Genomic DNA, 72,089 nt, shown 5'->3' on the forward strand with positions numbered 1-72,089 from the left:
GGGCTCAAACAGATACCATATGCTGCCCGGTTAAAGAAACTCCAGCTCTACTCAGTGGCATACCGCCTGCTCAGAGGCGATCTGTGCCTGACGTATAAAGCCATGTCCAACCCAGAATTAATGGACATGCTGCACCTCAGAAAATCCAAATCCCATCGAGCTACGTGCTTGAGAGACTTGAACCTCAGCATTGAAATAAATAGGACATGCTGGAGGGACAGATTCATAACCCAGAGGCTCCCTTCACTCTGGAATAAAATCCCAGTCCAGGTTAGGCAGAGTTCCTCATTGACTCTCTTCAAGAGGAATCTTGATGAGTGGATGGGAGATAGTAGGTTTACCCCGGGTATCACTTCTTTGTCACTGTTAGACAGAGGCACAGTATACTAACCTCGAAAAAGGGCATAGCAAAATTCATTTAAAATGGGTGGCGAAAGCCAAACATACTCTGGCTAGGCTTATAAATGCCCTAGGGCAGATAGCCTAGTATGAACCTGTGAACCTATGAACCTAAGAAGAGAGTACAGGCAGGATGGAGTGGGTGGAGAAGAGTGTCAGGAGTGATTTGTGACAGACGAGTACCAGTAAGAGTGAAAGGGAAGGTCTACAAGAGGGTAGTGAGATCAGCTATGTTATACGGGTTGGAGATAGTGGCATTGACAAAAAGGCAGGAGTCAGAGCTTGACGTGGCAGAGCTGAAGATGTTAAGATTTGCACAGGGTGTGACAAGGATGGACAGGATTAGGAATAAGTATATTAGAGGGTCAGCCCAGTTTCAAAGGTTTGGAGACAAAGCCAGAGAGGCAAGATTACGTTGGTTTGGACATGTGCTGAGGAGGGATGCAGAATATATTGGGAAAAAGATGCTAAGGGTGAAGCTGCCAGGTAACATGAAAAGAGGAAGGCCTAAGATAAGGTTTATGGATGTGGTGAGAGAGGACATGCAGGCGGTTGGTGTGACAGAGCAAGATGCAGAGGACAGGAAGAAATGGAAACAGTTGATCTGCTGTGGCGACCCCTAATGGGAGCAGCCAAAAGAAGAAGAAGAAGAAGATCTATAAGGTCCACTTGTCTTATAGACATTCTCTCCTTAAGAAACCATGACTATATTTACTGTAAAGTGTTTGAACTAAAGATTGTATAAAGTGTGCTCTACTACTACTGTTATTTTCTTAGTATTCATGAATTCTGTTAGTTTGTTGTGCGACTAGTCTTGTAAGTAATGTAATTATGTTACTTTGCTAATTTTTCTGTGGAGCTGCTCAATCCATTTTCTTGGAGAAAATGGTTTCTGCAAAATAGCTCAGCTTCATGGGCTTGCTACCAAAGAAATAAGGGAAATCACTAGTCTGTCTCATTTTCACAAAGTTAAAAACATTTCTCTAGTAATGAATCTAATGATCCAAATGTAAAGGATTATCCCTTCTTTAACTCCAGGCAGAGTCTATCTCATCCCACATATAATCTAAACAAGTATTATGCATTGTGCTATAATCTGCCTCCCTGTTGCAGTTTCTTTCAGCTTAGCATTATATGAAGGCATCATTGTATAATGTTAGTAAATGACTAAGCAAATTTCTTAGCTGTTTAAATCTATGTCCATAGCATCTTATCTAGTATGTATTATACAGAATGCAATTTCTGACATAGGTTCATAGGTATATACTAGACTAACAAACACTGGGGCCATTATAAGCCTTGCTGCGCAATCCAACCCAATTTTGTCCCTACGTATCATGGGCATTTATTATGATGGGTTATGTTAGGAAGATTCTAAAGGTAACTTGGGGGGTATGTTATTTTGGGCATATTTACTGTCTACCTCTTTCTGTCAGAGTCAAAGGGGCCAGACTCATAGTGAAGTTCTGATTTCCCATCCATTGGTCAGTGTTACACTTAAATAAGGTTAGGGATGGAGCCTGCTTCAAATGGGTAGAGAGCCTGTTCCAGAGCATGGCGATCCTCTGAGACACATATCTGTTATGCCAATATATCCTATTTACGTCACAAGCAAAATTTAGATCCTTGGATCTAATGTTTCTGATGCTGTTCATTTTGCAGATGTGTAAAACCTCTGAAAGCTGGATCGCAGGATGGCATGTATGGCAAGCATAGGTCACCTCTCAGAAAGCTGTAGGAGACAGAGTATAGATATAAGCTTTAAGGCAATCCGTATGTGTTTATACCTTGGATTCTCCTGGTAAGGAGTCTTTGTGGGTGTTCCAACTGTTGTATAAGTCTGGTCAGGTATATGACAAATGGTGAGCGGTCTGACAAGGAGTGAATAAAGTGGCACTATGACTATCTTGGACCTGAATGCCATGCTATTAATTATAAGTTGGTGACACTGAATGATTTTCTTACTACCTTTGCCAAATGTTAGTAATACATTCCCAGAACCCTAACTACCAGGTCAACTCTTATGGCTGTCTTATCAAAGGACTAATTAGCCTGGATAGCAGTTTTCCCAAAGGGCACTACAATGAATTTCTTGGGATTGAGTTTTAATCCCTGATTTTGGTACCTATCATTTGTCTGTGTTAGACCCTCATGTAAGATGTTTGTGTCATGAACAGAATATATGATAGCTCCCAATTTGCAGTAATTTGCAAACTGGGTCATCCAAAGTGCCTTGACATTATCCATTACCTCTGAGAAGTAGATGCCAAATAGAAGCTATTCCAGAATGTAACCTTGTGATGCCCTGCTGGTGACTGATCTCTTAGTGAAAGTGGTCTCACCTGTCCTGACTTCCTGGGTCCTGCCTGTGAACCATCTGGCAATCTTGTAAGTAATGTAGGGGTTTATGCTCAGCTCAGTGAATTTGTCAACTATACCTGAGAAGAGTATTGTATCAAGCAGCTTAGCTAGGTCCAGGTAGGTGGTGTGCCATGTTTTCCCCTCATCCATTGCCTTGGTGACCTTCCCAAAGAAGTCCAGGTTTAGTAGGCATGACCTTCCCTTAACAAAGACAAACAGGGTTGGTTCAAGTGTCTGAAGGTTTTCTAGGTCTTTGTTGATCATTTCCATGATAATTCATTCCATGGCTTTACATATTACACTAGTCAGCTGAGCATACTGACTCAGATCTCTAGCTTCTGGGTACATTTGAAATTGTTTTTTCTGGACCTCAGTGGTCACAGCATCATAAGCTCCTGGGCCCTTCACTAGAGAGGTATCAGTGAGTACCCTCAGCCGGTCTATTTTTTCCTCCCAACACAGGGAAGGCAATACTCACCTCCTGGGACATGTAGCTTCTGGATACATTTGGTATTACACTAGTCAGACAAATGGAACTTTAATTTCTGTGGTCAGCTGATGGTTCACCCTTGTGAAGTGGGGTAACCATTGCAGTCCTCATTTCTCATGGTACAAAGCCTGGTTTGAGGCAACAGTTGAAATGCAACTGAAGTGGTCCTGACAGGTCATATTTCAAGCTATGTAGAAAGCATCCCTGGATATTGTCAGGGCCCATTAAGGCTATGTTTTTGACTTTAGTGAATGCCACCAGGACCTGTGCCCTGCTAATATTTGGGGGTTATGCTAGTAGATATTTCATGGAGGGAAGTAGGAGGAAGTGGGGATGACCAGTGAAGGTGGCATCACTGACCAGTTTGACCAGTTTGGCACATGGCTGTGGGCTGCCTTTGAGGTTACTGACATAGCTGTAGAAGGCCCCATGGTTGCCTTTAGCCTGTGAGGCTATCTTGATGTCCTAACTGACCTTTTTGGACTTAACTATCTCTGTTAGTTTCCTCCTTACTTTAAAGACAGATCTCTTATCATTATGAGTTCCTCTTCCTGATTTTAGCCTTTACTTTTTTTTTTCCTTTTATTGTATAACCTGTTATGGTTATGATTCCATATTCGTGGTTTGTTTTTAGAGTGTGTTTTGAGCTTACTTCTGTTAGGTACAGCAACTTCTATGCAGCCATTTGCAAGGTTGTACATGTTCTCTTTATTCTGCAGAGATTGCTGTAAAATCTGGGTTAGGAGAAGCACTGAATTTTAACAAACTATTAAGTAATAGGAAGTAGTTTGCTTTGGAATAGTTCCTAACAATGACAGGATTTGCTGGGCTTACCCAGATGATTTTTTATTTTGAAGGAGACAGCTTTGTGGTCCGACCTCAGTAGTGAGGACTTGGCATGGGAGGGGGGATGGTTGGGGTTAACACTCTTCCTTATTGAAGAGTAGAGGGTTAGTGCATTTGAACCTCTAGTGGGTGTGAGCACTATCTGTTCAAGGGTATTTGCATTAATAAAATCCAGCAATTGATGAGCCTATGAGTTTCAGGCAGTCTATGTTTCCCAGTCTACACAGAGTAGTTAATATGCCCCATAAATTTATTTATTTTACATTTGTTGACCAGGCTAGTCTAGCTGGATATATGTCCATTTTCAGTAGAGGCCCGGGTAGAAAAGCTCCAAGCATTAGCAGTGACAAAGATTACAATAATATAGTAATAGTCAAATGAATTACAGCACATTGTTACACTGAGGTTCAGATAAACTTGTACAGATTCCTTTAGTAGGTTAAAGCTAAGATCAAATACAGAGAGCAATCATTTGAGAGACAGCAATCAAAAGAACAAAATTTTGAATTATAAACCATTTTTATCATTTTTATTTTTAAGTAGTAATAAGGTAATCAATATTACAGGTATGTGACATAGAACAGTGGAGTAGAGAAGTGCAGACAAAGCAAGAGGGGGAAAGAGATATCAGTCAGGGTTAGAGCAGGGACAAAGCCAGTGAGTTTTAAGATATTATTTAAGATGCTTTTTAAAAAGATGAGTGGAAGCAAGAGAGGAAAGTTCACTAGGAAGCTGGTTCCAGCTTTTTCCTACTGTGTTGGTGAAAAGTGAGTCACCAGCTTTGTTGTTAGATTTAGTAGTGGAAACTAGAATCGTGTTAGCTGAGCATAGTGTTGCAACATTTTTGTAGGGAGGATTGGGGTATTATTAGGGTGATAAAGGATCTTTTGGGTGATAAGTTGTTGACACAGTAGTAGGTTCTGCAGTTCTAACCATCCCAGTTGTTTGAGGTTGTGACAGTCGTGAGTTCTAAAGGGGGTGCCAGTGGCAAATCTGGCTATGTTATTGTAACTGGTGGAAAGTTTGGTGAGGTTGTTTCTAGATATATTGGTATATATTGCAGAAGCATAGAACAGGGTAGAGATCAGGTGGGTCTAGGCAATAGTGATTCTGGCAGAAGGGGTAAGGAAGGGTTTGATTCTGTAAAGGGTGCCTAGTTTTTTGTTGACAGACTTTACTGTAGAATTAATATGGTCATCATAGCTAAGGTTGTTATCAATTGTTACTCCTAGTAGATGGTTTGTAGTGTCAGGGGATATGTTAGTTCCATTGTTAGAGGTTACTGTGAAGTGTAGTTGAGGTGACTTATGAGTAGGAGCAAAGAGTAATAATTTTGTTTTTTTGGGGTTCAGAAGGAGGCAGTGTTGCATGAACCAATTTTCAACACTGTTAAATACTGTTTGGGTGAGGGACTGGAGAGAGGTTATGGACTTGGCTGAACAAATTAAAGTTGAGTAATCTGCATATTGTATGCAGGTGGCTTGAGGAATTTTGGTATGTAGATCATTAATAAACAATGAAAAGAGAAGAGATCCTAAAATAGAGCCTTGTGGTACTCCAATGTTCACAGGGAGGGAAGTAGAAAGATTATTATCCCAAAGTACTGCTTGCTGTCTGTTTTCAAGATAGGATTTAAACCATTGTAGTGCTTGTGTGTCCAGTGATTGGGCTTTTAGTATGTCAATAAGCATGTTATGGTTCACCATATCAAAGGCTTTTGAAAGGTCAATAAATAGTGCAGAGGAGAAAGTATTACTGTTACAATTTTGTTTATGGAGTCAGAAAAGGATAGCAGGGCAGTTGTTGTGCTGTGGAATGGCCTAAAACCGTGCTGGCAGTTGGCAAGTAAATTGTTATGGAGAAGGTGGTCAAGTAGTTGTCTATGTATGCATATTTCCATTATTTTAGCTATTGGAGAGAGTAAGGCGATAGGCCGAAAGTTGAAGAGCTCGGAAGATGACCCACATTTGTGTAGAGGGGTGATGTAGGATACTTTCCATATGGAAGGGATTTTGCTTACTAAAATTGTTCTATTTATAAGGATGGAGATGGGATAGGCAATGGCTTTAGCTGCAATTTGCAGGTATTCTGCTGGAAGACAGCAGAAGGGGTGCATGATTTACATTTTTGAAGGAGGTTGCAAATGAGGGATGGGGGTACAGGTTGTATATGGAAGGTTGGAGTTGGAGTATTATTGGTATTTAATGGTGGAGTGGTATTAGTTGGTAAAGTATTAGCTAGGGTTAGAATGGCTTCAGTAAAATAGTTATTAAAGGCATCAGGAATCTGGTTAGAGTTATTATGGCTGAATCCTGAATGGGGCAGGAGTTTTAGAGTGCCCTGGTTGAAGAAGTTTGTTAATGCCTGACCAGAATTTTTCTGGTTTTTGTTGGTGGGTTTGTTGGAGGTGAAGGTAATAGTCTTTTTTGTCTCTGAGAATGTCTTTCTTGGTGGCATTTCTTAACTGTTTAAAGTAAAGTTGATCTGATGGACTTTTGGAGGCTCTCCATTTGGCCCAAATTTTATTTCTGAGGAGGATCTTTTGCCTAGTATGTTTTGTAAGCCAGGGGGCAATTTTGGTTCTTATTCGGGAAGAGCGATAGGGGGTGTGGTAATCTAGGATTTGAAGGAATCTAGTATTAAAGTAGGTCAATGCTTTCTTCATCAAGTCGAAGATGAAACATAGGTGACCAGTCACATGCTTTCAGTTCGTTTTGGAAGCTCTCTGAATTAAAGAATTTTTTGGAGCGGGAGGATTTAAAATTATTAGTATTAAGGCTGTGAATTTTTTGTTAATGATATAGCTTAGCATATGGTCACTGATATCGTTGGGAAGGGTTCCTGGTTTATAAGTATCAAGATGGCTGTTGAGCAGGATCCAGTCTAGGGTGGTTTCCTTATTGCTTGGCTTATGGATTCTAGTAGGAGTGGTTATTATCTGTGAGAAGCCATGAAGATTTATATGATTGGTAGGATTAGGGGAACTGCAGGTTGCCCAGCCTATATTAAAGTCTCCTAACACAATGGTTTCCTGAGGTAGGTGGGTAGAGAGGTAACTAAGTATGTTTTCAAGTGTATTAATATTATTTCCAGGGAGGAAATATCTGCAAATGAGATAGATAGATTTGGAGTTGTTGATTTGTAGCTTGGCAGTAAGGGTTTCAGCATTGGTATCTGAGGGTAGGAGCACATTGAAGGGTGAAACTCGGAGTTCAGATTTATAGAAAATGGCTACACCTCCACCCTTTTTGATTTTGCAGTCATATCTTAGGATATTATATCCAGGAGGGGTAATCTCCTGGTCCAGAGTTGAGGGTTTTAGCCATGTTTCTGTAATACAGAGAATGTCAAATGAGTGCACCTCTAAGAGTGCATGTAGGTGGGTACTTTTATTGTTAATGTTGCTGATGTTAAGGTGAGCTATCAGGAGGGAGTTAGATGGTCTATTAGGGGCAGTGATAGTAGGAGATGATAGGTTGTGTGGGTTATTGGAAATATTAGTATTGGGGCCAGGGTTTGGATGAATATCACCATCTAATAGGGGGTGTTGTAGAGGATATTGTACAAACTTAAGGATTTTGTAGTAATTGATTAGGATTTTTTTGCCAAGGAAGTAAGTAACATGGTTAGATCTATGGTACTTTGGAAGTATATAGATAGAGGTGGCGGTTATGTTACTATGTTTGAGGGAGTTTATGTGAGAAACAGGTAGAGTTTGTTGGTAGGGGTGGTGCTGCTAAGGAAGAGAAGAATGTTCAAAGAAGGTTAGTGTGTATGGAATTGTAAGAGAAGCAAGAATTGAAGTTAAGAGTAGCAGGTTTGTGAATATAGATTTGTATGTTGTGTCCATTAGGATGTGTAGAAAAGGAGTTAGAGTATGTTGAGGGAAGAAGTGAGGTGTGTAAGAATAAAGATGGGAGAAGGAGAAAGTGTTGTATGAGATGAAGTAGCTTGAGAAAAGGAATTAGAGTATGTTGAGGGAAGGAGTGAGGTGTGTAAGAATAAAGGTGGGAGAAGGAGAAAGTGTTGTATGAGATGAAGTAGCTTGAGGGAAGAAGTGAACCATAAAACTAAATAAAAGGTGGTTGTAAGAGTGAAGTTATAAAATATAGCAATACACGGTAAGGTGTGGAAAGGTTAGGGAGTGGACCTAAAAGGTAAATTAGCTTAATTAAGAAATTGTTGAGGTAGGGGGTGTGGTTGTTAAGTAGAAGTAGTATGTGGTAGTGTGATAATGGGAGGGGGTGTGGCGATAGAAGTATATAGCTAGGACCACTGGGGGTGGGTGGGAATTGGGGGTAGGGTAGGGGAGCGGAGTGAGCCCAAAGGGTGAACGGAGCAGGTTAGAGCATCTATATGAAAGATTTTCCAGAGACAATCAGAGAGGAGGAGATTCCTGTGGCAGAGAGAGTGGTCACTGGTCCGTTCAAGGGCAGGAAGCCAGGGATTCCAAGCAGAGACCAGGAGGCACCTGGGGTCAAGGTGATTCAGCTGGGATACACCTTAAGCTAAGTCAGCAGCCTATGCAGTACAGGACCGGATGGGATTTGAGGATATTTAAAAATGGTGCCACAAGTCCAGGGACACTATTATAGAGTTGGGGGTGGAGACAGTGTATGAAGAGGGGGTTGAGGCAAGAATGCGAGAGTTGAGCCAAGGTGTGAGGAGTAAAGGTTAGGTGTATGGGGGAGGATAAGTGAAACTGGAAGGATTAAAGGGAATGAGATAGGGATAGAAGTGAACAGGCTAGGAGCCAGAGAGGAGGAGAAAAGTGTATTAGTGAAGGAGAGAAGACGTCTGAGGTAAGGAGACTACAGTAGAGGTGCTTAGTTTCAGAGTTAAGCAAGCAGAATGTTTCACAACAGAAAGGGGCTATACAGGGCAGAGAAGGTGTAAAAAGAAAGAGTGACTAAATCTGGTTCTTAGAACAGGGCAGAGTTAGATTAAGGTAGTGTTGTAATACATAGGGGTGTATAAAGAAGCAGGAGATGCCACCACCTAGTGGCCAGACTCAGTAATTGCAAAGGTAGACCACGGACACAGGGGAAATGGGAAAGACACCAGAAAGGTAGGGAGGGAGGATTAAGACTCGGGTAAACTGCTAGCTTTTGCTCACTGGGTTGCTGTACTAATGGACAATTGTAATTTACAGTTAGTAGTAACAAGGTACATACATTCAAAAATATATTTTTGGGGAGGCAAGGAAGTTATAGAAGCACAGCAGGAGTTCTTATGCTCTGTCCGTTCAAGGGTAAGAAGCCAAGGATTCCAAGCAGAGACTGGGTGGCACCTGGGGTCAAGGTGATTCAGCTGGGATACAATTAAAAACAAATTCCTGGGGAGGCAAGGAAGTTATGGAAGCACAGCAGGAGTTCTTATGCTCTGTCCATTCAAGGGCGGGAAGCCAGGGATTCTAAGCAGAGACCAGAAGGCACCTGGGGTCAAAGTGATTCAGCTGGGATACAATTCAAAAAAATTCCTGGGGAGGCAAGGAAGTTATAGAAGCACAGCAGGAGTTCTTATGCTCTGTCCGTTCAAGGGCGGGAAGACAGGGATTTCAAGCAGAGACCGGGAGGCACCTGGGGTCAGGATGATTCAGCTGGGATACACCTTAAGCTAAGTCAACAGCCTACACAGTACAGGACCAGATGGGATGTGAGGGTATTTAAAAAAAGACTTAAAAAAGATTTAAAATAGACTATTTAGTTTAATGATGAGTGTCTCCAGTAGGTGTAGGTATGAGTTATGGGATTCTTTGGACATACAGCGTGACTATAGTTTGTTAGGATATTGTATGGGACTTTGTCTATGTGATTTAAATGTAGATAAACTTCAGAGTATTGTCCTGTTTATCCAACCTAGCAATATGCTTGTTGCTAATGTAGATCAAGACTCCTCCACATTTTGTCTCTGTCTGTCCAGCGAATGGTCTAAATGTGGGGAAGACACTGATGCCTCACACTACTGAAGTACTCTTTGTGGATTTGAACAATGTCTTGGTAATTGTACAGATGTCTATATTCTCCAGAGTGAGGACAGATTGTAGGGTGTAGAGTTTCTAGCACTGAGCAGTAACACCTTTAGGTTTCTTTGGGTTTTATTTGCTATGTTGGTAGGTTAGTCAAATTGGTATTGTCTAAAAAAATATTTGGAAGCCTAAGAGGGACAGGTGCAGACTATCCTTTGCAAAGTGACATTGTTTGGTAGCCATGTCCTCCCATACCTACAGATACTAAATCCCTCCGGATAGACACCAAAAACTAACCCAGTTAATAAAGTCAATCATCTATTATTTCAACTGTGGCATCACTCTTGATGAAGGTAGAATGCTGCTCAATGCAAGGCACATACCTGCCTGAGGTATATATTCAGAGAGATCAACAATGTCTCTCTTCATATTGTTCAGGGAGGTATGTATCAGGTCATTAATGGCCACATGGATTATGATGGAATCATACTGGTACCTGTAGTCTAGTAACAAGTGCATGCATAACCTGGTGGATTCTTGATCCAGATAAGCAACTAACCATTATCTTTTCCTTGTTCAGTCAGGTGAGTGTGGCATTTGTGTGTTGCACAATGAAGTCCACTATAACAAGAGTCCTGGGTAATGGGTTTGCTTACTTTATGGGCTTTGCTACTGGGGCACCACTGGGTATAAGAGTACGTGCGGTGCTTGGTGTTGCTTTTGGTGAGTGCTTTAGTGATTGCTGAGGAAAGGCATTGCTGTTTATAGGTTTAGGAAGTCTTTGAAATTTAGGAAGATTGTTTTCTAGTGCATCAGTATAAGTTGATCTGTGTGTGTGGTGGACAATATGTGTGGTTGATGTAGTGTATGTGTTCCTGACAACCTTGTCTGTGTGTGAGATTTTTGCCTCTAGTGAAATTGTGTATGTGTGTAATGTGTGTGTTCTTGACAACCTTGTCTGTCTGTGAGATTTTTGCCTCCAGTGAAATTGTGTATGTGTACCTGTCGCATATTGTGTTGCTTTTCAAGGAGTAAATAATTATCTGTGAACATTATACGACTGTTACATATAAATATTCAATTGGCCTTCTTTGCCCTAGACTAAAGCATTGCTTCTTTAGCAACGATCTTCTGGGAAGCAAACTTTATATGTATATTTGTATAGCCACATAATGTATCACATTTTTGTCAATATTTCCCTTTTGGCCAAGACAATGAGTGAAAATTATACATGGGCCAGCTCATACCCCTAGTTAACACATTCAAATAAATTAATAAGCAAATCCATAAATAAATAAAATTGTTAACCAGGTAAGTCCCTTAGCCACATACAGTAGTGTCTTTTCAAGGTCAGGCTGGGAACAGTATATTGTTAAATGAATTGCTAGAGTTACATAGTAGACCATGGCAGGCTGTCAGATTCACACCCAGGGCTGCAGTAAGAGCCAGGCTTAGCAGAACATAGTCTAACATTTACACCAAAGTGGTAGTCAGTTACCTTGTTAACATGCATTTTATTGAAAATAATTTTCCATTATTAAAATCTGTCAAAAATTCCCATGTCTAAAATATGCACTAAAGGGTAACATTTCTGAGTGAAAATAGGTACAATGTAATGATTGTACCATTTGTAACAAGAAGCAGAAAATATCAGCTGATATATTTTGCAAGGGGGTGTGATAGCCCATTTCCTCCATTCCACCTTACTCTCTTTAATATACGGTAACTGAATGATTTAAGAAATGCATTTGGAAAATGTTGAACAAACTGATATGACTTTTCACTTTTATAACATGACTCTTATAAATGTACTATAGTGTATTATTTCAGGAGAATAAGTCTTTCTAAATTCCTGGGACTTCTATTTCATCTCAGATTGGTCAAAAAAACTCATCTTTCCTGGAAAACTGCAATGCATGCACACAGCATTGTAGGGGTGTAGTGTGTGGGGACAATGGTACCTTGGTGTTCCCTACACTAAAAGAAAGGAGTCTTACTTATTTAAGCTTCTTTCTTTTTACTTTTTTTTTTCAAAGAAATTGCCTAAACAAAGAAGATATACATCCTTTCTTTGAAAAAAGCATGCATTATTATCTTTGTTTAGGCAAAGTGAAGCAGACCAACCAGGTAACATTCCCTTTACATAGTGTATCTCAGAAGCTTCAATTTCTTTTACTGCATATGCTCAGAGAATGTTGCTTACCACAAGAAATCCATGGCAGAGAACACTAGCGTATGACATTATCAAAAGGAGAGACAGTGGCCGTGTACTTTGTATCATTTATGCCCTCAAGATATGTTCTGGCCATAAGATGTCACAACTCATATCTGCAATCCATCCATCCACCCACATCCCCTTTTTTCCATTTTTGTACATGGGGTTGGGATGTAATTTCAACAGTGACAATCATCTAGAGCCAAAGTTTTTTACACCGCCGGGTGGCTAGCCCTGCCATCGTAATTCTTCTACACATTGCACTCACATGGACACTCATACCTATGTCCAATTTAGAGTATTCAATCACCCACCAATTTAGAGTATCCAATCAACCCACTGCATGTCTTTGGAATGTGGGAGGAAACCAGAGTACCCAGAGGAGATCCACACAAACACAGGGAGGACATGCAGACTCTGCACAGAAGGCATCCCAGCTGAGGATTGAACCAGGGAACCTCTTGCTGTGAGGCAATAACACAGTCTGCTGCTAAGACAGAGTCAGTAGCTACATCCCATCTCCTAGCTCACAGAAACTTACATAAAAGTCATTCAGTGAATTAGACTTTTAAACAGCTAATTTATTTTATTTTGTCTATGGCATGTTTACATATAGTCATTTCATTAGACATAATTGTTTAGGGGTGTGGCTTATGATTAAGCTGCTAGTTTCCCTGGTGCTATAGGAATAGGTTGCATTGCACATCTGCCCATACATCACTTAGGTTTCTGATTTTCTGGTCTGAACTTTGAGGTATATAAAAATATTTGGTATTGTATACGCTGTCTGCTTTCCCTGAGGAAAATGCTTGTGGATTTTTACAGGTCAACTGTTCCTGTTCACTATCCTAGGAGAACCTAAGGTATGCAGTTAGTTGGCTTGCAGAAATGCTTGGTGAAACCAATCTGCATCCATGGGTTTTGGTTTGTTGAAATGAATAAACCTTTGAAATAAGTGCAATGGGAGTGCTCTGTGGTTCCAGTGATTTCAGAAGAAAGGTGTTCAGAAGTGAAATACTATGTTTGTTGTTTAGATGGAAGGTGAATACTAGCTAAGATCGGCAGTGTAGTGCCTGATGCTGCTACCCTTGGGGGGGGGGGGGTGACTGCTAAATCCTGACTTCTGGTTGTTAAACCTTTTTAACGTGTTAGGAGTGAATATAGCATAGGCTGCTGTTGAGAACTGCAGTTGATGAACAGTGTGAAGCATTGGACTTCTGGGGATGTGTAGAGATTATATGTGTATAGGACAACTAAGGTAGTCCATTCTTTGGACAGTTCTGCTGTTGGGATTGAACAGGAGTGAAAGGTTGCCTGATTTGTCTACTGTAGTTGCTACCCATGGATGATTTGCATTTTGTAACTAGTATAATTGATTTGGACACTTAGAAATTGGGATATTAAATGGAGGCCCCATCTGCCTGAGGTGGTGGTGGCTCAGGTGGATGTAAAACATTCCACAGCACATATCGAATGATTAGAGGAGCCTCCCCAGTGTTCTGGCCAGATGTCCTGTAGTCATTATGCATACAACCTCTGGTCTGACCTGAAGGTGCCTTTTCTGACTGGGATAGTCCCACTAAACCTCTGAAATATGACATTGTGTGATAGGGGCGGCCACAGTGGTGCAGTGGTTAGCATTGTCACCTCACAGCAAGAGGTTCTCTGGTTCGATCCTTGGCTGGGGTGCCTTCTGTGCGGAGTCTGCATGTCCTCCTTGTGGTTGTGTGGGTTTCCTCCCACATCCCAAAGACATGCTGCAGGTGGATTGGACACTCTAAATTGGCCCTAGGTATGAGTGCATGTGTGTGTGCCTTCTGGGGAAGGTTGGACACCGGGCTGGCAACTCAACACTGTAAAACTCCACTGCTAATCATGAGTGGACAGGTGACCTGCTGTGGTGACCCCTAACTGGGAAAAGCTGAAAGAAGAAGAAGATTAGACATAATTTTCACATCAAAAATTTCCACATTGAATGCATATTGAGAAAACATAGCCATCTTTATGCTTGGTAGAGTACTGAAAAGGAATAAGGTTTCAAAGGCAAATACCCTCAATATGCAAGGGAGTTAAACTCTGTTCTGAAGCTGATTATTCCTTGCTGAGTGAAAATCCAGACTAAGCACAAAGAATAATGATATTAAAGTTTCAAACACTCAAACATACTTTCTCCGAGTCTCACACACACACACACACACACACACACACACACACACACACACACACACACACACACACACACACACACACACACACACACATACACACACACACACACACACACACACACACACACACACACACACACACACACACACACACGCATACACACACATATAGCCAAAATATGTTCTTATTAATGCAATAAAACATCTGTCAGTGGAACCTGTAGGGATCCTTCAGTAAGCTAAGTCTTTGTAAAATATAGCATTTCGCATATTTATATAAACCTGCAGATGGTATTAAAAACTAAGCCTTTTATTATATATGGATGAAGCATTTACCTCATCTTGAGCACATTATGGTATCACCCTGGCTGTACTGTAATCCTTGTCATGTTCTTTAACACTGCCCCCCCACAAGTCAGGATTACTTTCCAACCACCCTCCAAAAATTGAACTCACATTCACAGTCATCCATCCAACAGCTTTTGAATTCCTAGTTATTGCATTGCTGAGAATGGAATAAAACATCACAATTCTCAAGCATCAGCCAAGCCTGCATCCCTTGCCAGCTCCTCTTCAGCAGTCAGTTTGAGTTCCTATTGAATTGTCGACAACTTAGATTGTCAAATGCTTAATCATTGACATCTAAGAGTTGAATGCTTACAATAGCGAATGGCCACATCATCGAATTCTTTCCTCGGGAAAGAATTTGCATGGCCATTATTGGGGATTTGCCCTTTCCCAATGTAAAGCGATCTTGGAGTTGGTATATTTAGTTAGGGGGGTGAGGGGGGTGAAACCCCTCACATTGGGTGGTGTGGGGGGCAAGGCCCCTCACTAGGTTTGAGTGTGCTTGTTTATTTTGTTTACGGACAGCCACCCGAATTCTTTCCTGAGGAAAGAATTTGATGATGTGGCCGTTCATTATTTTAAGGGTTCAACGCTTAGGTGTCAATGATTTAGCATTCGACAACCTAAGATGTCGATGTTATGATATAGACACATCAGTTCAGCCATCAGTGGTACCAAATCACTCACATTGGCTGGGGAATTGACTCTAGACCTTGACATAACAGCTGCATCCTTCTTAACTGTGACCACAATTATGTTAGAAAGCAAATACCTAAGAGTGTACTGGAAACACAAAACATAAGGAAACTGGGCAGGAAGTCATTCAAGTCTCCCTTCTCAGAGCAGCCAGCCACCAACAACCATAGTCTTCCTCCTGCAGTGAAATCCCATCCACAGCTCAGTTCTTAAAATGGTGGCACAACATAGAAAATTAGACTGGAAGTTACTGTCTCTCTCTCTCTCTCTCTCTCTCTCTCTCTCTCACACACACACACACACACACACACACACACACTCACACAAAGTTCTTTGGAAGTTCATGCTACATAACAGTTGGTATGCACAGTTTGATCATAACATTGAAAAAGTTCCTTATTCCTGTCAGCCAATAACACATGCTTCATCAACCCCTTGCAGAGCTACACAAGCCAACAAATGAAATAAGGAACTTTTGGGCAATGCAGTACTCATATGCTGAAGATTTTTTAGCTGGTGCTTTAAAAGAAACAAATCATAAGCCTCATTCATAGCAACATGGAAATGATCATAAACACACACACTATTTTCAGTACTTCATTCCAATTTTACTGCTGTTATAGGAGTTTATTTGTTTAAAGGATGGAAGAGGTGAAGACTTGAGAAAAAAAAAACTTAGATAGTGAAGATGGCATATGAAATGGAATAAGCCTGGAGAACATTAGACTATAGTAAACAATGGTGAAATTTCTCATCTACTCACAAATCTCAAGCAGGCTTGTGCATTCCACCTTTTCATAAATCCAGTGTTCCATTCTGTTTTTATATATACATTTTCCTAATACCTAATTCATGTGTTCATATCCCTGCTCTCAAACACATGTATGTATTATGTTTTTGTTAAAACACCTCTCTCTAACACTGCTAAACTTACATAAGGCAGGAAAGCAGTAATATCCACCTACTTTTTCTGTCCAGATATAGCAATTGCAGAATAAGCTCATCAAAAGTCAGTGTGACAGCAAGTAATCACACTGTTCCACTTGGTGCAGCCTTTGGTGTTTATTTGTCCTTAAAATGAAAGATGCAGGGCCTTGGATAACACTGCTGAGATGCTGTTTTTCTTGCCATGTTGTTGCACTGGAAAAAAGAAGTTTAGTGGAGAAGGGAGGCACTGTGAGCTGGAGTTGAGGTCTGTCCTGCAGCCATGCAACGAGTAGTATATTGAGCTGGAAAAGAGTGGGAAACCTGTTTCCACCAGCAACTGCTGGTGTCCAGAGCCACTACATCAGATAGAGGTATTTAAAAACTGGTCATATAGTTAGTCTTGTCTGTGAAAACTAGTTTACTTTCTTAAGATTACCTGAAATAATTACTTGTATGTGCTAAGTCAGAAAGAACTTGTTAAAGAGAAACAGTTCTGAGAATGATTTGGGGAGACATCACTGTGTACTTATTCTTCTTTTTGTTCAAATCACACCTGTTTGACTTTATTATTATTTTTATTTTAGGAAGAAACAAATTTATGTATAACTACTTGATCTGTAATGCTGCCCTTCCTCCTGTAATTTCAGAACAAAGCTGTTGTGTTTCTGAGAATGCAACCTGCTAGCATAACTGGATGCATTTTTTTGGGAAAAAAAGTTACTGCTGGATGCTCAGAGAGATTTTCCTTTGGGAAACATTTACTGGTTCTGTTCTTTCACTATTTGAAATCGTGGTGGTGTAGTATCAAAAGGAAATAGAAAAAACTCAGTAATATGTCTGAAAAATGAACACAATAAGACATAGTACTCTGATAAAGAGGCCATCTCTCTCTCTCTCTCTCTCTGTCTCACTCATACACACACAACACACACAAACACATTAATATTTTAGCCTCTCCTACTACAAAAGTGAAGCTACAATACTGGAAAGAAGGAACAGGATGCACCATGTGATATACTGACCTCCCTCTGTATCATCACAAGCTAAATATTATTTCTTTGCAGAGACAATAAACGTGTTTCACTTCTTTCATAAAATGTGATATACATAATAAAAAATTAGTATATTTTTTCATCAGAACAAAGAGAAAAAGTTTCAGAAGAAATAAAACATGTGTTGATTTGTAGAGTATTAAATCTTTTCTCTGAAACAAAAAGTAATTGCCTTCTTTTATACTTACTTTCCTTACAGGCATCTCCAGAATATCCAAATGAGCACCTAGAATAACAAGAAAAATAAAGCATTACACTTCATGTAATGATACAGGACACAGATGCAGAATGTAAGGACTGTATGAACTATAAATATAATTGGTGGCCCATATAATTATCTTGAAGGCATTTAGTTAAATGTATTACAAATTAATAATGTTACAAGAAATGCTTTATGTGACATAGTCTTGATATATATATATATATATATATATATATATATATATATATATATATATATATATATATATACATACCAGCAAATGTGGAAATGTAACAATATAGGGTTTACTATGGTAATACTGAAAATCAAATCCCAAAATCAAAATACCTATACCATACTAGTTTAAGACTGAAATGTTGGATACCACTATACTAAATTTCCATATTTGCCCTACCACCCACATGACCCATGTTAGCACCTCTTCATGGGCCTGCACTTGTTGGGAGAATCAGTACTCAAGATTTTTTTTTGTCCTTTTGTTCATGAGTATTTTGGTCTTAACAATATTATGGTCTCAGAATTTTGATTTTCATGTTTTTTCCTTTCAGTATTGTGACGACCGTGCCCTGGACCAGCAGTCAAGGAGCCTCAATCCTCACCACCAACACCAGGGAAGTTGTCTCGTAGAAGAGAAAAGGATAACTAATACACACAGTAAAGTACAATTTCCCTTAAGTGCACACAGAGATCACAGTCAGTCTGGGGCTGGTTGCTCCCTTGCTCACTAGGTCCTCAATAAGACTCCCCACTGGCACAGCTATAAGGTCCAGGTCTCATCCTAACTGGGAAAGCTAAAACCTACAGTACACTCTCTGTCCAACCAGTGCTTCATGTCCCTGCCACATAGCTGACACAACACACACAAACTTTGAGATAAGTATTTATACAACTTCACAGACACTCCTGGGAAAGGCTGACATAGATTTGCCAGCTGTGCCCCTTTACCCAGTCTATACATTAGTAATTACTGCCACCACCCAGTTAATAATATCAGCTACTAAAAGGCCCTTAAAAAAGGTGTCCAATTATTACTGTGTGATATTATTATCCAATGGCAGTATGACTAACAGTCAAGGTTTACTTTAGAGTGGCCTATTACAATATCCTCTATAAATATGCAATGTACTCTAGAGCTTATCTCTACACAAATCAGCCACAGGTAAAAGGTTTTAAAAATATTTAATAATAAATAATTAAAACACAAGACAAAGCTACTACACCAGAGAGATATCTAAGAGTTCAGAGATCACACAGAAACTTAAAATAATACAGTAGGACAGGTCTGATTTCAAAGAAAATACCTAATTAATCTATACTAGCTTTAACTATTCCTACACGAAATCACAGTGCTAAAACTTACATGTGAACAGAAGGCAGAGTGCTGATAAGTTGGATATCAAGATCAAAATGCTCTTCAGTCTCTTGTGAGAAACAGTATTTAAACATTATTAACAAACATGTCTCTAAGGCCCTTCCCAAATTACATCATTTCTGACACTTAGATTTTCCCAGTATTCATATTGCATCATCTTAAAACCTGGACTGAGTTCTCAAGCCACACACTGCATTATTTAGCGATCTAACACCTGCACAGAAACTTACATCAATAGAAGACATTTCACATGTATATTCTAACAGAAACTGGAGCAATAAAACACATTCCACGTCTAAATTCTGGTCATAAACTTTAGCCTTAAAACTATGGGCATGAAACCTTCATCCAGCCACACTGGAGCTGAATTCTAACATGAATGGGTCACAACATGATTCACTGGGCCAGTAGAGTGCAATGGTGTCACATATTTTGCAGTTCCACATTTCACAGTATTCTCTTACATTTAAAACACAAGCCTGTATTTTACCTTTATTTACAAATGCCAGAATTATATATCAAATTCTATTTGACTATGCTGGCAGCTTTCGCCCATCTCTCCCCAATCGTCACATCCCTTTCCTTAAGATGCCATCTTCACTCTATCATTCCTGCTCCAGGCTGCTGCATGTCCCAAGCAAGAACGCTTACTCTTTTTTCCATCTTGTCAGCTGTGTACTCCCCTGCAATCCTGACCTGCTGGCTACCTACGACCTAGAATAATACAAATAATTAAAGTTAATCTTCTCTAACACTCCATCCCCAGCACAAGGAAGAACCTAAACCACCTACACTGCTGTATTGCGTAAGGAAACAAGATAAGCATTGCAAACTTTTTTCCATCTTGTCAGCTGTGTACTCCCCTGCAATCCTGACCTGCTGGCTACCTACGACCTAGAATAATACAAATAATTAAAGTTAATCTTCTCTAACACTCCATCCCCAGCACAGGGAAGAACTTAAACCACCTACTGTGCTGTATCACTTAAGGAAACAAGATAAGCATTGCAAAGTATGTACTATCTGTTCATTACCTCCTGCAATTTTAACTAGTTTTTACCCTTGATTGTGGTATATGATATCCAAGATTACTCCAGCCAGGACTACCAGCAGTCTTACTCTGCTACTTTGCTCCTTATATTTTTAATCTTTAACTAAGGCCCTAGTTTCTCCCACTTTGCCCATTGTCTTTTTCTCTCTGTACCACCTGTTTTTTTCTCAAGGTATCTCTGCTGCTATCATAGTGTTCTCCCACTAGATGGCAGCACTTGCCCACTAGTCAGCTAGCCGTATTCGCAACTAGCAGCAAAGTGCTTCTACCAACTACTTACCTGTTTCTCGCACACACTACATATCCCAATCTCACTGTACTGACATCCTTTCTTTCTCTCCCTCCAGCAACTTATTGTTCCTTACCTTCAGCCTACCTACCTGGAATAACCATTCCACTTTCACCGATTGTCTTCCCAGTCTCTCTTGTCCTTGGTCTGCCCCTCTCCGTTTGCCCTGCGGGCTCACTCTGCTCCCCTACTCTACCCCCAATCCCCCCCCCCAAGTACACCTAGACTTATTCTTCCAAACCACACCCTTTCCCTCTCAAAACCAATCATATCCTCCACCTACTTTAATCACCTGACCAAATCAAATTACCTCTCTTTAACTGGATCTATCCTGACTCCTCCCCTTACTAACAACACCTCTATCTCAAATCACTCAAGATGCAAACACCACCTTCCCCACTACATATTAAACTACTACTTATTATCGCACTTTTACCTTTCTTAACTGCATCTTACCTACTAACCTTCTATGAACACTCTGAATACTTACAATTCTACTACCCTAACAAGCAAACAAGTACAATACCACCAACAAACCAAACACATATAAATATTACATCCCTACCTACCTACATACTTCCAAAGTATCACAGATTAACCCATATTAAATATGTCCATCTAAAACCTAGAAAACCTTTCAACCAACTTAATGTACTCCACTACCCTTGTCAAAAACCTCAACTACTAACCAGTGGTGGCAATCATCCCAACCCTGGCCCAAAACACTCTGTTAATATTGAACTCCAAAGCCCTAATCAATCATATCTTATCCCACCTAGACTTCCTAATTCACTTTCTATAGCTCACCTTATTTACGTAGCCTAAATAACAAAGCTGCCTACCTCCATGCTCTCCTGGATGTTCACTCTTTTGACATCCTATGTCTATCAGAAACATGGTTAAAACCTTTAACTACTGATAATGAAATCTTACCACCTGGTTACAATATCCTAAGTGCAGACTGCAAAATCAAAAAGGGAGGGGGAGTTGCTATACTCTTTAAAAAATGGTTACAAATCTCCACACTAGACTTCCATCTAACTCTTGACAATAATGTAGAAATCCTTGCCACCAAACTTCAACTCAATGCTAGTAAATCAATAATCATAATCTGTATCTACCTACCTACTGGTAATAATACTTGTATCCTTGAAGACATCCTCACTGGATTATCTTCATCTTTCCCTCAAGAGACTATAATTCTAGGAGACTTTAATATTGATTGGAACACCTGCACACATAATCAGCCAACTTCACATATTAACCTATACGGATTTTCACAAATGATCAACTTCCCAACCAGAATTAACAAACCCAATAATAAAGAGAGTATATTAGATTGGATACTCATAAACAATCACCAACGAATGTATAAGGCTGGAACCCTTCCTGCTGATGTAAGTGACCACTCACTTATTTTTATCGTTAGGCATAAGACAGCTACTCTTAACCCAACCACACTTAGAACAATTAGAACCAATAAAAACTTTAATCCTGACTATTTCCAAACTGAACTTAGAGCATGTGATTGGTCACCCATAAAACAGCTCCCTGTAGATAATGCAGTGAATTATAGTCCACATAAACATAGTCCACATACTCAGTGTGCCACTCAACTACAGCCCATAAGGCATAACGTACCCAACACTCTACTCATAGGTGACTCTATAGTCAGGCACACTGATGCTCCACTCACCAGGCTAAACAAGGAAAAAGTTACTGTCAGCTGCCTGTCAGGTGCCAGGATCTGCCACATAATGCACGCACTCAGGTCACTCCACAACAAGTACAAATATGACTCTGTCATTGTCCATGTTGGTGTGAATGACCTGAGACGTACCTCCCTGGACTACATGAAAAGAGACATGGAGGAGCTCTCTGATCTTATAGCCCAGGCCAGTATGACCCTGAGTAGCATCCTGCCATCACCCAGAATGACACCACAGTACAAGGACAAAATGATTGACTTTAACAATTGGCTAAGCTTCTGGTGTCATTCTAAGGGAATCCAGTATCTGTCTGCCTGGGATGACATGATCGACAGACCACACTGATTTGCCAGAGATGGCCTGCACCTGTCGCCCTTGGGATTCCGGATACTGGCAAAGGCTCTTGCCACCCCTATAGTGCCTTTTTTAGGAAAGGTTCAAATGACAAATTCACCACCATAACAGGTACAAGCAAGCAAAATTTAAGGGTAATGCTACTCAATGCTAGAAGTCTAAACCTCAAAATGCACTCACTTGAGGCAATCCTTAAAATGGAGAACATTGACATCTGTGCAGTGACAGAGACCTGGTTCAAAGCTCCAGAGAGCACCCCTGCATTACCAGGCTATAATTCATACCACATCTTTTGGCCACCAAACCCGGAACGAAACACTAAAGGTGGAGGCGTGTCCATATTCATTAAGGATATCCACACCTCCAAGCTAGTTGCTCAGCATAATGCATCCAAGATTATCCAAGTTCAACTAACTCTGGGCAAAACTGCAATCCAGATTGTAGCTTGCTACAGAACCCCCACCATGCCCCAGGATTCCCACTCCTCTTTTCTTGATACACTGGAAAATATTAAGGTACATCCCAACACTCTAATAATGGGTGATTTCAACTACCCTACCATTAACTGGGAAAACTACTCATGTACCAACTCTTTTGCTCAACGTTTTCTGGAAATCATCAATTCCATCATTTCATCATTCCAACCCTTTGGATCAACTTATCCACACCCCCACCAGAGGCAGCAATATCTTAGACCTGGTCATCACCAACACGGGTGACCGGTGTTCCACACCAGAGGTCAGCTCCTCGTTGGTCAGATCGGACCACAAGCTAATCACCCTAGACATCCACATCCCGCTCCCACCCCCCATTAGGAAAACAACCGTAAAAAATTTCTCCAAAGCCAACTTCACGCTTCTTAAGACAAAAGTGGCAAACTTCACGACACCCATGCAGATGGACAATAGAGGTACGACTGCTGAAGCCTACACAAATGCACTTTATAAGCACTTACACGAGTGCATGGATCGTGCTATCCCTAGCAGAACCAAGATGATATCCTCCAAAAAAGGAAGCCAATCTGGTGCTCTTCTGCCATAAACAAACTCTACAGCAGAAGAAAGAAACTGTTGCAAAAAAGAGTAAAATCCCATGATTGGAGGAACTCCCTGGTCAGCCTCATTAAGAAGCTGAGATCCCTCATAAAATCCTCCAAAGTTAGTTATGAAAAAAAAATTGCCACTGATTCTAAAGACAACCACAAAGCATTCTATAGCTATGTCAAAAATCTCAATGGCAACACTCAGATCTGCTCTGAGTTACAGCACAATGACACTAAATATACAGAACCAACTGATATTGCCAACATGCTGGCAGATAGGTTCAGTGCTAACTTTACCCCCCTCTCACCCCCTAAAGGGCTCATCTTTATACCGGAAGAATGCAAAGTTCCTGTAATCACGGCTGCACAGGTAAAAACTTCACTCTCCAAAGCCAAAAACACAGCATCCATGGGACCTGACAACATCCCAGGCTGCCTTCTACATGAACTACAGAATGAACTGGCACCCCACCTAAGAACCATGTTAAATCATAGCCTCACCTCAGGCTTTGTGCCCATTGAATGGTGCACCGTGACAGTTATCCTACTCCACAAAGGGGGGGCCACAACAGACCCCAGGAACTACTGCCCCATTAGCCTGATGAGCCTCGTCTGCAAGGCGTTGGAACATATCATCATGGAACTCATAAACAAAGACATTGGAGATCTCCAAACCCTGGACCCCACACAGTTTGGGTTTGTAAAAGGCAGATCATGTCTCCTAAACCTGATAGACTTCTTTGAAGTAGTCACCAAAGCCATAGATGACGGTAAGGTGGTTCACACAGCCTATCTAGATCTCGCCAAGGTGTTTGACACCATCCCCCACTCTGGAATTATAGATAAACTCACTAAACTAGGTATAAATCCCTATGTCACAAGATGGGTTGCCAACTGGCTTACTGAAAGAACCCACACTGTGAAAGTAGCAGACTCCAAATCAGACTTTAGACCAGTGACAAGTGGAGTACCACAGGGTTCAGTCCTGGGTCCTCTCCTGTTTGGTATCTCCATTCTCTGAAGTGCAGGCTAACACAGAAGGTCTTTGGCTAACTAAATTTGCAGATGACTGCAAACTAGGAGCCATAATTGAAACGCCTAACGATGTGAACATCCTACAAAAGGGCCTCACTGAGACAGATGCCTAGTGTCAAATACATGTTCTCAAGCTCAATGCCAAAAAGTGCATTGTCATCCCCTTTGGTAAAAATTCTGTACCCATGAACTACCACATAGGCAGTAGTCTACTTAACACTGAAAGTGTGATAAGAGACCTTGGGACACAGGTGGACAGTAGTCTCTCCTTTGATAATCACATTGCCAAAGTGGTTAGGAAATCCTTCTATGTGGCACACCTCATCACAAAAGGTTTCTCATCCAGAAAAAAAGAGGTCATTGTTCCCCTCTACTCATCACTCATTAGACCATTTATAGAGTGCAGCGCCCCTTTTGGTATGTACCTCACAAGACATCTACAACAACTGGAAAGGCCGCAAAAATACCTCACAAAGAGGATTACTGGCCTCAAACAGATGCCTTACGCAGACCTTCTCAAAAAACTCCAGCTTTACTCCATCGCATATCGCCTACTCAGAGGTGATCTCTGCCTAACATACAAAGCTATGTCAAACCCAGAGCTGCTGGACATGCTCCACTTAAAGAAATCCCAATCCTCCAAGCTACACACTCTAGGGACCTAAACCTTGTCACCACAATAAACAGAACATGGTGGAGGGATAGATTCCTGTCCCAGAGACTTCCCATACTCTGGAACAGACTACCTATCTATGTCAAACAGAGCTCCTCATTAGCAATCTTCAAAAAAATCTTGATGATTGGATGGGTAATAGGAATTCACCCCGGGGATCACTTCTGTGGTTCTGCTTGACAGGGGCACAGAAAAATAATTTTCTTGGGTGGCGAAAGCCAGGGTACATTTTTGGCTAGGCTTGTATAGGCCCTAGGGCCAATAGCCTAGTACCTACCTATGAACCTATGAATTACTTTAATTCAAAATTCTTAACAATCCTAGACTATCATGCACCAAAACATACTATCAGAACTAAGTCTAAGCCAGCCCCATGGCTCACTAAGGAAACCAGACATAAAATCCTACTTAGAAAAAAATTCTGGGCTCTATGGAGATCTACTAAGCAACCCACACACCAACTTAAATTTAAACAAATGAGAAATGATACAAAAAAGCCATTATTTTGGACAAAAAAACGTTTACTGTCATTTCCAGCAAACAAACCAAAGGAATCCACAAAAGTTCTGGGCCAGCATTAACAAACTTCTTCACCCTGGCCACTCCACTACACCACCCCCTACAGGAGCTAATCCCAAAAATCCCAAACAAACAGCAAACACCTTCAATACCTTCTTCACATACACCATCCAATCACTGTCCAATCAAATAACAACTCATGATTCTACTCACCCAAATTCTGCAACAAATTGACTCCCTATATTCCACTGGCAACCAGTCCAAACTCACTTTATCTGTAATCTTCTACAAAAACTTAAGCCATCAACCCCATCTGCCGACAAACTACCAGCAGAATATCTCCAAAAAGCTGCCAAAGCTATAGCCTATCTAATATCTATCCTGATAAATAGAACCATAAAAGAAGGAAATATTCCTGCCATCTGGAAAATCTCTCACATCATCTCCCTACACAAAGGTGGCAATTCTAACGAATATTCCGACTACCCGCCAATAGCATTACTTTCTCCTTTGGCTAAAATAATGGAAAGATGCATCCATAAACAACTACTAGATCACTTACTGCAAAACAATCTACTTGCAAATTGCCAACATGGCTTTAGACCATCTCATAGTACTACCGCTGCTCTCCTATCCTTCTGTGATAGCATCAATTAAAACAAAAATAACAACATCCTCTCCTCAGCACTCTTTATTGACCTTTCTAAAGCTTTTGATATGGTCAACCACCATTTACTCATAAATGTACTAAGATGTCTTTCACTAGATTCACTGGTTATTCAATGGTTCCAATCTTACCTTAACAACAGACAAAAAGCTGTGCTTTGGGACAATAACCTATCTTCACAACTCCCTGTTACACTAGGAGTCCCTCAGGGCTCAATTCTTGGTCCCCACCTATTCTCAATCTATATAAATGACCTTCACCTAGCAATTACTCTGCTCAGCTAAATCCTCATTTGAACTACAGTACTTAACCCAGAAAATGTTTACCATAGTAGAAAACTGGTTTTTACAATGATGCCTCCTCTTGAACCCCAAAAAGACAAAACTATTTCTCTTCACACCCACCCACAAGTCCAGCCCAATAGACTTCTCAGTCCTATCCAATAACAGTATCATTATATCTCCAGACTTAACCACTAAACTTCTAGGTATAACAATAGATTACAACCTTACCTATGAAATTCACATCAGCAATACAATAAAAACTGTAAATAGGAAACTGGGCTCCCTTGATAAAGCCATTCCTTACTCCACAAGCCAGAACTTTTATTGTCCATACCCATTTAATCTCCACGCTACTCTATATTCACAAATCTGACTAAAACAACCTCAACAAGCTGTCAAACTCTTATAATAACATAGCTAGATTTGCCACATCTTCCTCTTTCAGGACCCACCACTGTCATAATCTGGCTTGAGCTACAAAATCAACTCCATTATAACCAACTCACCATTGCCCATAAAACCCTCTTCCAACCAACTAAAACTCCAATGCTGTCAATCCTTTTTACCCCATATAAAACCTTAATACCTTATACTCATCTAAGAAATTACTAGTATCCACAAGTAAATCCAGCAATATCTCTGGTGACTCTCTGTTCTCTAATGCTGTTGCAAAATACTGGAACCAACTTCCAAATGAACTGACTTTATTGTCCTCTTTATCACTATTTAAACAAAAAATGAAACTTTACCTGAAAATACACTGGTTATGCCCCTGTACAAACCCAGACTAATCAAAAATGGCATTGCTATCATCATCACTGCTGACCCAATATTTCTCATCCATTACTTTTACTTTCATGGACTAGTCCATATTTGTTCCTTATTCTATCCTAAAAAAAAAATTCCTTGAGAATAGAGTTTCTAGCACATTTATCTAATGTTCTGTAATAATTTGTGTATTCAACAATTGAAATGTTATGTAATAATCTGCAAATAACTTCTGTACATGCATTTATATGTTAATCATTTTATGTTAATCTTTTTATGTTAATCTCTTTTTATGTTAATCATTTTTATGTGGAGCTTATCTCCCCGGGCCTCTACTGAAAATGGACATACATCCGGTTAGACTAGCCCGGTCAACAAATGTAAAATAAAATAAAATAAAATAAGTAAAATCTCTTTCACTCGGGGAACTCAAGCAAGTTTTTCAAATGCCCCTTGAGAAATGTCACTTGAGAGTGCCAGGTCTATCTGGGTGTACCTCACCCCATTCCCTGTCTTGAGAGCCCATCTGCATTGGCATTGCTACTCCCACTGCGGTGCTGCACTGACATATCATATGTTTGCAACCCCAGACTCCATCTTAGCAACTTGGCATTTTGCTGACTGGCTCTGTTTAACCATGTGAGAGGGTTGTGATCTGTCATCACAGTGAATTTTCTTCCATACAGATAAGGCTGAAGTTTTTGTAGTGCCCACACTATGACTAGTCATTCCTTTTCTACAGCTGCATAGCATTCCTCCCTGGGTTGGAGCCTATGACTGAGATAAACCACTGGGTGCTCTTCTCCCTCTGAAGAAATCTGGCTAAGTACAGCCCCCACCCCATAGTTTGAAGCATCCACCTGCACAACAAAGTCTTTGCTGTAGTCTGGACTGGCTAACACTGGGGGTCCTCCCAAAGTTTCCTTAAGCTTCTGAAATGCCTGCTCACATGCTGGGGTCCACACTACCTTATCTGGCCTGCTCTTCCTTGTCAGGTCTGTGAGGGGAGCAGTTATGGTACTATAACTGGGAACGAACTTTCTGTAGTTCCCTGCTGTCCCTAAAAATACCCTCACCTGCTTTTTGGTAACAGGTGCAGACCATGCCTGAATAGCTTCCACTTTGACAGGTTCTGGCCTTATCTTACCACTCCCCACTCTATGTCCTAGGTAGGAGACCTCTGCCATATCCACCTGACATTTGCTCAGCTTACTGGTCAACCCTGCCCTCTGTAGTCTGCCCAGCACCTCCCTGACATGCCAAAGGTGCTCTTGCCAGGAATGGCTGTAGATAGCAATATCATCCATGTAAGCAAGGGCAAACCCTCCCGCTCCTGCTAATATATGATCTACCAGCCTCTGGAAAGTAGCTGGGGCATTCTTCATCCCAAAGGGCATCTTTGTGAACCCATACAAGCCAAAAGGAGTCACAAAGGCTGTCCTCTCTAGCACTGGGAGTCAAGGGCACCTGCCAGTAACCCTTGGTAAGATCAATGGTTGTAAAATACTTAGCCCCACCCAGCTGCTCTAGAGCCTCATTTGCCCTACGCATGGGGTAAACATCTGACTTTGTGAGACTATTTAATTTCCTGTAATCCACACAGGACTTGGTGCTGCCATCCTTCTTTGGCACCAACACCACTGGTGAGGCCCAGGGACTGATGGACTCTTGAATCACCCCTAGTTCCAACATCTCCTGTACCTCTTCCCTCACAGTCTGTTTGACTCTCTCAGGCACCCTATAAGGGGCCTGCCTGATAGGCCTTTGGGGTCCTGTATCCACCTGGTACTGCACCAGGTGGGTACTCCCTGGTTCCCGTTGAACATGCCCCCAAACTCCTGCAACACTGCTTGGATTTCTCGAACCTGGGTAGGAGATAGCTGCTGGGACATTGCTACCCCTTCCATCGAGGTGTCAGCCCGAGCCTCACTGAGGAGATCAGTCACAAGATCTCTCTCAGACTCCTCCTGCAATCTACTGCAAATGCTCAGCACAAGATCCTCCCTATCATGGCAAGGTTTCATCATATTAACATGGTACAATTTGTGCCCCTGCCATCTGCCTAGCACTTCCACCATGTAGTTAACATCACATACCTTTCTTACCACCTTGTAGGGTCCCTCCCAAGCTGCTTGCAACTTGTTGTGTCTGACAGGAATGAGAACCAACACCTTCTGCCCTACAGCATACTCTCTAGTTCGAGCATTCCTGTCATAATACACCTTTTTCTGTTGTTGGGCTTCTGCCAGGTTCTCCTGGGCCAGGCCCATGAGCACCCCAACCCTTGTTCTGAGGTACAGGACATATGCCACAACAGACTACTTGTGAGACTCACACTCACCTTCCCATTCATCTCGAATTAAATCTAGAGGTCCCCCACCCTATGCCCATACAGCAACTCAAAGGGTGAAAAATCTGTGGATTCCTGGGGAACCTCTCTGTGAGCAAACAACAGATGGGGCAAATATTTGTCCCACTCCCTCTTAAACTGATCTGCAAATGCCCATAGCATAGACCTGATTGGAGAGTTTAACCTCTCAACAAGACCATTAGTCTGTCGATGGTAGGGGGTGGTCTTCATGTGCTTCACACCACAGGACTTCCACAGAGAAGCCATCAGGTCTGACATAAAATTGGCACCTATGTTCTAATAAATGTCTTTTTACAGCAGTATAATCAAAACAGTCAGTGTCATGCATTTTTGCTAAAGAAGTTACAGCTTTACCATGGAGTAAGGGGGTCAGGAACCATACCCAGAGCCCTCGGTCAACTTCATACTGTTTACATACCTGCTCAAACAAATGAATGTAGCTACCAAAATTATTCCCCTCTTTAAACTGTGGAAGAAATTTACTGATCTTTTGTACTTCTGGAGTCCGGTTACTCCCTTCCCCATTACCTCCATGACTCTGGCAAAGATTCAGTATTTCCCTCTCATGCCTTCTCTGCCGTTCATTTTCCTCAGCTTATAGACTCCTCATTTTCTCGGCTGCTTCCAGTTCCATACACCTGGCCTCCAACTCAAGTCTCTTTAGCTCCAACTGGATTTTTAAGTCCACTGCAGAAAGGTTGAGCTGTCCATTCTCTGAGGATATCTCCACTGTCTGTCTGATTGTCCTTCAGGCTGCTATTTTCTGATGCAGCTGTAACCAAGGCTGCAATCAGGTCTGCTTTAGTCAGGTTTCCATGCACCAGTCCCCTAGCCTGGCACATCTCCGACATGCTTGTCTACTAGCCTCACTGTATGTAACTGCATAAGTACATGGTACTGCCTCATCCAAATCCTTCCCTCTCAGGACATCTGCAGGATGGTAGTTCCATACCCCTGTTGTCTCAAGACAACCCACTGTTGACAGTATTTCCTTTGGGAAACCTACCCTGTTGAAAATCTCTAACAAAGCATTTGCCACCTTTTCTGCCTCGATGGAGGACAAAGCCACTGCATAGCATAATCCACTACCACTAGGATATACCTTTTCCCTGTGGAACTTGGGGTACTCAGAGGGCCCATAATATCCATGGCTATTCTCTGTAATAGCTCCTCAATCATAGGCAAAGGCATCAAAGGAACTCTCACCTTGTCTCCTGCCTTGCCTACCTTTTGTCACTGCTCACAGGTCTTGCAGTACCCTGTTACATCTCTGGAAATTCCAGGCCAGTAGAAGTTTTGCATAATATGCCTCTTTGTATGTTTTATGCCCATATGACCTGCAAAGGGAATATCATGGGCTATGGCTAGAAGTGCCAGACAGTATGCTCTAGGCACTACCAACTGCTGTACTCTCTCACCTTCTAGCCCTCCCTCAGGGGTCCACTCTCTGTACAGTAACCCTTTGTTCCAGTATACAGATTCCCCCTTCCTTTGAGAATCAGGTGCCTCCCTAGCTACCTGCCTCAGGCCTTGCAATGCAGGGTCTGAGAGCTGAGCCTGTCTCAAGTCTCTCCTTGTAACCCTTCCCAGCTCCCCTTCCACAGGAAGTCTGGCCTCCTCTGACAGTGGTGCTTCACTGTCAGCCTGGGTACTACTACTGACCTCTACCTTTGCAGTTACCCTGTCCAAGGGAACATCAGTACCCACAAGCAGCTGTGGCTCACATTCAGTCTCACTGCTACAGCGTAGCTCATTCCCTGAAGTAACCACCTCAGCAGTCCTGGCTGCAAGGATGCAGTCTGTCTGGGTCTCCCCCATACTACCAGACCCACATGCTTGTCTACTAGCCTCACTGTATGTAACTGCATAAGTACATGGTACTGCCTCATCCAAATCCTTCCCTCTCAGGACATCTGCAGGATGGTAGTTCCATACCCCTGTTGTCTCAAGACAACCCACTGTTGGCATTTAGTCTTTCCCACTTACTGACTCCCTCACCTTTGGTTCCCCACCTTGCCTCCATGGATATCTGTATGCCACATGGCCCCACTGGTTGCATTCAAAACATTTAACCCTAGCTCCTGGATGTGTACCTGGACTAGTGGTTTCCCCTGCTACTGGCAGATTCTGTTGGGGCAGTCTGTGCTGCCCACCATGGGTTCTTTTAGTCCCATGAGCAGTACTGGGGGTCCTTTTCCTGTGCAGGGCTGTCCTGCTTGCTAGGTATAGGTCTCCCTTCTTCCCCAATTCCTCTGACGTAGAACACTGTCTATCAGCTAACCAGATCCTCATGTCCTCAGACAAAGTGCTAAGGGCTTGTTCCCTCACCAAAAGATCTGCCAGCCCTTCAAAAGTGATGACCTGACATCCACTCACTCAGCTATGAAAATAAGTGCTCAGTTCAGCAACATATTCACATACATTTTCATCTGCCTTGTGCCTATGCTCAAGAAAGTTTTTCTTATACATTTCAGGTGTTAGCTTAAAACATTCTAATAAATGTCTTTTTACAGCAGTATAATCAAAACAGTCAGTGTCATGCATTTTTGCTAAAGAAGTTACAGCTTTACCATGGAGTAAGGGTGTCAGGAACCATACCCAGAGCCCTCGGTCAACTTCATACTGTTTACATTCCTGCTCAAACAAATGAATGTAGCTACCAAAATTATCCCCCTCTTTAAACTGTGGAAGAAATTTACTGATATTTTGTGCTTCTGGGGTCCAGTTACTCCCTTCCCCATTACCTCCATGACTCTGGCAAAGATTCAGTATTTCCCTCTCATGCCTCCTCTGCCGTTCATTTTCCTCAGCTTATAGACTCCTCATTTTCTCGGCTGCTTCCAGTTCCATACACCTGGCCTCCAACTCAAGTCTCTTTAGCTCCAACTGGATTTTTAATTCCACTGCAGAAAGGTTGAGCTGTCCATTCTCCGAGGATATTGTATCTCCACTGTCTGTCTGATTGTCCTTCAGGCTGCTATTTTCTGATGCAGCTGTAACCAAGGCTGCAATCAGGTCTGCTTTAGTCAGGTTTCCATGCACCAGTCCCCTAGCCTGGCACAACTCTGCCAGCTGGCTCCTTATCAGATTCCATACTCTTCTGCTGACATGCTGCCTGCTCACCCTGACTAACACAAAGCTAACAAAAGAAATAAAACAATTGTGATCTAAACTCTGAGTATACACTGTGTGGCTGTTTTAGAGTACAAAACACATTTAGAGATCACTGTACATAAGCTACAGGAATTTCCTCTACCCCACACCACTACAAACCAATTAGTATGTGAAGTAGATCCCACCACTGCCACCACTTCTGATGACTGTGCCCTGGCCTAGCAATCAAGGAGCCTCAATCCTCACCACTAACACCAGGGAGGTGATCTCATAGAAGAGAAAAGGATAACTAATACACACAGTAAAGTACAATTTCCCTTAAGTGCACACAGAGATCACAGTCAGGCTGGGGCTGGTTGCTCCCTTTCTCACCAGGTCCTCAATAAGACTCCCCACTGGCACAGCTATAGAGTCCAGGTCTCAGCCTAACTGGGCAAGCTAAAACCTCCAGTACCCTTTCTGTCCAACCAGTGCTTCGTGTCCCTAGCAAGTAGCTGACACAACACACACACTTTGAGATAAGTATTTATACAACTTTACAGACACTCCTGTGAAAGGCTAACACAGCATCTCCAGCTGTGCCCCTTTACCCAGACTATACAGTAGTAATTACTGCCACCACCCAGTTAATAATATCAGCTACTAAACGGCCCTTAAAAGGGTGTCCAATTATTACTGTGCAATATTATTATCCAATGGTAGTATGACTAACAGTCAAGGCTTACTTTAAAGTGGCCTATTACAATAACCTCTATAAATATGCAATGTACTCTAGAGCTTATCTCTACACAAATCAGCCACAGGTAGAAGGTTTTAAAATATTTAATAATAAATAATTAAAACACAAGACAAACTACTACACCACAGAATTATCTAAGAGTTCAGAGATCACACAAAAACTTAAAATAATGCAGTAGGACAGGTCTGATTTCAAAGAAAAATACCTAATTCATCTTTACTAGCTTTAACTATTCCTACAAGAAATCACTGTGCTAAAACTTACATGTGAGCACAAGGCAGAGTGCTGATAAGTTGGATATGAAGATCAAAATGCTCTTCAGTCTCTTGTGAGAAATAGTATTTAAACATTACTAACAAGCATGTCTCTAAGGCCCTTCCCAAATTACAACATTTTTAGTTAGGTTTTCCCAGTATTCATATTGCATCATCTTAACACCTGGTCTGAGTTCTCAGGCCACAAACTGCATTATTTAGCAATGTAACACAAAAACTTACAACAATAGAAGACATTTCACATGTATATTCTAACAGAAACTAGAGCAATAAAGCACATTCCACATCTAAATTCTGGTCATAAACTTTAGCCTTAAAACAATGGGCATGAAACCTTCATCTAGCCACACTGGAGCTAAATTCTAATATGAATGGGTCACAACATGCTTCACTGGGCCAGTAGAGTGCAATGTTGTCACATATTTTGCAGTTTCACATTTCACAGTATTCTCTTACATTTAAAACACAAGCCTGTATTTTGCATTTATTTACAAATGCCAGAATTATATATCAAATTCTATATGACTAGGCTGGCAGCCTTCGCCCATCTCTCCCCAATCGTCACAAGTATTAACAGACAGATAGATATATCCGGCAAAGTTCCTCAGTCAGTAACAATAAAAACAAGCATTACTAATGTTGAATGTTGGCCTGCGTAACATTGGTAATATATTATTAGTTTATAATGGTAAATAATGATGCTTGGGGTAGTTGAGTTATACTGGATAATTAATAATACTGTGACTTAGTTAAAAATGAAAAAAGGTACATTAAGACAGGTAGCAATGGCTATAGTAATGTAGAACAATACATAATTCTAGTAATATATATATATTATATATATATATATATATATATATATATATATATATATATATATATAAGAATGCTTAATGTAACTGATAATTATCTATGTGTTATGTTGTACTGCATTTATTTATTTCAAGATTGTTACTTTTAGGTATTTGAATGATTTTTTTAAGAATGAAGGTAGTGGGAGTTATACTGGATACTTAATACTGTGACTTAGATGAAAATGAAAAAAGTACATTAAGACAGGTAGCAATGGCTATTTTAGTATAGAACAAGAAATAATTCTAGTAAAAAAAAAAAAATATATATATATATATATATATATATACACATATATCAATGCTTAATGTAACCGATAATTATCTATGGCTGGGATTCAATACAGCTTACACAGAGCAATTATCCATGTCTGAATAGTGTAGCAGCTATAGTATGGAATATGGCTGCCAGTGATCCAGTAAACCAGGCTGGGGGCATGCATGAGCCTTCCAGCACTATTCTGACATAGATGCGATAGAATAATGCTAATCACCTCATTTGCTAGTGAAAACCATGCAAATGAGGGGAATTAGCAATTCAGCAAACAGACAGGCAGCCATGTAAGAACCGTGTTCACTGCAAAAATGTATTTGGTTACTAACCATGCACATTTCTGCAAAAATCAAAACCGGGGGGTGGCAGCTCAAAGTAAAGCGTGTATTATGAGTATTATGCATGCCAATGGCCAAAAATATGGCCATTGGCATGGAAAACTGTTTCAAAATTATAAAAATCATAGTTTATTTTTTTGGCCTATTTTGGTCATTTAAGCATAGAGTAGTGGCCCGCAAACGAGATTGTGCAGAAAATAAAAAAAATATAAAAAGACAATTTTATGTGAAAGATGAATTTTGCCATTATAGTGGGTAGCATGCAGAACCAAAACAATAACAGGTAACAGTAGTAGCTAAGGACATAGGCTCTGGAATAGTGCTGTAACAAGGGACTAAGGCAGTGGGGTATGCAAATGAGCTACATTTATTGAATAGCAAAATGGGAGACTGTGTCCATGTACACCTAACCATGTAGTAATGTGGTGGTGTAAGCAGGAGAAGCAGCTGACATGAAAAGGGGGTTTGTCATAATTGGTGTAAGCACATTGGAGCTCTGCGGCTTCTATTTGCACTCAGCTAAACACAGCTAAGCAAGGGGGTGTGTCTGAGGCTGCTTAGCTGTGCTTAGCTATTTCAAGCATGTTCATGTCCAGAGGAGGGCCTTTTCTGCTCAGCAATGTTTACACTTGCTAAAACAGTTTGTACTAAGTGCAATGGGGCTTAAACAGAGCCAAAAAAAGGAAATGACCTACAAATCACTAAAATGGCCTCTCCTAGCCACAGTGGCCCACTCAAACCCTTCAATAATACAGCTGGCAGGTGGAATGAATCATAGTCAGCCAATCACACAGGCAGCATTTGCAGCACAATAGTATAAAGTATGCAAACTCCTTTTAGTCTGTTTTTTCCCCACAAACCCTGCACCACTGGTGTACACAGTTGGGAATTTTAACTGACAAAATGTTAGGGGCTGCTGTTGCTTGCTCAGTATGTGCTAGAGACTGAGGGCAGTCAGGAGGATAATGCTGACAAGCAGCCCAGACTGAGGAGGAGGAGAAGAATGTCCAGACCCAGGCTAACCTGCTAGGGGCTACATGATCTGGAGATACTAGAGTGCTACAGTGTGGACAGGGAATTACTTCAGCAACTCATCGAGGTCTGCTGGCCTCACCTCAGACCCAGAGCCAACAGAGGGGAACCCATCCCAGTTGAAACCAAGGTATGTGTAGCCTTAAAAATATTAGCTACAGGTACCTTCCAAAGACCTAGTGGGGACATCATGGGCATCTTACAGCCATCTGCATCCAGGGTACTCCACCAGTTCCTGGATGTCATGAGAACACATGCTGGTAAGCACATATATTTCCCCAGGACCCCTGAGGAGAGGACAAAGCAATATGCATCTCTTCCATCATGTAGCAGACTACACAGAGGTACTGGGTGCCATAGACTACATGCACATCCACATCAAGGCACCACCCGGTGAAGAGGGTAGAGTCTATTAAACCACAAGGGCTATCACTCCATCAGCTGCCAGGTCGTATGCAATGCCCAGGGCATTATTATGAATGTGTGTGTGCTGGTAGCCCTGGTAGTTATCACAACTCCCACATCTGGCATGTCTTGCAGCTGTACCAGTCATTTGCCAGGGGGGACATCCTGTATGGCCATCTGGTGGGGTGGTGGGAGATGCTGGCTATGCACTGGAGCTGTGGAGGATGACACCCGTCAGAAATGCATGCACACATACACACACACACACACACACACACACACACACACACACACACACACTGAAGAATGCCATAATGAGGCACACACACAAACCAGGAACATTGTAGAGCATGTGTTTGGGATGCTCAAGTCACAGTTCTGCTGCCTTGACATATCTGGTGGAGCCCTGCAGTACTCTTCAGCCACATGTGCACACATGTTTATAGTATGTGCCATGCTACACAACACAATCCTGTGGAAACAGCTGCGGGAGGAACATCACAGGGAAGAGCCACACAGGCCCCCACCATTGCCAAGGTCCCCACAGGCACATGGGGACTTGGAGGAGGAACCCCCTGAGCCTGCTCCGGTAGCAGACAGAGGCATGCCCAGTATGCCCAGGCCTTGGCAAAGAGGCAACACATAGCACACACACTGACACTGTAGGGACCCAGGACTGACACCTCTCTCTGACTTGTACTAATAGTAAAATGGATGCCACACACACCGCACTACCTCTATCTTACCATGTATAGGCTGTGTACTGCATACATCTAACAGAGCCAGCCCTCAAGCACCATCCTCACAACTGCCGCACGCACAAGGTAAGTCAGTCTTCTTAACAATAAATTAATGGAGTAATACGTTGTGGTAGCATAGCTATGGTATCGCTGCATGTATGCAAGGGAATGGGGGAGCCTACCGGGATAGCTGCAGACGAGTGATAGCTATGTCAGACAACAGGAAATGTCCACTCAATACTAGCTTCCCCAGAGTATGCAGTAGTCCCCTAGGTGACAAATCTCACTGCAGTATATGTGGGGGGCTAACTAACTGGGGGGTCATAGGTCACATGCATGGATGTCAATATGGGGATCCCATACTCACCCCTCAGCCTCACCCAGCAAGTCAGCCATAGAAAACCATAAAGAAATGTCTGGCAAAGGCCCACAAATGGGGACAATGATGAAATATTCCCATACAGACTTACAGAGTGATATCACAGCAAGTCTTGCAGTTGCAGTAAGGCTCTGAAGGGCAAGACATCTGAAACCCAAATGTCTGCCATTACAATCTATCCTGTGGTCTGTAGTGATATGCCTGTATTCTCCAAGACAGGCACCATACTATGTTAAATGGAACCAAAATTTAAAGGGAACATCAGCAAAGTCTGTGCAAATGTGGACAGTTGGCATATGTGCTCCCCCACACACTCATGTTCTCATAGAAGTGCAGCAACATTAATGTTTTAAGGTATTAGCAGCAGAGCACACATTCCTAGGGATGTCCCAATCAACTTGTTAAATTGTTGCATGTCCACAATATGTAGGGGTCAATTAGATATGTATATGTATGGTTAATAATGTCAGTATTTGGCCTGCACTTACTCCTGGCTGTCGTGTCTTAGTGGCCTAGGTACACTACTGTGTTTGGCAGAGTCCATGTTCCAAGAACTGCAGTGCCAATGATTTTGCATGTCAAATACAGCTACGGTTGGAGTTGTACACACTGTTCAGATGTCATTATCTGCTACTGCAGGAAAGCTGGACAGGTCAGGTACAGGGGGCCACACATATGGACAGCACACAGCTCAGTGTAACCTACACAGTGCCTTGCATACCTCTCAGCTGTACAGACTTTTTGCAGAATGTCCAGAGGTTTGCATCATATTTATGGTCTGTTTATCATGAAATTGTGGTCTTCTGGCAAATCATTGGCAAATTACAAAAAACTAAAGTCAGAAAATAATGACAGATTGTAGTTTCACTCTTCATACCCTTTAGGAAAATACATGCTAATGCAAAACCTGTTACTGTATCACCTTTCTGGGTTTGTAAGGACAATAGTTAACACTGGTCCCTATGCGTAGGCCTTTGTACCCAAATTACTTATGGATTTGTCCAGATGTCTGGCACTAAAAAGTCGGGCTGTATGGTGCCTTGTAGGACAGGAGGTACCTGGAGGTCAGTGTAGTGCCAGTTTATAAAAGGTTGCCAACTTACTGTGTCAGCACTGACAGCATGTCACTGGCCAACATCCATACCCTTGGAATGACAGGTTGTCACAGAAGGAGCACAAGTATGCCTTGAATATCTGTTCTGCTTGTCCTAACATTGCATTCACCTGCCAGCTATTCACAAACAAGAAAGGATCATGTCAAAACATCAATGGAAGACAGCGGAGAAGCAGACATCATACACATAAGAGAAAGCAAGCAACTAGCAAACTGGTCTCCCAATTGTCTATATTTAGTAGAACAGTATTAACACCCTGTCCCCATGTGTGGGCCTTTGTCTGACTGTCATATATGGGCCTGTCCAGATGTCAGTATGTGATGGTTTGACAGCTAGGCCAACATGTAGCCTCATAATAACATATAGTAACACAAACCATATGAGGACCATAGCAAATGTAGTGGTGCAGTGATGGACAACCTACTAAATAGGTACACTCAGAGGTGTAAGTCCATAAACTTGTGTGTGATGTTATGGCATTTACCCCACTCACACCAGAATTACAAATACATAACAGCAGCCACTGTGAGCAAAGCCTGTGACTGGACTAAAGAAGGACAAAGAGACACACATAAGGGGAAGGAGGACCACTGGAAAGACAAACAGAGAATGTGCACACCAGAACAAATTGTGCAGTAACATAGGTGCCATGCAGTGTATGGAGTCAGTAAACATCACCTGCACATACACAACACACTCATGTAAGTGGAGGTCGGCAACAAAACAAAAACCCAAGCAAAGCACACCTCAGAGGCAAAAATACATGAGAACTCCACATACCTGTACATCACAGACCATGTAGAGTCCACATATCACGGTCTTGCAAACACTAAGGCCTTACCATACACCCAACATATTACTCATAGAAGACTTCACTGGGAGACACAGAGATGTGCCTCTCACCAGGTAGGATAAGGAGAAAGTCACGGTCAATTGTTTGTCAGGTGCCATAATCTGCATGTCACAAATGCACTCAAGTCACCCCAAAACAGGTACAGGTATCACTCTGGCCTGGTCCATGGTGGCATGAACAATGTCAGCTGTACCTCCCTGGATTATAGGAAGACAGAAATGATTCAGCTTGCTGAATATGTGTCCTATGAAGGTATGTCCCTAGCCTTAAGCAGCAATCTGCTGTCACCCAGAATGATGGCTCAATGCAAACAGAAAATGATTGTCAGTAACACTTGGCTCCCTTACTAGTGTCATCCCAGGGGGATCCACTGCCTGGCAACCTGGGAACATGATTAACAGACAATACTGCCTTGCTACAGATGGCCTGCATCTGTCTCACTTGGCTTTCAGGCCTCTAGCAAAGGGCCTTGCCTCCCCCATAGTGCCCTTGTTGGGAAAGTCATGGGGTCCATACTGCCAACATAAAGCACTCAACAAAAAGCAAATTAAAGGCCATACTGCTAAATGCTAGGAGTCTAAACAGGTAAATGCACTCATTGCAAGCAGTAGTAACCCTGGAAGATGGTGACATTTGTGCACTCACAGAAACCTGGCCCACAGCCACAGAGAGAAATCCATCCTTACCTGATCAATCATCCTATCCCACAGCCAGACCCCAAAATGTAGGCAGCAAAGCCAAAGGAGGACAGACACACACCTCCAGGCTGGTCACACAGTCTAACACACACACACAAGACACTCCAAATGCAGTAAACTGTCAACAAAACCCCTGTGCAAATTATATGTTGTTTCAGGCCCACATATCTGATTCAGGACACTGACCCCACATATCTTGCCCTCTACAAATCTATCAGGATTTCACCCATCACCCTGATCCTGGCTGATGTGTATTACCCAAACATTGATTGGGAATCTAACCATGCCAGAACAGAAATGCACAGAGATGCCTCCATCTTATCAATGCTACATCCTTAGGACAGACACTTGGATACCCTCACAAGATGTCATACCTATGTCAGACCTGGCAGTAACCAACATGATCAACCAGTGCAGTACCCCTACAGTATCATCCTCCCTGGCAAGATCCAGCAAAAAAGTGGTCACATTTCATATCACCATCTCTCCTGACCCACCTCTAACCTTGGTAAAAGGAAAGTGTCCCACAAGCTGATCACAACCACCAGAGGCATGGTATAAACAGCTGAACAGCCACCTACCTCAAAAGAGGAACAGGGACTAACTTCCTAATGTATACAAAACTAGCATGCCAGCATATAGATAGAGATGCATGGAATCAGGAATACCTAACAGGACAACATCACCATCTGCAAGGGAGAGAAATCTTGTCCACAAACATCTGTAATAAAGTAACTATATACCAAAAGGATAACATTGCTGTCCAGGACCGAGAAGGAGCAGGTGCACACTTGGAAGTAATCATCCTTTAGCCTGAACAAACAAATAAGAGCGCCAGTGAATTTTGCTAAAGGCCACTCTCAGTCTAAATTGCCTTCATCTAAGACAGACAATCATAAGACCTTCCTCACATATGTCTGTATTCCCAAAGGAAGTTCCCAGATCTGTGCAGCACAGGTGGTCAAGGACACCAAATACACAAATGCTGTAGATATAGCCACTCCACTGGCTGACAAATTCAGTGGAAATGTCTCCCCTCTGTCCCCCATCAGGAAAGCAGGACATCCCCAGTACCTGAACATCCAACCCTTATCACTAGGGAGCAGGGCATCACTGCTCTCTCAAAGTCAAGAGAACAGCCTCCATGGGACCTGAATACATCCCAGGTTGCAAACTACATGAACCCAGGCATGAACTGGTGACATCATTATGCACCCTACACACCCAAAGCCTGAGTACTGCCTATGTCACAGCCAAGTGGTGGACAGCTACTGTCATCTCTTCACACCAAGGTGGAGTGTTCACCAATCCAGGAAATGAAAGACCCATCAGCCTGCAGATCAGGCCATGAAATGGATTATCATGGATCACATTAACAGGGACATTGGCAAAATCCAAATACATTACCCAACACAGTTTGCCATCCTCAGGGGAGGTATGTCAGTGAACTCTGGATGACTTCCCTGAGGCAGCCAACAAAGGCATGGATTAGGGAAATATGGTGCACTCTGGCCACTATGGCCTTACATACCATTCCCCTCTTGCCCATAATACATGAACTCTGTCAACTAGGCAGCAATCCATATGTTACCAAATGGGTATCAGACTGGTCCATTGATAGAACCCACATAATCATAATAATGGCAGCCAGCTCAAACAGTACACCTGTAATGAGTGACATACCCCAAGGATCGGTCTGGTTGCCTTTGGTATACAGGATATACTTCCCTGAGATGCAGGTGAAGAACACTGGCCCATGGCTGACCAATTTGGCAGATGACTGCAAGCTGGGAACAGTCATCAATACCCAAAGTGATGTGGACTTCCTACAAGAGGGTCTCACCAAAACAAATGCCTGATGCCAGAAACATGGCCTCAAGCTGCATGCCTGCCATTGCATCGTTATCCACTTCATGGAGACTGACATCAGTTCATAGTATCACAGTAACAACAATGTCCTACATACACAATCAGTAGTGAGGCAGTTGGCCACACAGGTTGATAGCAACCTGATGTATGAGCACCATGTTGCTCCCGTTGTAGAGCAAGCTTCATAGATGGGACAATTCAAATGTGAGGGTATCCCATAACAGCCATGTATGCTAACCTTATGAGGCCAGTTATGTTGCTCAATGCCCCCTTTGGCATGTACCTCACAAAGCACATGCAACATCTGGAGAGACCACAGAGGTTCCCCTCCGGGAAAATGCAGGATCACAAACACCTACCCTACACAGGCAGGCTAACAGCACTGTCCCTCTACTCCATTCCATACAGACTGTGCAGAGGTGACCCCTGTCTGGCATACAAAGCAATCCAGATGCTGCCTTGATGGGACTGTTGTATGTCTAGAAGTTAAGGCCCACTTGATTCACCTGTAGGCGCAGGATCAACCTGGTCTGTGATATCAGTACAGTTTGTTGGTGTGACAGATATGTGTCCCACACACTCGCCATCTGTGAAATACACTTCCTGTCCACATCAAGCCAAGCGCCCAATACTCCTAGTGATGTGCTCCCTGTATAAGTGCATGGAAAACAGAAAATACACTCCTGTGATTCCACCTGTGTCCCTGCTGGACATGGGCTCTGGGTGCTGACATGTCTTAACATGGGCTACACTCTTGTCTGTGTGGGTTATAAGGGCTTCAGGGCCAATAGCCTACTAACGTTATAACCTATCAACCTATACACAACTCTCTGTCAGTGGTTCACCACATTAGTCTGTACTGCTCTGCCACTGACATACCTGGAAGTCACAGTGCTATGTGGAATATACCACACATAAAATGAACATTTCTGCTCAGCAGAATGCACTCTGTACCTTCACCCATACCTCTCAACCTCTGACAGCAAAACATCTGAACAAGGTCATGAATCAAAGTGGGACAAAGTCCCAATGATAGGCAGTTGTTGCAAGGATTGCCCTTGCATACTGAGAAAGTTGGTAGAATAACAGGTTTTGCATTAGCAGGAATTGTCTGAAGGTGAAGTCTGAAACACCAATGTCTGTCATGATTTTGTAACTTCAGTCTTTAATTATTTGCAACTAACTTGCCATAAAAACACAAGTTTATATACACTGGATGAAACTTCTAGTAAAATATCTGGACAATCTGCAAAAAACTGTACAGTTAAGAGGTATGGTAGAATATGACTTTTCAGGTAAGAAGAATACCACACAAGCAGGAGATCCCCAGCTAGTATATCACCAAGTTGCTGGACTGTTTACACAGCTTCATCAGTCAATCAGCTATAGCAACACCACTCAACTGTCCAGACTGGGCAAGAATGTCTATAGTTTGGCTCATTGGTCTGTGCATTATACATTTTGTATTTCTATGGTAAAGCACTGTGATGATCTGAGAATGTCTCTCACTAGGTAATGACACAATACATTTCAGTGTCAGACATCAGATATGTCAGAAAATGTCTGCTGAAACAAACCCTGTAACTCTAGCAACTTCCCGTTTACTTTTAAGAGATATGTCTGTAGCACACAAAACCCCAGACCAGAGTACAACTATCTCTAGAATGGAGTCCCATTCTTACTATAGAAGGTCATACTGGGCATGATCCTACACTTATGTCGAAACCCACATCAGACTATATAACTATGTTGTTCATATATGTCTTTGCATACAGACAGCTATGTACACCTTAACTGTCTCTACACACACCCATCAGACAGGATTACCCTCAGCTAGCTGTAGGTGGCCCATATGTGATATATCTGTATCTGTTGCATGTGATGCACAGACATATATATGGGAAACAGATAACAATATGTCAAGCATACATACATAGACGAGGGAAGGGAGAGACAGACAGACAGTGATAGAGAGGGAGACACAGGGAGGCACACACAGAAAGTGAGTCCTATACAGCGATACCCTGAATGGCATAGAGTGATGTCCTGCTGCAGACAGTGGCATACCAGTTGGAACCAGTCGCACATGCCAGCCTGAAGGTGAGCTCCATTGTGTAATAGTACTGAGGTGGGTGTTGTAATATCACATCACCTGCCTTTGTGTGTGTGTGTGTGTGTGTGTGTGTGTGTGTGTGTGTGTGTGTGTGTGTGTGTGTGTGTGTGTGTGTGTGTAGGTTTAAGTATTAAGAGGCCACTCCCACTCAGTACACTTCCCATTGCCCTACTTCACAAGACCAGCTGATGTCATTCACCTTAGAAGTACCTTTGGACACTTGTCAGCCCTATAAGCTCTGTAGAGTGTGTGATAACTGTGTAACACTATAATGCAAATAACTAGATAGGTAGGGGCTCTAATCTCAGTCCTGGCAAATGGAAGTGTGTGTGTGTGTGTGTGTGTGTGTGTGTGTGTGTGTGTGTGTGTGTGTGTGTGTGTGTGTGTGTGTAGGTGAAACAGTTTTAGGCCATTTCTACCTACTACACATCCTAGTGCTACTTTAAAAGTCCTGCTGATGTCATTCCCCATAAAGGTACCTTTGGACAGCCTTCAGCCCTATAAGCTCCATGGCACAAGCAATAACTACATAATAGTATAGTACACATAACTAGATAGGCAGGGGTTCCATTCTCAGTTCTGGCAAGTGTGTGTGTGTGTGTGTGTGTGTGTGTGTGTGTGTGTGTGTGTGTGTGTGTGTGTGTGTGTGTGTGTGTGTGTGTGTAAAAGTGTTTGTGTGTATGTTTGTAGGACAAAGTATTTTGAGGACTTTCCCACCCACAACACTTCCCAGTGCGCTACTTTAACAGTCCTGCTGATGTCATTCACCACAGAAGTACCTTTGGACACTTGTCAGCCCTATAAGCTCTGTAGCATGTGTGATAACTGCGTAACACTATAGTACAAATAACTAGATAGGTAGGGGTTCTAATTTCAGTCCTGGCAAATGTAAGTGTGTGTTTATTTGTAAGTGAAACAGTTTTAGGCCATTCCCACCCATTACACTTCCCAGTACCCTACTTTAGCAGTCCTACTGATGTCATTCCCCTTAGAAGTACCTTTAGACAGCCCTAGCCATATAAACTCCATGGTGCATGTAATAACTACATAACAGTATAGTACAAATAATTAGATAGGCAGGGTTTCTATTCTCAGTTCTGGCAAATGTGTGTAAAAGTGTTTGTAACTGTGTATGTTTGTAGAATAAAGTATTTTGAGTACTTTCCCACCCACAACACCTCCCAGTGCCCTACTGTAGCAGTTCTGCTGAAATAAGTACCTTTGGACAACCCTCAGCCCTATAAGCTCCATGACACATGTAATAACTACATAACAGTATAGTACAAATAACTAGATAAACAGGGGTGCTGTTCTCGGTTCTGGCAAATGTGTGTTTGTATAAGTGTGTGTAAAGGTGTTTGTAGGGTAATGTATTTTGATGCCCTTCCCACCCAGTACATTTCCCATTGCCATATTTTACAAGGGCTCTTGATGTACATATATGTACCTTGGAACACTGTTAAATCCTATAAGCTCCGTGGTGCATGTGATAACTGCGTAACACTGTAGTACACACATCAAGGTAGGTAGGGGTTCTAAACTCAATACTGGCAACTGTAATACTGTGTGTGTGTGTGTGTGTGTGTGTGTGTGTGTGTGTGTGTGTGTGTGTGTGTGTGCGCGTGTGTGTGTGCATGCATGTGTGTGTGTGTGTTTGTGTGTGTGTGCGTGTGTGAGAATCATATTGTGTGTGTGTGTGTGTGTGTGTGTGTGTGTGTGTGTGTGTGTGTGTGTGTGTGTGTGTGTGTGTGTGTATGAGAATCATATCCTCTGGGGGTGTGGATTATACAATTTTGAGGCATGTACCACCCAGTACACTTCCCACTGCCCTGCTTTAAAGACCTGCTGATGTAATTCACCTTAAAAGTACCTGTATACACTTGTCAGCCCTCTAAGCTGCATGGCATGTGCAATAACTGTGTAATACTACAGTACAAATAATTAGATAGGTAGGGGTTCTCATCTCATTACTGGCAACTATAGAAGTGTATGTGAAGCATATTCCCTGTGGCTGTTGTGTGTGTAGGTTATACTACTTTAAGGCCTGTTGACCCCCTACCCATGGGATTACTTTAAAGAACCTGTTAATGGCATCTGCCTCACATGCACCATGTTACACTATACAGCCCATACCAGTCATCTGTACAGATGCACATGGAATATCCAGATGTTTGCAACCTATACATGTTCTGTGTCCCACAACAATGAGCATTCATGTGATATCATTTCCAAATATGTCACAGTTACCATAGTGACACACATGCCAGCATCAGATATCATACCTGACTGACACATCATGCTGATACAAAGTCTGTCTATCTGTCACTTGTCCAGGTTTGTAAGAGCAGTAGATGAGACCAATCGCTATTTCTGGTGGGTTATCCCACCATCATGAAGGCATTCATAAGATTACTTGTTGTAAGAGGTTGTGTGTTATGTTCTAGGCATATACTCTATGTGGAGTATGTCACATGTATGTAGCACTATAGTACATACAAGTGAATATGTAGAGTTTATAATATGTCTATTGGCAACTGTGTTTGTGTTTCTGTATGCAAATCCCCTGTGGCTGTTTTTTACTGTGAGTATGTGATGGGTATACCATTTTGTGTGCCTTTTCCACCCTGTGAACTCCCCCATTGCCAATCTAGTTTTAGCTCATACACATGCCATCTGCCGTACAAGCACAGTTACACAGTTTCTAATGCAAAGCCACTATGGTGCAAGCAATAGTCATATCACTGTGTATTGTACATAAATAGATAGGCAGGTAATCTACTCTGAGAAGTGTCAACTCTATGTGCATGTGTGTTTTAATGTATGTCCCCATGCAGCAGTGTGTGTGTGTGTGTGTGTGTGTGTGTGTGTGTGTGTGTGTGTGTGTGTGTGTGTGTGTGTGTGTGTGTGTGTGTGTGTGTGTGTGTGTGTGTGTGTGTGTGTGTCAGATGGCTCTATCATTTAAAGGGCCTCTGAACCCACCATTGTCAATACTAACAGCCCCTACAATTGTCACCCACTTGAATAGTAGTGGCAGGCACTGCAACACTATATTACCTCTGTGGTATTTGTGTTATGTATCTAGTGCTATCATTTGTAAGACTGGGCAGGTAGGGGCTGTGCTCAGACCTTCAAAAGCTGCCACATGTACAGGACTATCACTCTGTGAGCACTACCAGAACGAGAGGCCAGACTCACATATGAAATAGCAGACACACATGCTGGTGATTGTCAGGTGAGATGAACACAAGCTGAACTGCATCAGGAATACATACCCCAAACCTGTCATACACAGTACCATGTATAACCTCATTAACTGCATCAAGGTTGAGTGGATGGGACAGAAATGGCAAGGGAAACAGGTGCTGATAGGTGAATCTATTGCAGTTAAAGTAATGGCAAAGGTTGTGAGGGACCTAGTGCCAGTACACAAGTAACCTCTGGACACACAAGTTGATTTAAGTATACTTTTCTCTCCACTTAGCATTATTTAAGATTAGTTATTTGTTTCATTGAATATTAATTGAATACTGTAGTCTCAGTATTTCTGCAGTTAATTTGCCAGAAGTGTGAAAAAGTGTAGCCATCTAGATTCATTGGAGGTTGCTACTCTGCTTTTGAAATTCTGTGTTAATTCGTAGCCTGTTTGCCTTATAATCAGTGTTGGTCACATTTCTGTGAATTATTTCTGCTCAACATCTGAGCTGTTGGCTGATGTGATTTACCTGTGAAAATCAACTGGACACACAAGCTGATTTAAGTATACTTTTCTCTGCACTTAACATTGTTTAAGATTAGTTATTTGTTTCATTGAATATTAATTGAATATTGTGTTCTCTGTCTTTCTGCAGTTAATTTGCCAGAAGTATGGAAAAGTGTAGCCATCTGGGATCATTGGAGGTTGCTACTCTGCTTTTGAAATTCTGTGGTAACTCTTAGCCTGGGGGGTTCTGTTTGCATAATAATCAGTGTTGGTCACATTTCTGTGAACCGTTTCTGCTCAACATCTGAGTTGTTGGCTGCTGTGATTTACCTGTGAAAATCAACTGGACACGCAAGCTGATTTAAGTATACTTTTCTCTGCAGTTAGCATTATTTAAGATTAGTTATTTGTTTCATTGAATATTAATTGAATATTGTGGTCTCTGTCTTTCTGCAGTTAATTTGCCAGAAGTGTGAAAAAGTGTAGCCATCTGGGTTCATTGGAGGTTGGTACTCTGTTTTTGAAATTCTGTGTTAACTCTTAGCCTGGGGGATTTCTGTTTGCGTTATAATCAGTGTTGATCACATTTCTGTGAATCATTTCTGCTCAACATCTGAGCTGTTGGCTGCTGTGATTTACCTGTGAAAATCAACTAGACACACAAGTTGATTTAAGTATACTTTTCTCTGCACTTAGCATTATTTAAGATTCATTATTTGTTTCATTGAATATTAATTGAATATTGTGGTCTCTGTCTTTTTGCAGTTAGTTTCCCACCCTCCCTCCCTGTTCTTGTTGTGGTGTTAATCTTGGTGGCTTTGGAATTGCCCACCCCTCCTGGGCCCTTCTCATTTGTTCAATCAACTGAGTACATTGAGATCATATTTTGATTTCAGACACTCCTACCTGTCCCATCACTTCTGCTGTTGGGAAGAACAACCCCTATAGTCTCTTAAGCTGCTCTGTTCCCTCCATCTCCACTAAAAAAAAAAATATTTATACTTTCTTCAGCTGCTCTTACTTAACTTTCTTCTACCTTATTATCTTAGTTTGGTGTTCTGTGTGCTCTTAAGTGTTCAAGTGCTCTTACTCTGAAGTTAGTGCCTCCATTTTGATTTTTTTCATAATATACTTCTCTCTGCACTTGTTTTTTGTTGTTTTTAATTTGTTGTTTTTAATGTATCTACATTTATTTAAACTGTATTTGCCTTAATATTGCTACACACTCAAGTGTGCTAGCTTATACTGCATTTTGGATGGCACAGTGGTGCAGTGGTAGAGTTGTTGCCTCACAGCAAGATGTTCGCGGGTTCGATTCTCAGCTGAAGTACATTCTATGTGGAAACTGCATGTCCTCCCTGCATCTGGGTTTCCTCTGGGTGCTCCGGTTTCCTCCCACGTTACAAAGATATGCATCTGGAACATTTCTCCCTGGTCCTACACTGAAAATTGGCTTCGTTCCAAGTCAGATTTTCCCAGTTAACAAATGTTAAATAACAATAAATAAAAGTGGTTTTAACTGCTTTTCTGCAAAAAAAAGTTCTAAGCTTTCCTGCCTTTCCTGTAACTAGCCTAGTCCAGATACAGATTTGCTGTATCCAGGACTGTTTTATAAGTTTCTGTGTCCCCCAGACCTTTTTCTGTTGGAGGGAAGCCTTCCAGTGGGAGTGGTAAGCACTAAGTAATCTATCTACCCCAAGAGGAATGTTTTTGGCCCAGACATTGTAGTTTATTGTCTGTTTGGGCAGTTTTTCCATCTCTTTCAACTTTCTGGTTTAAAAGCCTGTGTTTGCACAGGTTTGCACTTGTTTAAGCTCCATGGATCCAGTTTTAGTGTCCTGCAGACTACACAAGTAACAGGAAGGAGAAAGAGGTACTCTAAGTGCCTCCATTATGAATTTTTTCATAATTTACTGCTCTCTGCACTTTTTTGTTGTTTTTAATTTATCTGCATTTATTTATACTGTATTTGCCTTAATATTGCTACAGACTCAAGTGTGCTAGCTTGTACTGCATTTAAAGTGTTTTTGCTACTATTTTAACTGCTTATCTGCAATAAAAAAAAGAAAAGAAAAAAGTTCTAAGCTTGTTTCCCACCTTCCCTGTACCTAGTGCAGTCCAGATACAGATTTACTGCATCCAGGACTGTTTTGTAAGTTTCTGAGCCCCACAGAAACTTTCTGTGTTGGAGGGAAGCCTTCTAGCTTATCAGTGGGAGTGGCAAACTCTAGGTAGCCTATCTACCACAAGAGGAGTGGTTTCTGGACCAGACATTGTAGCTTATTGGCTGTTTGGGCAGTTTTTCCATCCCTTTCAACTTTCTGGTTTAAAAGCCTGGGTTGGCACTTGTTTAAGTTCAGAGGATACAGTCTTGGCATCCTGCAGACTACAAGAGCAATAGGAAGGAGAAAGAGATACTCTAAGTGCCTCCTTTTTGATTTTTTTCATAATTTTCTGCTCTCTGCACATTTTTTGTCATTTTTAACTTATCTGCATTTATTTAAACTCCATTTGCCTTAACATTGCTACACACTCAAGTGTGCTAGCTTGTACTGCATTTAAAGTGTTTTTGCTACTGTTTTAATTGCTTTTCTGCAATCCCCCCCAAATAGGTTCTAAGCTTGTTTCCCGCCTTTCCTGTAACTAGTCTAGTCCAGATACAGATTTGCTATATCCATGACTGTTTTGTAAGTTTCTGAGCCCCCAGACATTTCTGTGTTGGAGGGAAGCCTTCTAGCTTATCAGTGGGAGTGGTAAGCACTAGATAGCCTATCTACCACAAGAGTAGTGGTTTCTGGCCCAGAAATTGTAGTTTATTGGCCATTTGGGCAGTTTTTTCATCTCTTTCAAATTTCTGGTTTAAAAGCCCATGTTTACATGGGTTTGCACTTGTATAAGCTCTGCAGATGCAGTTTTGGCAGCCTGTAAACTACAAGAGGAACAGGAAGGAGAAAGAGATACTCTAAGTGCCTCCATTTTGATTTTTTCATAATTTACTGCTCTCTGCACTTGTTTTTTGTCATGTTTAATTTACCTGCATTTATTTTAACTGTATGTGCCTTAATATTGCTATACACTCAAGTGTGCTAGCTTGTACTGCATTTAAAGTGTTTTTGCTAATCTAACTGCTTTTCTGCAAAACAAACAAAAAAAAACAAAAAAAGTTCTAAGCTTGTTTCCCACCATTCCTGTAACTAGCCTTGTCCAAATACAGATTTGCTGTATCCAGGACTGGTTTGTAAGTTTCTGAGCCTCCCAAACCTTTCTGTGATGGATGGAAGCCTTCTAGCTAATCAGTAGGAGTGGTAAGTACTAGGCAATCTATCTACCACAAGAGGAGTGGTTTCTGGTCCAGAAATTGAAGTTTATTGGCTGTTTGGACATTTTTTTCATCCCTTTCAACTTTCTGGTTTAAAAGCCCATGTTTGCACACCATGCAGCAGCCCTCAGCTGAGGTAAACTATTACCGATGCCAGAAAGTCTGCTCTTCAATTTTCCCCTTAGAATGTGCTTATTCTTTTACTTCTTGCACTTTAATTAACTTAATCAGCTAGCACTTTAACAGGCTTTTGTAGCATTTATTGTAGCACACTTATGTGCTATCAAGACTAGCTGTTCCTATGCAGTAACAGCACCAGTACTTATTAGTTATGGCCACCCCTCCTAGTATGATTGTAGGGAAATTTCCTGTTCTTTCTCCTGCTAACCTGGTGCACTTGGGCATTCTGAGACAGTGTGACAACTGTCTGATGTACACGGACAACCCTCTCCTCTTACCTCCCAACACTCATACCTGTGAGATATGCACTTGTATCACCAAACTGGAAGCAGTGCATGCTCCAACCAAGACTGAGCTAGCTGGTCAAGAGGAGAAGGTCAACACCTGCAACTCACTACATAGAACACACAACCCTCCAAAACACCAACCATCACAACCCACACATAGAAACACAAACCATACACCCACCTTTGCGGAGGCTCTCAATAAAAATTTACCTAAACACCAGAGACCCCCAAGACAGAAACGCACTTGACCACCACAACACAACACCAATCCCAAAACACATAGCTCACCACCACAATGTGCCCCTCAAACCAACCCCTTAAGGCAAAAGACTTTGCCCAATATACTAATCATAGGAGACTCAATTGTGAGGCACACCGATGTCCCACTCATTAGGTTGAACAAGAAGAAGGTGACAGTTGTCTATCAGGTGCCAGGATCCGCCACATAAAACATACACTCAGGCCACTCCACAACAAGTACAAATATGACTCGGTCATTGTCCATGTGGGTGTCAGTGACCTGAGACCTACCTCCCTGGACTACATGAAAAAGATGTGATGGAACTCTTGGATTATGTGGCCCAGGCAGGGATGACCCTAGCCCTGAGAAGTATTCTACTGTTACCCGGAATAATACCACAGTATGAGCAGAAAATGATTGACTTCAGCAATTGGCTAAGTTTCTGGTGTCATTCTAAGGGGATCTAGTATCTGCCTGGGATGACATGATCTACAGACTTTGATGCTTTGCCAGAGAAGGCCTGCATCTGTCACCCCTGGGATTCTGGGTACTGGCTAAGGCTCTTGCCACCCCTATAGTGCCTTTTTTAGGCAGTGTTCCAAAGACCAAAATTCCACCATAACAGCTTCAAACAAATGCAATCTGAGGCTCATACTGCTCAATGCTAGAAGACTAAATCTCAAGATGCACTCACTCAAAGCCCACCTCAAAATGGAGAATGTTGACATCTGTACTGTAATGGAGACCTGGTTTAAAGAGGCAGAAAGCACCCCTGCGCTCCCAGGCTACAACTTATTCCATACCTTTCGGCCCCAGAATATGTCCAGAAGCTCCAAAGGCAGTGGTGTCTCCATATTCTTAAATGATACACACACCTCTAGACTGGTAGTCCAGCATAATGCATCCAAGATACTTCAGTTACAACTAACACTGGGTAAGATGGCGATACAAGCCATAGCCTGCTACAAAACCCCAAACATGTCCCTAGACTCTCACTCCAAGTTCCTAAGCACCCTGGAATCTATCAAGGTCCAGCCCAATACTCTCATACTGGGTGAGTTCAATTAACCTTCCATCAACTGGAAAAACTATTCAAGTACCAATGTACAGGCCCAACACTTTCTGAAATGTATCAGTTCCAATGCCCTGGACCAGCTCATTCTGACCCCCACTAGAGGAAGCAACATCCTCAACCTGTTTATCACCAACATAGGAGACCGTTGTTCCACACCTATAGTCAATTCCTCCCTGGTGATATCTGACCACAAACTGATCACATGGAAATCTCCATCTCACCTACACCTCCCGCTAACGTGACCACCCTGAAAAACTTCTCTAAAGCCAACTTTGGGATCCTAAAAAAAGAGGTGGCTAACTTCTCAGCACCCATGCCAATGGAAAATAGCTGCTTGACTACCAAATCATACACCAATGCACTGTATGCGCATGTACACAAATGTATGGACCTTGCCATACTAAATAGAACTAAGACGCTCTCCTCCAAAAAAGGAAGCCAATCTGGTGGTCTCCAACCATCAATAAACTCTACAACAGAAGGAAGAAACTGTTGCAGAAAAAAATGAAGTCACAAGACTAGAAAACCTCTCATCTGTCTCAACAAAAGGTTGAGATCCCTTATCAAATCCTCTAAAGCCAGCTATGAAGGCAGAATTGCAGCTGGCACCAAAAACAACCACAACGCCTTCTATAGGTATATCAAAAACATCAAAGGCAATACCCAGATTTGCTCTGAGTTATGGCACAATGGTACCTCCTATACTGAGCCAACAGATATAGCCAACATACTGGCTGACATATTCACTGCCAAATTTACCTTTCTCTCCCCCACCAAGGACCCTATCACAATACCAGAAGAAAGCCTGGTACCCACCATTTCTGTGGCACAGGTAAAAGCTGCATTATCCAAAGCCAAGAATACAGCATCCATGGGACGTGATGATATCCCTGTCTTCATCCTACATGAGCGACAATATGAACTGGCACCACATCTGTGTGCCCTGTTCAATCACAGCCTCACATCAGGCTATGTCCCCATCGAATGGTGCACTGCTACAGTCATCTCACTCCATAAAGGGGGAGCAACTACAGACCCTGTGAACTATCGCCCAATTAGCCTGACGAGTCTGGTATGCATCATGGACCTGCTTAACAAAGATATAGGCAATCTCCAAACTCTTGACCCCAAACAGTTTGGCTTTGTCAAGGGGAGATCCTGCCTGCTGAACCCGGTTGACTTATTTGAGGCAGTCACCAAGGTTGTGGATGATGGTAAGGCAGTGCATACAGCCTACCTCGACCTGGCCAAGGTCTTTGATACCATTCCTTACTCAGGTATCATTAATAAACTCACCAATCTAGGCATCAATCCTTACATCACTAGATGGGTTGCAAATTGTCTCACAGACAGGACCACAGAGTGAAAGTTGCAGATTCCAAGTCAGAATGTTGACCATTCATGAGTGGAGTCCTACAGGTCTCAGTCATGGGTCTTCTCCATTTGGCAGCTACTTCTCAGAAGTCCAGACCAGCACAGAAGGACTTTGGCTGGCCAGGTTTTCTGATGACTGCAAGCTAGGAGTTATTATCAACTCCCCAAGTGATGCAGACATCCTAAAAAATGTCCTCTCTGAGACCAATGACTGGTGTCGGAGCCATGGCCTGAAGTTAATGCCAAAAATGCATTATCATCCCCTTTAGAAACAACTCAGTTCCCATGAATTACCACATTGATGGGGACACACTGAACACTGAAGGGGCCATAAGAGATCTGGGCACCCAGGTCGACAGCCACCTCACCTTCCACCACCACATTGCCACTGTGGTCAGAAAGTCCTTCTACGTGGCACATCTTATAACCAAAGGTTTTGCATCCAGGAAGAAAGAGGTCACCACGCCTCTCTACTCATCCCTCATTAGACCAGTCATCAAATATAATGCCCCATTTGGCATGTACCTGACCAGACACCTACAACAGCTGGAGACACCACAAAAGTACCTCACAAAAAGGATCCTAGGCCTTAAACATTGTCCTACATGGACAGACTCAAGAAACTTCAGCTGTTCTCAGTCTCTTATTGTCTACTTAGAGGTGATCTCTGCTTGACTTACAAAGCCATGTCCGACCCAGCCCTACTTGAAGTGCTACACCTTAAGAAATGCCAATCCCCCATGCCATATGCTCCAGAGATCACAACCTCATTACCACAATTAAGAGAACATGCTGGAGGGAGAGGTTCATCTCCCAAAGACTGCCCATACTCTGGAATAAGCTTCCCATTCATGTCAAGCAGAGCACCTTGCTGGCTCTCTTCAAGAGAATTCTTGATGAGTAGATGGGTAACAGAAAGTTCAGTCAAGGGATTATTCCAGTTGCTGTACTGGAGAGAGACACTGTGAACTAACATCCGAGTGACACAGTGCCTGGGCAATTTTTTTGGGGCTAGGCTTGTAAAGGCTCCAAGACCATTAGCCTAGTACACACATATGAACCTATGAACCTAGGTATGAGCCTGTGGTACTACAGAACACCCAGGTGACATGTATGAAGGTTAGCTGGATATGTCAAGGGGTATATATATGCAAGGTCACTCTGTCCACACCAATGGTCCCTCATCCACTGTTTCATGTAAACACACCTGGTAAACATGTACATATACAGCTATACCTTGGCCATAAAACAGTCACTGTGTTTCCATTTCACCATATTCATCATTGCTACTGTCAGCAGGCTCACATTCTGCAGACACACAGACACCTGGAACATAAACAGAATACAGTATGTGACACTACAGTCAGTCAGCAATACTAACATCAATAATGCATCATGGCTAAAAAGGTACATACACCTCGATGTGTACCTATAACTATTGCCAGCAGATGCCACCTTACACAGCATTGCATTAATACACTCTACTATATTCACCCTGTGCATCAGACCCATATTAGCATGCCCCTGCATTGATGGTATGGATAACAGGTATGTGGCACAGGTATCATCACATACACAGGGTGTGGTGTGGGATTGCCAGAGGCCTAGGCTGGGTCATATGGTTGACATCATGTGTGTTTGTGTCTCTGGAGGAGTGGTGTTCAACTGGGCTGTGCAGAGGAGCTGTGTATGTGTGGTGGTGACCAGCCTGTGATAGAGATGTGTGAGTGTTTGTATGCATACAATAATGCCATGTGGATGCCCTACTCAGGGCTATGTTGGACAGGCATGGAACATACATGGCAGGATGTACTGTTCACTGTCTCCCACCAGGGACACAGGAACTGGTTCTGCTAGAAGTCTCACTGACATCACCAGGCCCAATGCCAGATGCAGTACTACTCCCTGATGGTGAGTGTTGTCTGCTGGATCTGCATCCCTGACAGGACTGACCAGGATCACATGCCTATGGCCTGCACTAGTGTGGTGTGGACAGCACTCTCTCTAAGGTAGTGCTGGTGGTACTGCCATTATAGGAGTGTGACTGTGCATGGCCACGTGGACTCTCAGCTGATATTGTTGACCTATGTTCACGTGGCCAATGCCCTACTCCCACCACATGCTCAAGCACAAACATTGCATGGTCGAGCAGTGAGAATGTCTCACCCCACCGCCTATCCACTACATTGTAAAATGATGTACAGCATCACAAATGCCATGGAGGTTGTCACACATGACAGGAAGCACTGCATTCATGACCCAGAGCATTTGTCTGGTGTTCTGGTCAGTATGCGCCTGTGATCCTATAACAGACCATAACATGTGTCTGGTGATACATGCTGTGACACTTGAAACAGGGGCTTGATGGGCAGCAGTCCTCCATCAAGCACCCCTGTCCATCTGCCTGTGTGACCCCACCTGCACTCTGGCTATGACTAGTGCTACACTCATGCTTGCCATAGTCACCACACTAGACTGTTCCATGCCACCACTCTCCAACTGTCCATTATCTGTGACTGCTGGGGACTGGGTATGTGTGGGCATACTGACTGTCTGAGGGGACATTGTGGGTGAAAGCAGGATACCAACCAGTGGTACAGATTCAGCCCCCAACAACCGCACCTGTTCCTCACTATGACCGTCATCATCATCAGAGTCCGCTAAGACACTGACATCAGGTTGTGAGGAGGAGAGACACCAACCCCCATGTTCACCTTCGAGGGGAAGACAACATGTATAAATTAATACCCTGCAGTATAATGTTTTCTGAGATATACACACACACACACACACACACACACACACACACACACACACACACACACACACACACACACACACACACACTCCTGGTAAAGTCTGGCACAGCTTTGCTATCTATGGGCCCTTTGGGCCAGACATTACAGTAGTTCTGACTGCTACAATCCAGCTCTTTAACAGCCACTGTAAGGCCCTCAACAAAGGGTGACAAATCCTACTGTCTGATGGGCTTATTAGCATAATGGTAACTGTGACCAAGACCAAGGCTATTGGAGTGAGCTATACAGTGTCACCAAGTGCATATGAAAGTACTGTAAGAGCTGACTTACTGCTATACAGACAAGGCACAATGACAAGATTTAATGATATGTGATAATAACTAATGAAGGAACAAGAGAATACTCTATCAATGCAGTACCTACACAGTTCAGACTCACAGGGATTCATTTCAGACAACATTGCAGGACAATCTGCAATGCATACAGGAAACATGTAAAGTACTAGGTGCATAGCTTCATAGGATGATACTAGGCTATTGGCCCGGATGTCCTCATAAGTCTAGCCCAGACTTTAGCCCATATCCCTTCAAAGTCAGCACCTGTTTCCCCTGTCCAGCTGGGACACACGTGGGATACCAGGGGTGTCTTTTCCATTTCCCATGCAGTTGTCCAGCTTCTTCTTCAAGAGACCTATAGATGTACTATGCTAGACATTGGGGGGGAGAGTATTTTACAGACAGTGTATTGTGTGGGACACAAAACTATCCCACTAACAAATACTATGCATGTCACAGACAAGGTGAGCGCCTTGCGTGTGGGTTGTGTGAGTGGGGTTTGTCTTATGGATATGCAGAAACCTCATCAAGGCTGGTTTGGAAATGGCCTTGTATGCCAGACACAGGTCGCCTACGATCAGTCTGTATGAGACTGAGTACAGGGACAGGGTTTTAGGCCTATGTGTATAGACAGGCATTGCAGACCCTGGATTTGCCTGGTCAGGAACCTCTGTGGTCTCTGCAACTGCTGCATTTGCTAGGCAAGGTACATGCCAAAGGAGCCATTGTACTCGGTAATACGTCTAAGAGTGGAATACAGGGATGTTGCGGCCTCCTGGTTCCTGGGTGACATACCTGTATTTGTGAGGTGGGCCATGTAGATAGCCTTCCATACAATGGTGCCAATGCAGTGGGAAACCTTGGTGCACAAGTCACCTCACACCTGATTGCATGCTCAGTACATTGTTATTACTGTCATAATTAGTGTGGATGACATCTACCACAAGAGGGAAAATGATGCATCTCCTGGCATTCAGGTTGAGGCAGTGCTTCTGGCACCAGTCATTGATTTGGGTAAGGGCCTCTTGGAGGATGCTCACATCAGTAGGGAAATGTAAGACAGTGGCCAGCTTGCAGTAATCTATAAACCTGATCACCCACAGACAACTGGTTTTGTCTTGTACCTCAGAAATGTATATCTCAAACAGTAGAGGCCCCCAGACCGATCCTTGGGGTACACCACTCTGTAAGAGTCTACTACTAGAGGTTGCTTCCACTACTTTGATCGAGTGGGTATTATCATTGAGCCAGTTAGCTATCCATCTGGTAACATACAGGTTGATGCCTAGCTGTATAGGCTTATGTATCATGGCTGACTGGGGATTATTGTCAAAGGTTTGGGCTAGGTGAAGGTAGGCAGTGTGCACCGTCTTCCCCTCGTCCTTGTGTTTGTTGACTGCTTCAACGAAGTCAACCAGGTTTAACAGGCCTGATCTCCCTTTGACAATACCACATTGTGTGGGCTCAAGCATTTTGAGGTTGCCAATGTCCCTGTTTATAAGGTGCTTGATAATGACTTCCATGCCCTTGCAGATCAGGCTAGTTAGGCTGATGTACATATTGGCTGGGTCAGTGGATTGCTCAGCCTTTGTGTAGAGGGATGACAGTGACTGTCCTCTGTGCAGATGAGATGACACTGGTGCTCAAGGTTTGGTTGACTACTGTGTGTATTGGAGCTGAGAGCTCATGCCTGAGTTCATGTAGGATGCAGCCAGGGATGGTATCAGGCCCCATGGAGACTTCAGTTTGTTGCCTTTGAGAGGGCATTACGGACATGCTTCTTGATGATGAAGGGAGGGGGGCAGGTGCTGTGCATTTCCATGTGCACTGATGGGGGGACAGGGGGGTGATGTTTACACTTAACCTATCTGCAGTAGGTTGGCTAGATCTATGCCATATGTATATGTGGTAGTATTGACCACCACTACAGAGCAGATTTGGGTGCTGCCTGTGAGAATACAGACATATGTGAGGAAGGCCTTGTGATTGGCCTTGGTGGATGTGTCCAATTTGCACTCAAAGTTAGCCTTACTGTAATTTACCTATGACCTTGTTTGCTTGTTCAGACAAAGGTGACATTGCTTCCAATTTGGCACCTGCTCCTTCTTGGCCCTGTCCAGCAATTATTTCCACCTATTACAAAATTGGTGTATTGCTGCTGTCCACCACAGAGGTTTACCCTACTTGAAGGAGATGATTTTGTCCTGTCAGGTATTGCTGAGTCCATACACCTATGTAGGTGCTGACATAGTATTGTAGTGTAGTATTGTGGTGTAGGCCTGGACACTACTGCTAGTTCCAACTGACAGGATGGTGGCTATAAAGCTACTTATACCTGCTCTGAGGAGATTTATAGTCAGTTTTGGAAAGTGTTTTTTGTTTGACCATGACGGGGGGGGGGGGGGCAGGGGAGATGGTGACCTCAAAAGTGATGGCTATTTGGTCAGGTTTTACCAAGGAGGATGACACTTTAAGAGTGCTACAGTGGCTACTCATGTTGGTTAGAACCAGGTACAGGATATTTCCACCTGTCATAGGTGTGTTGACCAGCTGATCCAATACATTGGCATTGACAAAGCTGAGGAATCTTTTTGCATTCATGTTCAGGTAGAATAGGTCATGCACATTATGATTGGGTAGTTAAAGTCACCCAGGAGCAGGGTAAAAGGTTGAATCTAGACAGATTCAAGCAAGTCCAGATAGGTGTAGTGGGTGTCCTGAGTCATATTTGGAGGTCCTGTAGCTAGGTATGATTTGAATAGGTGTTTTGTCAACAGTTAACTGCACTTGGAATGTCTCTGGGGTGTCATACTGTTTGACCAGCCTGGAGGTGTGTATGTGTATGATGAAGTTTAAAACTCCACCTCCTTTGCCTTTGCAGCCCACCATTTGGGGTCTAAAAGTATGGTAGAATGAGTAACCTGGCAAGGTTAGTGCGCTCCCCACAGCTTCAAACCAGGTTTCAGTGACTGTACAAATGTCAGCATCCTCCAGGACAAGGTACGCTTGCAATGACATTAGTTTCATGCTAAGACTCCTAGCTCCCATTAGAGCAAGACATCTGGACAAATGCACACATCAATGGGGGCCAAAGGCCAGAAAATAGTGACATTTTATAAATCTAGCTGTAACACACTTAGTTGCTAGTAAAGATGGTTTCGCATTCATGGGAATACTCTGAAGAATATGATATCTGACATTCATATGTATGCTATTATGTTATGACTTCAGTCTTTATTGGGTTGCCAGTGATTTGCCAGACAAAACACAACTGTATGAGACATTGACTACAAATATGAGGCAAATACGTGGTCAGTCTGCAAAACTCTGGACAGTTGAAAGGTATGAGATCAGTATATAACATACAGTTCAACACACACTTCTTCGCCAGTTGTTTACTATGCACATACCCTATATAGGTCTTTTACATTTGTAATTTGCAAGACAAGCATATGTATCACAGTAGCATACACAGGTGATATATGAATATTTGCAACATCCTAGGTGGCTGGCCTAGCAGTGTCACAGTCAGTACTGACCAACAAACACTCCGGTAGTAGTCATATGTGAGCTGAACTTAGCTGGGATGATAGGGGCCAGAGCTGTGATCTATGTCACTGCAGACATGGCCAGCAGGAATGGCCGTAGGTGCTGGACAGCAACATGTGAGTCCAGCAAGTCTTGTTGAGACATTTTCTTTAACTTCCTATTTCACATTATTGCATTCCCCCATCTGCATTCCATTACATGCTTAATTGATTGACATAGCTGTTATAGTGCTGAAGAGTTTCCTCAGAATAATGCAAATGTTTAAGTTTGTGTAGTCGCAGTCTGTCTTTGTATAGAAAGGTTCAGGCCTGTTTTGCATAGGCAGTAGCTTCCTTTTGTAGCTAATGCTCATAAGCAGGTGATGACCTATGCACCAATTGGTGTCTCCCACTTGCTAACTGCATCCAGAACAGCTGTGTTGTCTTTCCATTAGCCAATGCCATAGCAACACAGTGCTATAATTAAGTCATTTGTGTGGACCTTGCCCCTTGTCCTTGCTTGTGATGAGGACAATATGGAGGTGTGGAGGCTACAGTTTCACAGAAGGTAGGCGGAAATACCTCTTAAAACAAAGTGGGGGGGGCAAAAGTTCCAGAATTAGGTACAGATTGTAAGTAAGTATTGCTGTTATACACTTAGTAGATTTCTAGATTAACAGGGTTTGTCTGGACATGCATTTTCTGCATGACTTGACGTCTGACAGTGATATGTCTAAGACATACCTCTCAACTGTCCAGATTTCTGCAGAATGCTCAGAGGTTTGCCTCTTATGTTTGGTCTGTTCCTCAGCCAATTTCTGTTTTTGAGAAATCAGAAGGATAATGTGAGGACTGAAGTCACAATGTTGACATCCATTTGTGTTTCAGACTTCAAATCCTACAGAAAAGTTATGTTACAGCAAACCCTGTAACACCAGCAGCTATTTCAGTTTGTAACAGCATTATGTAAGATATGTCCTTCTTTTTGGCCCCTTGTCCCCCAAGTATGTCAGGCTTTGTCCAGATGTCCTGCAGTAAGAGGTTCAGTGGTATGGTATATCATTATTTAGTGATTTCACTCCCAATATCATCCCAGTGATTTAACAGACTCCCAGAAGTGTTATGAGGCAGTGGCCATAAATATGGTCCCACACCCTGGACATTCGGTGAAAATCTGTACTGCTGAGAGTTATGTATGTCTGGCCAATGTTACCAGACTGTCAAGCTTGTGAAGCAGTGTAGTGTGTAAATGTTTGTTGGGCTGCATAGGGAGATGGCAAGATGTGAATGTCATAGATCCTTTTCTGACTGTGCATGCTGCTACTGCCATGGGTGGTCTATCAGCTGTATATGTTTGTAGGGGCAGACTGAGAAAAGTTCTGTAACACCTCAGGATTCCCAGTACACTGTGACTTGGGGCAGTATATGTAGGTGTAGTGTGTGGCTGGCAATCAAGATATGTTTGCTCAAACAGTCTTTATACTCTAGAGTTCAGTTGGAGTACTGGTTTGTTGCTGTGACTGTGGTGCAAATGGTTGTGGGTGGACAATTTCTCATCAAGTCTGCTTTTCCCTATGGTTACGTCCCTGTAGTGCATGATATATTTGCAAATGCATGAGTAATTCACCAGAGCGATTTGGGGTGGTGTTGTGCTGGCCTGACTGTAGTTCAGAAGGTGCTGGGTGACAAGATTGACAGCTTTCAGTGTTTTTTCCTTTCTGTTACATGACTGCAGTCATACCTTTCCACTGTCCAGATTTCTATACACTGTCCAGATGTGTAGCTCATATCTTTGGTCTGTTCCCTATTACAGTTGTGGGTATCTGACAAATCAGTGTGATGATGTGAGCATTGACATCCCTAATTGATGACAATCATTTGTGTTTCAGACTTGAAATCTATCAGTAAATATATGTTAAAACAAACTGTGATACCCTAGCAAACATCTAAGCTTTTAACAGCCATATTTCAAATATGTCAGTATTGTTTGGTCTTTATCCCCCCCCCCCCCACTTTGTCAGGCATTTTGCAGATGTCTTGCAGTAAGAGGTTGAATATATATATATATATATATATATATATATATATATATATATATATATATATATATATATAGATGTACACATATGTGGGAGAATTTTATAATCTCAAAATACTGAAATGTCAAATTTCAGTATCTCAAGACTATAACGAATGTTTACAATAGAGAAAGTTCATAATCGCGAATTTAAATATCTCAAATTCACGGTTATGGCCTTACGCTATGTAATGTCCGGGATTGTGTGTTGGTACGCAGTGAAATGTGTGGTTCTAGGTGTTATGTCAGGTAAGTGAGTGTTTTGTAAAGGTTTTGCATGGGAGTTAGACTGTATGTGAGTGTGTTGATATGTTTGATGTGTGTGTGAGGGACTGGAAAATGTGCATGTGTGAGTTTGCTTTTGTTTGCTGTTTGTGCAATCCCGGAGTTATTATATATAAGTAGGGGTGGTGTGGGGGGGCACAGCCCCCCTGCCTATGTGTACATGAGTTGTGTATGTGTGTAGTTTTGTTTGTTTATGTTGTGATGTGGGTGTTGTGGTGTTTGTATGGTGTAGTGTGTGTGGTTTGTTCGGTGTTTTGAAATTCACGGTTTTGAGTTTGGGTTTTGTTGTTTCAGTGTTTTGTGGATTCGGTTTCATGGTCATGAGATACTGAAATTCAATATTTCAGTATTTCAAGATTATGAAGTGAATCCTTATAGATATATATATATATATATATACATATATATATATATATATATATATATATATATATATATATATATATATATATATATATATATATATGTATATATATATATATAAGAGTACTAATTCCACAGGTTTTTCCCTAATGTTGAATGACCATCCTGCATGATATATTTACTGTAGCATTTCGAATTTGTACAACTCATGTGGCGTAGTGGTAGCTGCTGTAACTGGAGTGCAAAGAGTCCTGGGTTTAAGACTTGCCAGGGATGTGTATTTTCCCCTTATGTTAAATGACTGTAATGCATATGTTTGTAAAAGCATTATAAATTCCCACTGCTCAGATGGTGTAATGGTATGTTGCTGTGGTTTTAGTGCACAGGGTCCTGGGTCCGCGACTTGGTAGGGCTGATTATTTTGTTTCTGGGCAGAACAAGGGCTGATGGAAACAGAGTGATTAAAGCACTTTTATGCAGTTGTAAATGGGTTTGCACAGTTTTGAGTGAAGCTAAGTGATGCTAACAGATGGGTAAGTCCTCTTAGCTTCATTTAGCAGCACTTATTCCCCCTTACACCCATGCTAATTAAAAAAAAAAGAAAAGAAAAAAAGGGCGATAGCAAAGTGGTGAAATGGGGGCAAGTGTGGGGTAAAACATTAGGAAAACCAACTAGGGATGTGCAGGACAGGTGTAGGAAAAGACCATAGCTCTACATTTCTTCTGCAGCAAAAGCTGTGACTGATGTGTAAATTTGGAATTTACAGCCTCACACCCCACAGGGAGGGGTGTTGGCAATATACATTTGTACAGTAATTTGAGTGTAGATTGATTTACATCTCTGGACATGGGGGCAAAATGTAGAGCTATATATAGGGCAATGATTTTTTTGGAGGACAGATGCCCCTTTTTTTATTAAGTTGAGTGTGGGATGTTAGGGAAGGGCTGTAGGTATGTTTGGGGAGGTAGGTTGGGTAGGATAGGTTGTATTTGCAGACAGACAAGACACACAGGACAGCAGATGGGGCAGCATATGATACATGAGGGAGGTAAACACCTTGGATGGGGAGGGTGGTTGGGAATCAGAGACCCATGAGCCCCAAATGGATACAGTGGGATTGAGGTCCCCACCCATGGACAGTCACCACTATACCTTCACGGCCCCAAAGTTGGATGTGCTGGGGATTGTACAATAGGGGCAGCTTGCCCCTCCAGGTGCACCAGGCGGCCCTCCATCTGGTGCAGCTGTCCATCCAACTTAGAGTGGATGGTGCTGAGCACCATGACCTAGAACTTGTGGCACATGACAGGCTCCTCTCTGTACCAATGCCCAAGGGGGGGATGGGCCCCATCCCCTGATGCAGTTCCATCTGAAGGTGGTGCAGGACCAGTGGAGGAGGAAGTTCCAGGTTGAGTCCCAGATGTGCGGTACTTCGGCCAGATGAGGCTGGAGAGGTGGATCCATGGGGATCTGCCTTCTCAAACATGCTATGGTGTTTAGGTTATCCAAGATATATTGGTTAGTCATGAACAAAACATTTCAAAATTAGTTATAACAGCATGTGTGGGTGTTCAAATTAACCCAACCAACAGATTTGAAAAAGTTGCATAGCAAACAGAACACATGCATAAATGGAACAACAGTAAGCATTGTAGCAGCATGCCAGTTACATTGATGGCAACAGGCCGCCAACAATGGTATTTGAACAAGGTATGTTAATATGCAACCAATTAAATATATGAACAATAATAGAAGGCCCAATATTATGTTTTGAAAAAAAACATACCAGTAGTATCTGAATAATAATTAGTGATGCAGATGAGAGGTGGGGAGGAGAGAAAAAGTCCATTAACAACTGTATTAGGCTTCTATTTTTCACAACAGCACTGCTCAATACTTTACAGGTCTGCCCTCACTTTGCATCTACCTATGGCCCATAGCTTCTGTAGCACATACATACCAGTTAAAGTATCAACTGGGATGGTATGGGGCAAACCGTGACAACTCTGGATACATGACTAGAGGGGACTCGTACATGTCAGGGTTACACATATGATAAAGAAGAGGTACCCTGCACTGATGCTTTATGGGTGTGCTCCTGGCATACTCCACCTGGATTCCTATCTGTGTTCATGGTTATTGGCAGCAGTGACCACTAGCCATGACAGAGTGACACTTAAGAGACCTGTATCGGGAAGAGTGCATGGTGTATGTACCTATCCTGCAGTCATTTGCAGGCATAGGGTTGGACAGTGGGACAGTTGTACATCATGTATTGCTATACCCATTCATACATCTACTACAAACATTTCTTTAGCTGTAAGACCTGTGGAGAAAATATCTGTTACCACTATCTGACTGTTTCTACAAATATTCAAGATATCTTGAGTGTATATATGCACCCATCTCAGTACCATTCCCTGGATTCAAACCATGTCTGGGTGTGCTAAAATGAACAACAAGGCTATTTCTTATCACACTGAGCAACTGCTGTTTTTTGTTGCACTGATTTCTGCCTATTATTCTGTGGATTAGACAGGCTGACCTTGTAATCCTGAGATTCATGCATGACAGATAGTGTACTGTGCATAAATTCTTTGAAATAATACAATCTGGAAAGCAAAGGTTAACACAAGGCAATGCTGCAGGGGACACACTATAATACATTAGACATTACTCTTAAGGGTTCAATCTTAGTGCATAACATATTTCATATTTCATTTATATCTTGTTTTACAGCTCCACAATCTGTTGTTTTACATAAAAGCTGGTTCTCAAAACAATCTCAGTTAATTCATGTTGTCAAAGCCATAATTGCTTTAAAGAACCTGTACACATTCTATTTCTACAATAACATACCAGAGTAAACACAACAGTTTGTGGTATGAGTCTTTATTTCACTTATATGACACAGTGTTTTACTACTGCATATCCTGTAGATGGGTCTATATCATGACATTGAATGATAAAAAGAGCAAATGCTCTTTTATCAAACACTAAAAAACAAAAGCAGTAAATGTCGAACACATCGCTGCTCCACAAAAAAAAAATCAAAAAATCCAAACACAAAATAAAGTGGGGGGGGCTTCACCCTCATACCCCTAATGTGGGAAGGGTGTGCCCCCCATAACCCTCCTACCTATATATACCAACTCCAAGATCGCACCACAGTGGAGGAAATGGCAAAGTACCAAAAACGGCCCAGTTATTTTTTCCCCTGGGAAAAAAAAATCTCTGTTCTGTGTATTCGGCATTCAGTGCTTTTGACCTTTACTGTTAGATAAAACAGCGTTCTCTCTTTTTATCATTCAACATCGTAATATAGACCCCCTGTAGATCAGTATTAGTCTGACAAACTTTTATTTATTCATTAGACACAGAACACACTGCACCTACTGGCAGTAAACAATTTACTCTTTCTTATTTATTTCATTATATACTGCAAGGTAGATCTTTACTCACTAGACTGTCGGTGCAGCCACGTCAGTCTGTCAGCATGGGCCTCAATATTGCTAGTCATCTTCGCTGCAGCTGTTGGGGGAACAAAATTATATAATGCATACCTGTCTATCACATACTCAAGCTAGAATTTGGTACAGCTATGCATGAGATACTTACAAACTACTGAAGCATTCCATGCCTGGGCTTCTTGAATCCACTGGGCCAAGAGCACCCCCTTTCTACACTTTAGGTTGGCATAATGATGCCATACCTGCTCACCAGTTTGGGAGATTCCAGTGGCACTAGTGAGGTCATGTGCCAGATGGTCCCAGGCCTCTGTTTTGTACTGAGAGCCCTGGTACTGGACCTGCAGCAGTCTGTCATCATGGTTTTCTATGAGGAATCCAACCATGACCTTGGACTCAAGAATGCCCCAGCACTGCACCCAAAAGTGCACTCCCTCTCCAATGCCAGACATGGTTCCTGCAGAGATCAGACTACAACAGGTTAAGGCTGTATTCCCACCTGTGCAGTTTAAATAAGGCCATATTCCCTCCCTTTGCCATCATTGGACTATTTTGAAAATGCTATGCTCAGCTAAGTAGTGCGCAAATCTGCTAAGCTGAGTTGAACAGTTCTTAAAGGGGTACATGCAGAGTACTGCTTAACAGTGCACAAATCTGCTTAGCTGAGCTGACTGCTGCTTAGTATTTACATCTAAGCAATGCTTAAACCGGTTAAGCAGAGCTGAGCACTGCTAACCATTGCTCAATTTTCATTTTAAAACAATATAATGACTATAACTTAATTAGTAATTGCTGAAATATTATTAAATGTATATGATTTACTTTATATGATGTTCCTCTTTGTGCTTTCATTACATTACCATGAGGTGTGAGTATACTGTATGGGACACTTGAGTATACATGAGTGATTTCACATGTTATATGCACTGACACTTCCATTTTGAACCAGCTACACTACCCTGGTTAACAAATATCAATTACTACATAATTTAAAATTAAAAAAAAAATATTTTTAACAATGCTTTCCCATGTAAAAACAAAGGGCCTGTCTTGGTACTCGAACCATAAACTGCTGCATGCAAAGCCAGGATTTTAATCACTGCACTACTTCACTGTTAAGAATCAGAGCTATACATTTGTATTTAGCTCCTATGAGATGTTTAAGCAATGCTGAGCAGAGGGCCATAGCGCGCAAACCCACTCAGCTATGCTTAGACTTTACTTGGAATGGAAAAAAAAATAATAAAAACACTTTAATTACATGTATCATTACTCCTTGTAAGTCATATTTGGTAATGCACTACCTGTCATTCTATCAACTCTCTAAGTCTGTATGGGCAATATCATGATTGAAGTCACTGCATAATGGTATACATTTGAGTTTCAGACTTCTAATCCTTCCCAACATGTTATGTTGATACCAACCCTGTTCCTCTATCAACTTTCTAAGTTTGTAACGGCAATATTTAAAATCTGTCCCTATTTGTCCCTCTCCCATCATTTTATGCTTTGTCCAGTTTTTTGCTCTGAAAAGTTGAGAGGCATACCCCACATCATTTTAGACTTTGTCCAGATTTTTGGCTCTGAGAGGTTGAGAGGTATGCCCTCCCATCATTTTAAACTTTGTCCAGATTTGTGCCTCCAAGAGATTTGGATGAATGCTGACAGTGCCATACGGCACTTTCGCAATGCAGGGGGTGTGTAACAGTACCTGTCACATACCCCCTCCATTGCTTCCTATTTAAATTCCTCCTTTCAGTGTCTGCAGTCACTGAAAGCAGTTAGAAAGTGCTGTATGGCACTTTGACAATGCAGGGGGTGTGTGACAGTACCTGTCACACACCTTCTCCATTGCTTCCTATTTAGAATTCCTGCTTTCAGTGTCTGCAAACACTGAAAGCAGTTAGAAAATGTTGTACGGCACTTTCAGAGTGCAGTGAGTGTGTTGGATGTGCGAGCACTACTGGAACACTCCCCTTGCACTCAATAGTGTTTGTGTGCACAAAGCTGTTATCAGGAGCACTCCTTCATTAATATGTAAGGCGCACTGCTGTTAAGGCTATGCGGAAGCAAACACCATTCACTCCATGTAGGAACAACACTATTCCTGCACAGTTTCTTGAATACTGGGGTATGTGTTATGTTGTACTGCATTTATTTATTTATTTCAAGATTGTTACTTTTTGGTATTTGAATGATTTTTTTTTAAATGAAGGTGGCATTTATATATATATATATATATATATATATATATATATATATATATATATATATATATATATATATATATATATATATACTGTATATATATATTTTTTTATTCTTCAAGTCTTTGGATTTCTTAGAGTGTACTTTTAATCAGGGTGTCAGTTCTTTCCAAAATGAAGAAGAATTGTGTTTACATGGGAAAATCATCTTGGCTATCATTTTGTATGACTGTCTATGGTGATTAGTTGAGTAGTTTATATTCATTTATTCTCTGATGCCTGTTGTAACCTACTTATGGTTGCAGGGGAGACAGAGCCTGTTCAGGTAATGTAACAAATGGATGCAAGAAAAAAGACTATTCTTGGTTGGGAACTTAGACTACAGGGCATTATTGTTGTGAAATACTTGCAAACTAAACTGCAAGAGAGCTTGCATTTATCTGAGGCTAAGCTTCTTCTTATGTATGCAGAGAGATCCCATAGACCTCCTGCTACATCAGAGAAGGTACCACCATAGGCTATATTTAAGCACTTAACATCTGTAACAATATATGGATATTAGAAGTCAGTAATGAAGGGAAGACTTCCATCCTTTTTTTTTTGGAATTTTGATGGTTGTTTAGAATAATCTTCCAGGACTCCTCTATGGAGCTTACAACTACAAAGAGAACCTTTATCACAGTTACAAGCTTATGTTACAAAAGTAGGATTTTCATCAACTTCAAATTTCAGGGTGTTTGGGTCATGAAATCAAAGAACTCACTTAGGATTTTAAATATATAAGTATCAGATATGTTAGTTTTGTAGTGCGGTCAACAGTTCCACAAGTGGGGAACATCCAGGTTGAGGATTGAGCACTTCCTTCCCTACTACCTGCAATATGATGTTGTTTACAATGCTTATTAACACTTCCCTTAGTCCATTTCAAAGGCATAGTTGAATCAGTCATGAATATAGCTCTTTTTTTCTGAGAATAATTTGTGAATAGTTTGTCTACTTCATTTGTCTTGAGTAAGGAAAGCAATATCTCACTGTCCATTTTAAGGATGCTGGAAGATAATAGATTTAAGCCAAAGAAGTTTCCAACATAACAGTCACAAAGTACTGCAAGCATGGCTTTCTTGTCCTTGTCCTTATTTTTATGGAGGATAGTCTTATCAGCAGCTGACATTGGTTGGATTGACTTCTTGGTAGAAGAGCCTAAGTTTCATTACCAGTGAAGTACAACTACCAACAGGTTAACATATTTATAGGCAACATTGGATTTCTGTCGAACAGACACCTTCATATACTCATTCACTTGTTTCTTTGGTTTTTACTTATTCATTATTTTTGTCTTTAAATGTTTAATGTTTACTAAATTGTTGTCTGCTTATAGGTCTTGGGGCTGTTTCCTTGCTACACAAAGTCTGAACTGTTTCTCCATTATTATAAAATGTTATAACACACCTGTTAAACAGAACACTTTATATTGCTTTCTTTTTATTTTTCATGCAAGGAATGCATCTGTGGAACTTGTCTCTCTGGGACTCAGTTAATTGTGCCCAGTTGAACTATTCTGTTTAACACATGCCAGTCAATAAATAAATAAATAAATAAATCAGGTAATAAAATAGTGAGACAAAAACAAAGGTGCTCAGAGTCTATAGCCGTATATATCTCAAAAATGGCTGTCTACATTTTCCAGGAAAGGAGTAGCTATTTTAAATCAACATTTGTGAAGGTCTGTGGTAGAACAGGCATATGATATAGAGATGGGAGTTGTATTATGGTCAAAGCAGGCACACTATATGGCAAACTTGTTTTAGCTAAAGCATATAGCCTGCATGTAGAATGTCTTACTTTTTAAAGACCCATCAGTACTTTAATGCTGTGTAAGATAATGTGTTGTCTTCCCTTACCTCTGAGATGCATTTTAAGCTCATTTGGTAAAAGGAAAAAGAATACTTAATCACATTTTTGCTGATTTTGCCCCTGCTGTCTGTCAGTCATTAGCCTACCCCCAACCAGTCATCCCATGTCTTCCCCATCACTGGTATGAGGATGGGATGTGAAAGGTCACCATTCATACAGCCATCAGGGTAGATTTAGATTTTTTTCTATTAGAAACCCTCAGCTTCTGAAGCTGAAAGGAGGGGGTGGACATGTAGAGGCCTGATCATGAAGGATGCCCTTCACTTCTACAATGGTGTTACCTCCAAACAGCCCTGCCTTGCCCCAAAAGCATATGGTGATTTCTTCAGTCTCTACCAGGGGAAATGCACATCTAA

Source organism: Protopterus annectens, chromosome 6.part0 (assembly GCF_019279795.1).
Source record: "Protopterus annectens isolate FY-2018-M chromosome 6.part0, PAN1.0, whole genome shotgun sequence".
NCBI lineage: Eukaryota > Metazoa > Chordata > Ceratodontiformes > Protopteridae > Protopterus > Protopterus annectens.